General features: G+C 54.7%; 2 protein-coding genes across 4 annotated transcripts; one reads left to right on the top strand and one right to left on the bottom strand.

Annotated features, from left to right (window-relative positions):
• Positions 1 to 8,233: 8,233 nt before the first annotated feature.
• Positions 8,234 to 31,241, bottom strand: LOC142024615 (uncharacterized). Its single transcript, XM_075016751.1, has 9 exons — positions 30,822 to 31,241; positions 25,505 to 25,660; positions 23,480 to 23,505; positions 18,711 to 18,814; positions 17,404 to 17,567; positions 14,492 to 14,517; positions 14,015 to 14,120; positions 11,643 to 11,756; positions 8,234 to 8,878 (listed from the first exon to the last, which is right to left on the bottom strand). The coding sequence occupies exons 1-8, from the start codon at positions 31,239 to 31,241 to the stop codon at positions 11,643 to 11,645; spliced, it is 1,116 nt and encodes a 371-aa protein (XP_074872852.1). The 3' UTR covers positions 8,234 to 8,878.
• A 3,742-nt stretch (positions 31,242 to 34,983) lies between these two features.
• Positions 34,984 to 58,990, top strand: LOC142024898 (uncharacterized). 3 transcript variants are annotated; one of them, XM_075017225.1, is made up of 12 exons: positions 34,984 to 35,107; positions 38,197 to 40,259; positions 44,860 to 45,015; positions 46,729 to 46,754; positions 48,257 to 48,348; positions 51,618 to 51,784; positions 52,353 to 52,378; positions 52,772 to 52,884; positions 53,664 to 53,785; positions 55,348 to 55,373; positions 55,747 to 55,843; positions 57,797 to 58,990. In XM_075017225.1, the coding sequence occupies exons 2-12, from the start codon at positions 39,843 to 39,845 to the stop codon at positions 57,803 to 57,805; spliced, it is 1,251 nt and encodes a 416-aa protein (XP_074873326.1). In that variant the 5' UTR covers positions 34,984 to 35,107; positions 38,197 to 39,842; the 3' UTR covers positions 57,806 to 58,990. The 3 variants fall into 3 exon arrangements, with proteins under 3 accessions (XP_074873326.1, XP_074873328.1, XP_074873327.1); XM_075017226.1 differs by lacking the exon at positions 34,984 to 35,107 and adding an exon at positions 36,022 to 36,142; XM_075017227.1 differs by lacking the exon at positions 38,197 to 40,259 and having other exon boundaries at positions 35,036 to 35,107.
• Positions 58,991 to 59,667: the final 677 nt, after the last annotated feature.

Here is a 59,667-nt window from a genome sequence, read left to right as displayed (position 1 = left end):
GTCCCCCCTCTGTTGGATGAAACAAAGCTCCTTGAACAGGTAGCTGACGCCTCTCAGGTGAGTGCCCTCACCTCAAAGCTGTGAGCTAGTCTCATAGGCAGCCGAGGAAACAAATCCTCGGTATATAAATACTGAAGCAGGCCTTTGGCCAGCAAGCGAGAGAGCTGGAATGACTGCAGTGTGACCCTGTGACGTGGGTGACCGTGCGGCCCATTCGTTTCCTCCAACGACGCGTTAAAATCCCCGGAGACAGAACCCTGAGACTTTTCAGCTGGGGAAAGAGCAGGCTAAGGGGGAATGCGATAGAGGCCCATAAAATCAGGACGGGTGTGGAGAGGATGAATCAGGAAAAGTTATTTACTTGTTCCCATAATACAAGAATTAGATGTCACCTAATGAAATTAGGAGGCAGTAGATTTAAAACAAGGCATTTCTCTATGCAAGGCACAACCTGTGGAACTTCTTGCCAGAGGGTGTTGGGTAGACCAGGGCCTTAGCAGAGTTCAAAAAGGACTCCACAGATTCATGGAAGTTAAGTCCCTCATGGCTACTCGCCAGGAGGGGTAGGAAGGGTGTCCCTAGCCTCTGCTTGTCAGAAACTGGGAACGGGTGACAGGGGAAGGATCGCCTGCTCTGTTCACTCCGGGACACAGGGCGCTGCCTACTCTTGGGAGACATGAAACTGGGCTAGATGGACCTTTGGTCTGACACCCTGTGGCTGTTCTCACACATTCTTATTGAAGTCACACCGCAATGGTTGCAGGCTGCATGCTGAACTGCAGAAGAAAGGGTGAGAAGTTCCACCGAAGAAAAAGTGCCAAAGGGTTTAGGAAGCCGATGCTTGTCCCTAAAAGTCCGTAGGGAATGGACGCACTTCGAATGGAGTCTGGTTTTGTTCCTTCAGGGCATAGTTGTTATTTTCCTACACCACTGAGTCTGCTGGAGTTCCCCGCTATCCCCTGAATCCAAGCTCTCGCAACAGTAGGAACTCTGACTTGGAAAATACCAAAGTAACGTAAACTTCCACCCCACCATGGAAAGTGTTGTGCTTCCTGAAGAGGTGTCCGACGCCAAAAGGTGAGTTTCTGCCGCAGGCACGGGTGCGGCACCTCTCGGAGAGCGGTAGCCTGGCCGATGGGGGATTTCACACCTCCACCTAATACTCTTTGCTGGGGCGGGGGGGTTAATTTAAATGCATACCTGGGAGGAGAGGGGTTTTTCGCACCAGTGAGTGATGTCATTAAGCAGCCTGATTTCCAGACCTTAAATCTCTTCCTATGATATTACACGGCCCATGAGTGAGAAAAGCAATCTTCTAACTTCAGAATCTGTATTCAGTCTTGGGGCGTGGTCTAGACTTTAGAATACGTTTACTTGAGTTTTGATTGTGGCCTGCGGTTTTGAGAATGACCAAATATGTTCATAGTTATACTTCACCCTAACCTCACCTCACCCTTGGGTAGTAACTTTACTAGGTCCTGTTTTAAATACCCAAAGTGGGGTTCTTCGCAATAGTTCTCTTTCTACACTTGAACGCTAGAGTGTTTTACCCATTGGTGTGTGGAATTAGATGCAATAATCGCTCTGTTCTCTGCCAGTTAATTAAGACACCCAATAAGCTATGTGCCTGTGCTCACCAGGCTTCCTGAGTCACCTGCTACTAACTGCGAATTGCTCAAAATCACCTTGGAGTTGGGTCATTATCTGGGACGTTTCCAACGTCTTTCTGATGTCCGGGTTCACTTTAATCTCATCTGCAGCGGTTTCGGGGAAAGGCTCCTTTCTTTGCATCACTCTTTTATCAGCTGGAAACGTGGTGTTGCCGTTGATTGATTCCTAACGCTGTTGGGAACGATGCAGTCGGGGAACAACTGCTCTGGGGTTGACGAACACCTTTCAGAGGTGATCTAGAGAGCGCTTGGTCCTGCCGAGAGAGCCGGGGGCTGGACTCCATGACCTCTCCAGGTTCCTTCCAGTCCCAGTGTTCTAGGATTCTGGGTCAACGTCCAGGAGAACTTCCGTAGGCAGATTGTCTCTCCCCGCCCCCAGCAAAAGCAATGCATTGAATATAATCAGGGTAAATCATACGGGGTCCCAAACTTCTCTGACACCAGCGTCAGCCTTTGGACACTACAGTCCCCCGTCCCTCGAGCAGCAGCAGCAGATTCCAGGCCCTTCCGTGGTGATTGCCCATGGAAGAGAAATAACGGTTATGGCATCCACGTTTTTTTAGCGTAACTTGTTTGTGCAGCATTTGCCGGACAGAGATCACAGACAGCTCCCAGGAAAACGCCTTTGTCGAAAATCAGCCTCCCACCAAGCAAATCCGCACTCTAACTGATTATACAGGGCGGTAGGGGACGGGGACCCCCTGACATCAGCGCCTCCCTCTTCTGCCTCCCCCGGGCACCGCAGCCAGCAGGAGACTCCAGGGGCAGTTGCGAGGCCCAGGGAGCATGGCAGTGCGGGGAGGGCAGCCAGACTGGTAGGCTCTCGGCCAAACCCCTCAGGACCCCCTGTCAGAAGTTCCAGGATCCTGAACTACTGGTCGGTGACCACTGGTATGTAGAATTGGAGGATCAGAGGGCGGGAAGGGACCTCAGGAGGTCATCTAGTCCAGCCCCCTGCTTCAAGCAGGATCAACCCCCACTAGGTCATCCCAGCCAGGACCTTGTCCAGCTGGGACTTAAAAACCTCCAGGGATGGAGAATCCTCCACCTCTCTAGGCAACGGATTCCAGTGCTTCACCACCCGCCTGGGGAAGTAGTTTTTCCTGATATCTAACCTGCACCTCTCCTTCTGTAACTTCAGACCATCGCTCCTTGTTCTGTTACCTGACACCGCTGAGAACAGTTTCTCACCCTCCGTTTTAGAGCTCCCCTGCAGGAAGTTGAAGGCTGCTATTAAATCACCCCTCACTCTTCTCTTCTGTAAACTAAACAAGCCCAAATCCCTCACCCTATCCTCATAGGTCTTGTGCTCCAGACCCTTAACCATTTTTGTTGCCCTTCGCTGAACCTGCTCTAGCAAATCCACATCCTTTTTATACTGGGGGGCCCAAAACTGGACACAATATTCCAGATGTGGCCTCACCAGTGCTGAATAAAGAGGAATAACTACTTCTCTAGATCTGCTCGAAATGCTCCTCCTAATGCACCCCAGTATATGCCGTTAGCCTTCTTGGCTACAGGGGCACACGGTTTACTCATACCCAGACTTTCATCCACCAGAACCCCTAGGGCCCTTTCCATCGTACTGCTGCTGAGCCAGTCGGTCCCCAGCCTAAATTTTTGTATTGTTTCCTTCAGCAACAAAAGTTAAAAGAAAAAAACCTTCAGCTGGGTCTACACGTGCACAAAAAATCGAAATAAACGGCCCTTTTTCGAAAGAGCGGGAGGAGCGTCCACACGCGTAACGCCGTCTTTCGAAAGGAAAGCGAAAGGCCGGGGCGCAGGCGTCGAAATCCGGACCCCGATGCCGTAGCAGGAAGCTCGCTCCCCTTCGAAGTACTAAAGCGAAAGAGTGCACGTGTAGACGCTCCACAGACCGCTCTTCCGAAATACGGCTCCGCCAGGGCGCCGATCCGCTGGAGCGCAGGGCCGATCCGGCCGGCAGCAGCGGGGCTCTATGGTCCCTGCGCTCGGCTGCCTTCAAGCCCCCGCAGGGCTCCCAGGGGGAGGAAAAAAAAGGGTCCCCTCCTGGACAGAGCACCAGGGGCTACCCGGAGTGTACTGGGGAGCAGGTACGCTCCGAGGTCAAGGAACTGCGCCAGGGCTACCCCCGGGCCGGGGACCAGGCCAGCCGCGCCGGGGCAGCTCCAGCCACGTGCACCTGCTACCGGGAGCTCCGGGGCACCCTGGGGCGCCAGGAGAGCTCCCCACCCCTCCCGCGTTCCTGGACACGTCCGCCAAGGAGCTGCAGCCGGAGGAGGAGCAGCAGCAGCCCGGACCGGGGACCCAGGAGGGCGAGGGGACCACCGAGGGGTCGAGTGAGGAGGGGGAGCTGACCATCGTCATCCTCTCCCGCTCCTCCAGCCGGGCGACCGGGAGCCGGACATCCCCGCACGTCGCCGAGGGACCCTCCGGTACGTCCAGGGAGGGGCGCACACCTGCTCCACCGGGTGGGAAGGGCCACCTGCAGGAGAGACCCCTGGATGCACCCCCAGGCTGGGGGGTGGGTTAGTGCCCCTTGGGGGGGTTGTGTCCTTTGCGGAGGGGGGACCCCATGGGGTGGGCTCGGGCAGGTGGGCCACAGCCTGGTCCCCTCCATCCGGGGACATTACTGACTTGCTCTCATCCTCTCCATGCAACCGCACCCTCCGGGGGCCAGGAGAGCCCTGCGCCGTCCCTTGTCCCCAGGAGCCCCCTGCAGCCCTCGGAGGTGCCCGGGCGCCATCGGGGCTGTGGCCGGAGAGCCCCCCGCCGGGCCGAGGAGGACCCAGCCAGGCCGAGGTGGCCGAGCAGCACCTGAGGCTCGCCTACGTCGACATGGTGTGGAGGAGGGCAGCCTGGGAGAGGCTGCTGACCACCTTGGAGGACACTGGCCACTGTCTCCTCACTTCCTCATCTTGCTCCATTCCCTTTGACGGAGACACACGCCTCCAAGACCTCGGCCTAGGGTCCTTAAATCCGCAATACCCACCTGCGGAGGTGAGGAACCAGATTGACAGGGCCCGACAGGGACCCAGAAGCCACCTGCTACAAGACAGGCCAAACAAGAGAACGCCGCTGGCCATCACCTACAGCCCCCGGCTAAAACCTCTCCAGCGCATCGTCGGTGATCTGCAACCCAGGAGGATTTTGTATGTGGCTGGGTAGTAGCATCAGGGCAGTTCAAAATCAGCCCAAGGAAGCAGAGTTCAGAGCCCTCACTCGGGCCCTTAAATTAGGGAAAGGTGAAAGGCTCACAGTGTACAGGGAGCGTACGTACGCGTTCGGAGCCGTGCGCGGCCATGTGAACGTGTGGTCACGCAGGGGCTTCATGACAACGGCAGGTAAACCCATCAATAATTTAGACGCGGCAAAGAAACTAACCGAAGCTGTCAACCTGCCCACAGCGGGGGCAGGAGTTAAAATGGAAGCACTTTGTAAAAATCTCAGGTGAGGAACCAGAAGGAAACGCTTAGGCAGTGGAGGCTGCCCCCAAACGAAAGGCTAATTAGCGGTGTTGCAGCCGCACTCGCTGAGGAAGACGTAAATCTGACAAAACCACATGTGCGCATGAGCCTGGAAGCAAACCACAGGCTGCAAGAAGAGGGGCGCGTGCATAAAGTCACTCTGATACAGGCGAGGGGGTGGCAGCCGGCCATGAAAAAGGAGGCATTACGTTTTCTTCAAAGACGCGTAACGTGTGCAAGTAAGTGTGGGCAAGAGGAGAGAGGCCCCCTTAAACCACCCACCACAGCCAGAGGGGCCCCGGCAAACCCGGCAGATAGATTTTACGGGGCTGCTGCCGCAAAGCTGGATAACCATACGCGGAGAGTAGTTCTTAATGGTTCTCAATCCTGCTGGAAAAGTATAGCAAGTGGGGTTCCGCAGGGGTCTGTGTTAGGACCGGTTCTGTTCAATATCTTCATCAACGATTTAGGTATTGGCATAGGCACTACGCTTATTAAGCTTGCAGATGATACCAAGCTGGGAGGGGTTGCAGGTGCTTTGGAGGATGGGGTCATAATTCAAAAGGATCTGGACAAACTGGAGAAATGGTCTGAGCTAAACAGGATGAAGTTTAATAAGGACAAATGCAAAGTGCTCCACTTGGGAAGGAACAATCAGTTTCACACATACAGAATGGGGAAAGGACTGCCTAGGAATGGGTACAGCAGAAAGGGATCTAGGGGGTTATCGTGGACCACAAGTTAAATATGAGTCAACAGTGTGATGCTGTTGCAAAAAAAAGCAAACATGAGTCTGGGCTGCATTAACAGGTGTGTTGTGAACAAGACAGGAGAAGTCATTCTCCCGCTCTGCTCTGCGCTGGTTAGGCCTCAGCTGGAGCGTTGTGTCCAGTTCTGGGCACCGCAGTGCAAAAAAGATGTGGAGAAAGTAGAGAGGGTCCAGAAAAGAGCAACAAGAATGATTAAAGGTCTAGAGAATGTGAGCTATGAAGAAAGGCTGAAAGAATTGGGCTTGTTTAGTTTAGAAAAGAGAAGATTGAGGGGAGACACGGTAGTGGTTTTCAGGTAGCTAAAAGGGTGTCCTAAGGAGGAGGGAGAAAACTTGTTCTTCTTGGCCTCTGAGGATAGAACAAGAGGCAACGGGCTTAAACTGCAGCAAGGGAGGTTTAGGTTGGACATTAGGAAAAAGTTCCTAACTGTCACGGTGGCCAAACAGTGGAATAAATTGCCAAGGGAGGTTGTGGAATCTCCATCGCTGGAGATATTTAAGAACAGGTTAGATAAGTGTCCATCAGGGATGGTTTAGACAGTACTTGGTCCTGCCATCGAGGCAGGGGGCTGGACTCGATGGCCTCTCGAGGTCCCTTCCAGTCCTAGTGTTCTATGAAAGCGGGGGATATAAGTGCATCCCGGCAATTGTCCAGCTGGGTAGAGGCATTCCCCACTAAAACCTGCACTGCTGTGACGGCGGCTGGCGTCTTAGCAGAGGAGGTAGTGCCTAGATGGGGTCTGCTGCTTTCAGTTGACTCAGCTCAGAGAAGACATTTCAAGGGCCGCGTGATGAAAGAGGCACATGAGGTAATTGGGAATTAAACAAAGGTTGCACGGACCGCACCTCCCCAAAAGCTCAGGAATGGTGACGAGGGCAGCGAAAGCAGCCCTAACAAAGGCGCAGCCCAAAGCGACTGCCTCAGTTACACCCTGTAAGTTACTGCCAGGAAGGGCCGTGAGAATGCCTTGCGATGCCCGCTGATGGGTCAGGGCTCTTTGCAGATACGTCGCAGAAATACGCTCAGGCGCTGGAGATGGAATTAAAAGAACGATATACGCCGGCAAGGGAGAACCAAAGCCAGTTAGATAATAACAGTGGCCTGGAGAAGCCTCCACTTAAAGCTGGTGATCTGGTAATGGGCCGCATCTACCTTGAGGTTAAGGGAATGCGTTGCCCAGAGAGGTGGTGGAATCTCCATCCCTGGAGTTTTTTAAGTCCCGGCTTGACGAGGTCCTGGCTGGGATGATTTTAGTGGGGGTTGATCCTGCTTTAGGCGGGGGCTGGACTAGACGACCTCCTGAGGTCCCTTCCAGCCCTACGATTCTGTGATTCTGTGAATTTACAATCAAGGTGGTGAGGCCCCGTGCGGGTCCTTTGAACGACTCATACACGTGCAAAGGCTGGGGGGAGATGGGAACCTTCTGGAGGCATCAGAACCAGTTCAAACTGTTTGAACCTGCGCCTGCGAGTACTGACAATGTGTCTACATCTGCAACTGATGAAGTGAGTCTGTGCTCACGAAAGCTCATGCTCAAAAGTTTTCTGTTAGTCTATAAGGTGCCACAGGACCCTTCGTTGCTGTTAATGTCTCTACAGGTGAACAAGAAGAAGGACCGAAGGGGAACGTGAGGAGGCTCCTGCTTCAGCTTCTCCTGCCCCTGTGGTGTCTGGTGAGGGATGCAAGGAGTGTGCCGTGTGAACCGGAGGAATTGGGGGTGGGTTACAAACCCCTATCCACTGGGCTTGCATGGCTTTAGACGCTTAGCTTTTGCAGCGCACACACACACTAACCGCCAAGAAGGACTGGCCAGAGGTACAGGTAAAGTTACCAGTGAGACAGGAGCAGGTGGTCCGTGAGGAAATTCACATAAAAACATACCCGGCCTGGTAACATTTCCATTTCAGTAGCCGCCGACGCCACGTTACCCGTTGGTGCCGAGTACCAGAAATCATGGGAGTTTCCGGGTGAACCCTGCACCAGCTGTGATCCCCAGCTCACGCGGGGACCCTTGCAGAGCCAAAGGGCAGGGAAACTGCTGAAATTTCCCGGCACACTTGGCCAGCTCTCCCGGCACGCCGGCTGAAACGACTGACCTATGGGGCAGTGTGGCCCAATAGCCTGAGTCGGTAAGTTCACCCTGACTCATGCGGCATAGTCGTTGCTGGGTAAAGGCAGGAGATGGGGTGGTCACCTCCACCGGGCCAGGGGGTTCCAGCCCTGCCTCGCCAGCCCCGGGGCTGAAGAGTGGCTGTGTCTTCAGCCCCACTGAGTCGGTGGGGGAAGCACCAATGGAAACGCTGATGCGGATTGTTAGGATTGGTTTATTGACGGGTCGGTGTCTGAAGTGAGGAGGGTTCACGCCTTGGCCAAGCGCCTTCCAGTCAGGAGAAGCTTTCTCCAGAGCTACCACAGCAGCGGCCAGGGCCCCAGGAGCTCCCCGCCTCCCTGCCCCATTGGTGGGGCTGTTTATGGCTGAGCTGTCCAAGTTGGTGTTTCTGGTTTAAGTTGCTCCGTGGGTCCAGCAAAGTGTTGGCGTCGGGCTGGGGCAGAGCTGGATGGCGCCTCCTTTAGCCGCCGGGCGCAAAAAGGGAACCGCTCTGCGTTAAGCGGGGAGATGAGAGGTGTGTTCTCAGCCTTGTAAAGTCTCACCTCCCCGCTGTGCATCGCTGGGACCAGCTCCAGTCTCCGGGGGCGTCTTCTGCAAGTGCCTCAGTGGAGGTGAGAGTCCAAATCCCCCTCTCGGTTTGACGGGGATCCCTCCCTGCCTCCTAACAAAGGGGCTGGTGATCCCAACACCCTTCGGCCCCACCTTCCCCACCCAGTCACGTCTCCCGGCGGCGAAGCCCTCAGCTCCTAGGAGAGACACAGAAGCATCGACTCTCTCCGGGTTGCTGGGCAGGTCCTGCCACGTGTCTGGGCATCTCGCTTTTCCCATCCACAGGCAGGGCGCGTTGGGGGTGGCGGGTGGCTGGATCCAGGGCCACGTCCACTGCAGGGGGGAGAGAGAGAGAGAAAGTCAGTCACTAGAATCAGAGCTGGAGAACGGCGTGGTCATTTCAGGAGCGGGAAATGCCCTGGTTTGAGAGCTGATCCGTGGAGCATCCCCGTGCAGAATTTCCCAGCGCTTGGGAGGGAAACACGCGAGAGGCTCCAGTGAAAAACACCAGGGTGGGTCCAGTCCTGGCTGGACAAGGTCCTGGCTGGGATGACTTAGTGGGGGTTGATGCTGCCTGAAGCAGGAGGCTGGACTCGATGACCTCCTGAGGTCCCTTCCAGCTCTGTGATTCTGATCACAGCAATGTGAGCGCTAGCAACGCCCTTCCCATTAAATAGGCGAAGGAAAGTCTCTAACACAATAATAAACTCCTGCCCCAGGGATCAGTGGGCCCCTCCCTGGGGCTTTGTTTGACGCTGTCCAGATCTCATGGTGCAACATTCAGATGACGCAAACCCTGGGGCTCGGACCGTGCAAACTGCAGCTGCTACCCCGGCCTTGCTTTTGTCCGGTAAGTGCCGCAGAGCATGAGCCAGCCACGTCGCCCTGGTCTTCTGACCAGCTGAACTGCATCCCACCCATTCTCTTCCCCCCGGGGCCCTTCCTCCGCCCCTCAGAGACCGCTGATCGTTTGGGCTGGGTCAGTGTTTGGGAGACATCTCTGGAGCACGCGCCGCCGCGGGAAAACCCGGCTGCAAAGGCGCAGAAGAGCAATCCTCGGCAAGGCTTTGGCCCAGGTGGTGGCACAGGAAAGGGGGGCAGCTAAGAAGGCACTGCCGTGAGGGGGGCGGGATAGCTCAGTGGTTTGAGCGTTGGCCTGTTAAACCTGGGGCTCTGAGCTCAGTCCTTGAGAGAGGCCAGTTAGGAATCTGGGGCTAATAGATTAAAAGATGTCCGTCAGGGCTGGTGCTCGGCCCTGCCGAGAGGGCAGGGGACTGGAATGGATGAGGTCCCTTCCAGCTCTGTGTGAAGCGTGGACGAGTTGCCTGAAGAGAGAAGGACCCTGAGACAGGTGGGAACCTTTGTGACTGAGCCGGACATCCACCCTCAGCTTGCGGGCCCTGCTTAGAGGCTCTGCCGCAGGCAGGAAGTCGACTTTGTCCCCTCGCTCTGAGTTCTCGGCACCCCTAAAACATCCCCCTTCCTGAAGGGGAGATGGTGGGGCACAGAAGGCCAGGGCTGCGCTGGGGGATGAAACTGATTTAAGACACGCAGCCTCAGCTACGAGGATTGTGCAGTGGAGTCGATGTCTCTTAAATCGATTTTCGTCACCACCCTGGGAGGCCAAGGGGTGGGTCTAAACCAAAGTGCCCGGGTGCTGCCGTCGGCTCCGATACTCCCCTTATTCTGTGCGCCTGCCAGGAGTAATGGGCCCCACTAGGCTTCCTAAATCCAACCGCGGAAGATCAACCACCAGTGTGTCGGTCTTGCCGTTCGAGCAGAGACCCCTGTAGCTGTTTACACGCCCTGAGACTGGCCACCACTGGATTCTTCTGCCTGTAGGGACGCCTGAGCCTTCACCCGGACCCCTTTGCCCTCCGGAAGAAAAGTCTGGAGGCAGGACAGGAACTCCAGCTCCCAGGGGCGAGAAGGGGAATATCATTTCCTGCCGCCCTAGAGGGGTCAGTTACCTTGACCGTGGCCCCAGAGGTTCAAGGTTGACCAAATCTGGGCCACAGTCATCTACTGTACGCAAGGGCTGCTTTGAAATCCATTTGAAATAGCAGGTGTGTTATTTCCGAGCTGGAAACCCTCAGTGCCGGAGGAATCGCGCTGGGTTTGAAACAGTCGAGGACTAACGCAAACTAAGCGGCCTCCAGCCCTTCCCAGGGTCCCCTGCTGACCGCTCTAGCCACAGGCAGAAAAACTCCATGACTCCCCCGCCGCCCCCCCAGCCCTCAAAGGCACAGCAGAGGGCAACAGGGGGGCTTGCAGCAGCTGCCCCACGCCCAGCAACTTGTCTCAGCTCCCTCATGGCCCAAAATGAGCCAGCTTGAGAGCTCTGAGCTGCCCTCCACCGCCGGCTCCCCAGGAGCCTGCCCGAGCCCATAAGAGTTGGGGGTCTGGGGGGCGGGATGAGGCCATCCTGCAGATCTCTGCACCCAACGCAGGAGGGCGGCTGTCTACAGCCGTATGGTGGAAGCTCTGGCCTCAAGGGGCCACACCCACCCCCAGGAGCAGGAGTGGAGGAAACTTAAGGGGCTCTGCCAGGCTGACGCCAGGGTCAGGGAGGGCAGATCCTGATCGGGTGCACAGCCCGTGAGTTGGACCCTCCTCAGTGTTGTGGGCCAGATCCTGGGGCACAGGGCGGTCCCACCCTCACCCCTGGTTGTCAAACCTGGCCTGGACCCACCCGTTGGCCACCCGCGAGGACGGAGTGGAGCCGGGGCTGGCGGAAGAGGACTGGGACCTGAATGAGGCCAGCCGGGCAACCCTGGGACCCGGAGGCCCGAGGGCGGCAGTGCCCCAGGCGTCACCCGACGTGGGCAAGGGACCGTCCCATGGGGACCGTTCTACCCTGGCACCGCTTTACGTGAGGCCAGAAGGTCACTGAGCTGTCCTGACTCCCGTCCGACTCGCCTTGCCCAGGCTGAGAACAGGCTTCACCCGGTAATTCCTCCGCCGCCCCATGGGCGCTGGGCCGGCTGAGCAAACGCCGAGCAGGCAGCGTTGGCCTCCGCGTGGTGACTCAGAGCAGACGCTCATGGACAGGGCCGGCAGGCCAGCTGAGCTCCCCGCAGGAGCTTGACGTACCTACCTACATATCCACGAGGGAGGCAGAGTTCGAGCGCTGGAAGCTCGGCCGGGTTGGCTTCCCCGGGGGCTCAGCCTGCAGCTCCTTTTTCTTCCTCAGACTCTGGACGTCCCCTCTCTGCGTGTGACAGGAACCGGGGGGGGTCATTTACCCCCATTGCTCAGGCCTGCAGCATCGTCCCTTCTTGCTGCCACGCACGAGGGGCTTCCAACGCCTGCCTCTCGGTGGGATCTACCCCCCTCACACAGCCCGGCCCGCTGACCCCCCTAGAATTCTGGACCGCTCCGTAGGCTGCAGAGGTCGGCTGCGTATGGCCCAGACCTACACGAAAACAAACACCCCTGCCTCCGCCTTCAGACACCACCGAGCGCTTGGGCTGGGGCAGCGGTGGGAGCCGTCTCCGGAGCACGCGCCGCCCCGGGGAAACCCGGCTAGAGGGGCGCAGCAGAGCGGCTGACGAATCAGAAATGTCCTGGGGTTTGTGACCCGTCTTCCCTGTTGACCGAGCACTCGGGCGGCCCTCCAGAGAAACGCAGGTACCTCCAGCTGGTTGTCCGAGCACCCGCAGGCTGCGTGTGTGCCGACGGTGTACCGTGGCGCACGCCTGGGTGCGCTTAACAGCGTTTATTCCACACACACAAACAGCTGTGGGAACGGGCCTCTCCAGAAGGCAGCCTGTCCCACACAAGAGCTCTCTCCTACACAGCGGCCCTTTCTGCCTGCCCCAGGCGCTCTCACTGAGCTTTCGGGCCGGCTTCGTGAGGGAGAAGTCCATGCCCCGCTCCCTGACCACCCGCCTCTGAGGAATAAGAACGGCCGTACTGGGTCAGACCAAAGGTCCATCTAGCCCAGTATCCTGTCTGCCGACAGCAGCCAGTGCCAGGTGCCCCAGAGGAGGTGAACCGAAGACAATGATCAAGCGATTTGTCTCCTGCCATCCACCTCCCGCCTTCGACAAAAGGCACCATACCTTACCCCTTGCTAATAGCCATCTATGCACCTAACCTCCAAATATTTATCGAGCTCTTTTTTAAACTCTGTTAGAGTCCTGGCCCTCACAGCGTCCTCTGGCGAGGAGTTCCACAGATTGACTGTGCGCTGTGTGGAGAAAAACTTTCTTTTATTAGTTTTGAACCTGCTACCCATTAATCTCATTTGGTGTCCTCTAGTTCTTGTATTATGGGAACAAGTCAATAACTTCCCTGTATTCACTTTCTCCACACCATTCATGATTTTATATACCTCTATCGTATCGCCCCTCAGTCTCCTCTTTTCTAGACTCAAAAGCCCCAGTCTCTCTAGCCTCTCCTCATGCGGGACCCGTTCCAAACCCTTAATCATCTTAGTCGCCCTTTTCTGAACCTTTTCTAATGCCAATATATCTTTTTTGAGGTGAGGAGACCACATCTGCACGCAGTACTCAAGATGTGGGCGTACCATAGTTTTATATAGGGGAAGTAAGATATTCTTCATCTTATTTTCTATCCCTTTTTTAATAATTCCTAACATCCTATTTGCTTCACTGACTGCCGCTGCACACTGCGTGGATGTGTTCAGAGAACTATCCACTATAACTCCAAGATCCCTTTCCTGATCTGTGGTAGCTAAATCCGCTCTGAGCTGTCCCCACTCCAGACGCTGCTTTTCATTCGGATGCCCGGAGGCAGAGGTGCAGACGCCTCGGTGGGGTGGCCGCAGCTGAGGCTCTTGAGACAGACAGACCCTGAATTCCGGCCCGAGAGAGAGCCTCTGGTGTGGGACCAGCCTTTCACTCCCAGCAGGGACAGGCTCGCCGTACATCAGAGGACTGGCTCAGGTACGCAAACTTTGCAATCAGGCAGTCAGGCCTTAATGAATTGAAGGACCAGCACCCGTGCAGTGATACAGGCTGAAGCTCTCAAATCCAGGACCTTCTGGTCCCTCAACAGCCGTGGTTTGGCTGGGGCAGAGATGCTGTGGGACCAGAGCGCCCAGGTGGCCGGCAGCTGAGGCTGGGGGATCATGTCCGGGGCAGGGAAGTGGCTGGCCTGTGGCCAGTCCTAGCCACAGCCAGGGTGTGGAGTGGGTGGCTGGGGAGCAGCAGGCTTGGAGCTGTGGGGAACCAAAAAGTCTTGGGTGGCGGCTGGAAGGGGAGCCCAGGAGCAGAACCTGGAAGCCAGCGGAGGGGGGCACTGACCGGCCCTGGTCTGGGACTGCTCAGATCCTGAGGGTGCTGGGCCAAGGAGGCCAAACCTGCATGTTCTCACCGGGGCTGGGACCCTGCCTCTACCTCCATGCAGCTGCGACTTGCTCCGGCTGGCCATGTTCTCCTACCCAATCTAGGCACTAGAGTGAAGGCAACTGTCCCTTCCCACAGAGCCGGGCACCCGTCTTACCTGCTTGAGCCTGTGACTCAGTTCGCTCTGCATCCTTCTCTCCGCCACAGTCGGGCTCCTCCTCGTACAGCCCACTGACCGGGTCGGAGACGACAAGCTTTCAAACCTAAAACACATCATTGAACATCATCACTGGCTGCTCGACAGAGGCGCCGGCGTCACCGGGGAAGCCCAGGGCCTTTGAGCGGCTGTCTGAGTGAGCGTATGGGGACATAAGAGACAGCCGGGACGGCAGCTCCAAACGGCCCAGGCCGTTAATAGAACATCTATTTCCAGCCCCGTCTGTTCATGCTCCACCTTCGCCAGTAGCCTCTAATCAAAGGTTAAACTTCCCCATACCAATGGGGAACAGAACTGGGGTGGGATGGAGGGAGCTGTGGTCTGGGGCGCTCCATCAAAACTCGGTGGTGGTGGTGGAGCTTGGAGGGGGTGGGGGGAGAGCTCCCCGGCACACTGCAGGACAATTCCCCAACCCACCTGCTCGTGAGGGACCTCACATCCACCTGGACGGGAAACGGAAAGAAAAAGGATCAGTTCCATTCTAGCAGAACGTTCCACGCGCTGGCCGGGGCCTTGTGTCAACTCTGCCCGGGAGAAGTGATTCCCTGGTGCCATCCCCCACCCCTCCCACAGGGAGGACGTCTGATCACGGCTGAGCGGGAAGGTGGCCGGCGGCGCTGGATTTTCCACGTGCCGCCGGCATTGATAAAAGTCACCATTTCCCATTTACACGGACCTGCGCATGGGGATGCCGGTGCACGCCGGTCTCAGGATGACCGCCCAGCACAAAGATCACCCCCCGTTCAGAAAAGTTCCTCGCAAGAGCAACGTTAGTAAACGGTCGTAAAAATCCCGGCAATTCGGAGTCAAGTTTCTACGTGTCCGATTCCCCAACTTTCGGGAGCTTTGAGCTGAATTCTGCTTGTTGTAAGCAGCCCGGGCTTGTCGTTCCTTCCGGCCGCTTGTTCCTCGTGTCTGGCCCTCCCCGGTGCTGTAACTGGCTCGTTTGGAATTTCCTGCTGGAGCCCGTGGCTGGCTAGTCCCCAGGGCCAGGGAGGAGAAGCCCAATGCTCCAGGTCGGCTCCCTGGCCGTTGGGCTCCCTTCCTACCCATCGCCCTGAGGCGCTCCAGCTGGGTAGTGCTGTGACCGGAGAGGGGTGCATGGCTGGGGGTTACGTGTTGACTGGGTCGGTACAGGGGGCTGAGGTCGGGGGACCATGTTTGCCTGCTGCTCTGTGCCTGCCCGCCCTGGGGCGCTCACCTGGTGGCTGTCCCTCTTGGGGGTTCCTTGTTGACTTGGTGGCCACAGGGACCGGATGGAGGAGGGGGGACTGTAGTTTTGGCTTGTTTTGCTCTTTTACCTTGTGCCTGTTGGACAGTCCTGGGCCGGTCAGCAACTGTGAGCACCTCCCCGATCCTTAGCAACAATTGCGTCTCCTCACGCAGCCAGAGGAGCGCGCTGAGAACCGTGCAGGGGCCCAGCTGATTCTATGTTCACTACAGTCACACGCCCCACAGAGAAAATGCTGCCCTGACACGTCACGGGGCTCAGGGCAGGTCTGAGAATCGTGGAAGGAACCTCAAGGGTCACCAAGTCTAGCAGGGTGCAGGGCTGGCTGGGCCTGAGCCTTTCCAGACAGAGGGCTCCAGCCTCCTTCGGAAACCCTTCAGTGAAGGAGCTTCTACAACCTCCCAAGGCCTCTGTTCCAGCCTCCTGCTGGTCTTACCGCTAGGACGTTTGCCCCAAGATTCAACCTATTTCCTACTGTCTCCCCCCAGGCTTCCCCCCGCCCCTTCTGACTGCAGCGCAGGCCCGGAGCCACCAAGGGCCAGGTTCCTCTGCCCCACTGAACATCCCAAGGGCAAGGGATCTCCCCGCGTACCACTGGACCCACAGCGAGTGCAAACTTCCTCTTTGCCCAACCCCAAACCTGGGCAACGGCAGTGGGGTGGGGTCAGGACTGAGTTCCTTCATAGAATCGTAGAACCATAGAGCTGGAAGAGACCTAAAAAAGCCATCGAGTCCAGCCCCCTGCTCTAAGCAGGACCAACCCCATCAGATCAGCCCCGCCAGGGCTTTGTCCAGGTGAGACTTAAACACCTCCAGTGATGGAGACTCCACTACTTCCCTGGGCGGACCATTCCAGTGCTTCACCACCCTCCTAGGGAAAAAGGTTTTCCTGATGTTCAACCTGGACCTTCCCAGCCGCAACGTGAGACCATCGTTCCGTGTTCTGCCATCGGTGACCACTGTGAACAGCCTCTCTCCAGCCTCTTTGCAGCCTCCCTTCAGTCAGTCGAAGGCTGTTATCAAGTCCCCCCTCAGTCTTCTCTTCTGCAGACTAAACAGTCCCAGTTCCCTCAACCTTTCTTCATAAGTCACACGCTCCAGCCCCCTAATTGTTTTGGTCGCCCTCCGCCGGACCCTCTCCAGTGTATCCACATCCTTCCTATAACTGGGGGCCCAGAACAGGACACAGTCCTCCAGATGTGGCCTCCCCAAAGCCGTATAAAGAGGAATAATCACTTCTCTGGATCTACTGGCAACGCTCCCCTTGATGCAACAACCCTAATGTGCCATTAGCTTTCTTGGCTACAACGACACACTGTTGACTCACATCCAGCTTCTCGTCCACTACAACTCCCAGGTCCTTTTCTGCAAAACTACGACCGCGCCGGTCAGACCCCACCTGTAACAACGCTTGGGATTCTTCCGGCCCAAGTGCAGGACTCTGTCCTTATTGAACCTCATCAGATTTACGCACAGGGGAACTCGGTGCAGACAGAAAGCCCGTCCGAGGGCTGGTCTTTCATACCTAGCTGGAGCGGAAGCTAAACTGCTTAGAGGTCTAGGCCGGAGGGACAATTCTGATTGTCTCCTCTGGCTTCCCGTGTGCAGCAGGCCACAGACCGTCCCAAGAGAACCCCTGCAGCCGAGCTTGTAGGCAATGTCCGACTCTGATGTCAAAAGGGTCAGTGCCGGAGAACGGGGCAAAACGTTTCCGAGGGGAACTGCCCCGGCGGAAGTTGGCCCGAGCTACAGTCTGACACGCACGGCGCTATGTCCTTGGACGGGCTTCTCCCGCCGCCCGAGCTATCGCCCATGATGGGGTGGGGAGCCGCCGCTAACAGAACCCCTCCCACTGGCATTGTCACTGCCGCGAGGTGACCGGCGGGGCCGGGGACTGACTCTGCCCACGACCCGCCCCTTCCCTGCCTCTGCTCCTCCCCTCCCGCTCTGTCCAAGCCCTGCCGCCTTGCCCCTCCCCAGCACGGGCCGGATAAAAAGGCTGGGCAGGCCAGGGTGAAGCTTCTGACTGGCACCCGGGCTCCAGCCAGGCCCCGAGGGCGGGTCCCAGGGAGCCTTTGCACCCCACTGTTATTTGTACCTTGTCCTCAGCATCCTCTGTTGTGTTGGGGATGTAGTGCACTGTTGGGTCCAGCGATGCCTGGGCGAGGCCGTATTTGGGGTCAGGAGCCTCCGCCCAGATCTGAACGACGTGACTTCCCTCCTCCTCTTTCGCCGCCACTGACTCGCCGCTCTTCTCGCTCTCTGCGGGTAAATGCACCGGGGGCGGGGGGTTACTTACAGACTCTTCTCTGCTGTGAAGAACCCCAGCCCCATCACCCATCCCGCCCGGAGCTTCTCTGGCGAGACCCCATCACCGGCAGCGCAGCTACCAACCTCCCCACCCCTCAGACCCACTCTCTCGGTGAGTCATTTTCACCCTGGCTTCTTCGAGTCTGTTTGACGGGCACTGGAGAGGGAGTGAAACCGCCTGGAGACCTACCAGCACGCACCCTGGAACATTATTATATCTGGGTGAAGACACGCCCGTCCCCCCCCAGTTCTGATGAGGTACTCAACTCAGCCAGCCCCTGGGACTTCCCTGGGAGATACTTAAGCACAGGTTGGCTGAGTGTCTATCTGGGATGGCCTCGCTGGTGTTTGGCCCTGCCATGAGGGCAGGGACCAGAGCCGGTGACCTCTTGAGGTCCCTTCCAGGGCTAGCGTCCTACGGCTCTGTGAACACCAGGTCTTCGGTATCGCAGCTGGGCACATGTGAAAACCGTACGGCAGTCCCGTTCACTACAGGAAGGGAAGGAATCAGCGGCGGGCGCAGCCGCACAAGGAATACGCATTGAAAGGACTCAGAGCTGGGACCGTCGGGCCGGGGTTTCACCCCTCTTCCCAGGCTCCTGTGGCTGGGCAAGCTGGCGCCAATGAAAGCGCTCATCGGAGAACGAGGACGCGGAAAAGGGACGGTGTCTAGGAATGGGCATTTCCTGGGAGGGGCTGAGACCCCGAACCCAGCAGCGTCACAGCGCGCAGGCCGGCTGCGTGCTGGGGAGACGCCGGAGGCTGAGTCGGGGGACCTGCTTCAGGCCGTTTCCCTGGACGTGACCGCACGGGCCAGTGCGGGGATGGCTGAGTCGAGTGACTGAGGTCTTCCGGCCGGTCACGTGGACCCTGGTGTGTTGGTCCCAGGCAGGGACGACTGGTGAGAGGGATTCCAGGGGGCAACCTGCTGCACTGATCGCGAGGGCAGGGGAGGGGCAGCCACTGGGCATGCACGTGACACCCCCCACCCCCGTTGCATCCCCCTACGCATCGCCCCACCTGGGAGCCGATCAGCCCTAGAGCCTCCGTAGACACCAGCATCCCTAGGTGCTGGCATCAGAACCTGCCGGTTACCTTTGTGTTCCTGGGTCTCTGGCCCCATGGCAATACACGTTCCAGGAGAGCAGCTTTTCAGCTCAGGCTTAGGGGGCAGCGGCAGAAGCGTCCGGCTTTTAAACCTGAACACAACAATCCTTTTAATCCAGCGTCAGCTTTGGAAAAGACATGGGGCTGCAGAAGTGGGTCTGCCCCACGAAAGCTCAGCACCAAGGAAATCATTTTGTTCATCCTCGAAGCGCTGCAGTTCTGCAGCTTTGTTTTAGTGGGGTGCAGGCTAACACGGCCACCTCTCTGTCACAATCATTGTAATCGTTAACCGAGCGCTTTATCACGCAGCAGCACAACAGCTCACAGGAGTGCAGCCCATTTCAAACGCTTCAATGGTTTTTCCTCCCTTGCGTGAGTTAGACGCCTCCCTCCTGAGTGTCTGTCTGATGTGACCGTTTGCTGGGCCAGGTTTTTGTGCCAATTGCTGGGACCGTTCAGCTCTGCGCGTGTTGGTTGCTTTCTGTATAAGATGGGCTTTGTTCCAGGGGGGCCTTGAGCAGCAGACGGGAATGTGAACCAGGGAGGCTCTGAGCTGGAACGACTGCTTTGAGACAGCAGATTCACAAAGAGCAGCCAGCTGCAAATCGAGCAAGCCATGAACAGAAAAGAAACAAGCAGGGAGTTTGCCTGGAGTTCACTTTGGTGGAGAGGCCACGTGCAGGTCGAACCTCTCTCGTCCAGCTCCCTTGGGACTTGACGGGCGCTGGATGAGAGAATTTGCCGGACCGTGGGAAGTCACTAGTGTCTATCAGCATTACCAACACTCCCACTGCTTGCTGAGCTCTTAGAAGACATTTAGGGGTAAATTACACCCAACGCCAGCACAGAACACTGAGAGCCAGGACCGGTGGCTGGAAACAAACTTTATGGGACCACGGGAAACTTGGCCACCCCCATAGGTGGTCGTCCAGCTAACCGAAGTCATGCTGGGTTACAGATAAGAGAGCGCTGAACCGGAGTGGTTCAAACGGGAGGTGAATAGACGAACGTGGTATCTGAAGGAAATGGTGGTTTAAGTGACATGGCAGAGCCCGGGAGGGACCGTTCCCAGGAGCGGAGAACCAGCACACTGGGGTTCGGGATGGGGAGATATTTGTGTTGTCTGCGTGTGCTTGCTCTGAGCCGCAGGAGGCAGTGGAGTGTATGCAGGTAAGGCTAACAAGGGCAAAGAACAGTAGCCATGTGGCGGGCGTCTGGTAGAGATCGAGAAATCGGGATGAGGTGTTCTACAAGCAGGTAAAAATAGGGATCGTTCCATTTTACCGGTTAAATTTTCAGTACGCTTTAAAAGGGAATTCCAGCAACTGTATTTTTTAGTCCCCCAAAACTCTTGTCATTCCCTATGTTTGAACAGAAAAGTCATTTTAGTTTCCAATAACGTTTGCTTCTAGTTTTCAAACCGTCACCGTTGATTTAGCCGGGCCGAAACAGGGCCCTGCCCCAAATGCCTCTCTTGTCTCTTTCCTGTAAGTTTTACTGAGAAGCAAGTCTGTTCCAGGCTCATCCTATTTTCTGGCTCTCCTTGGTTCAGTCTCTTCCAACATTCGCTGCTGTGTCAATTCTCAGGACTGTCCTTTTGGTGATTCTGTCCCTCTTCTGTATGATTTTGAGAGAAGCAATCCCATTCCAGGCACAGCCCCTTGTCCTGGCTCGACCATCCCCTTGAAGAGGAAGCTGTCTACCAAATTTGTTGGTCCTAGCTCTTACCGCTTAGGAAAAGTTCTTGATCAGACAGACAGACAAACTCTCTCAAACACCTAGCATCTATTTGCAGATTATAATTTTGAATTCTTCCCATGATCAGGTACGGTATTATGAATATAGGAGTTGAGAGCTGTTCTCTGTCTCTTAGGAAGAGAGCCTGAAGCATATGGATTAGAAGCTTGATATAAGGCAGAAGTTGGCAAGAACAGGGCTAATATCGCAAGACTGCACATTTTAAAGAAACGCCAAGCCCAAAGTAACTCACACAAGCATTCCAATATTGACTAGTACCAGACCAGTCCGGTAATAAGAGTGGTGCAAAAGTATTTTGCAGGAGTGACAGAAACCCACTGACTCCTCAGAAGCAGAAGGGCAGGATGACAGTATATAACAAAAATGTTCCACCCCAGCCAACACGGGCAGAGTTCTGGGTAATAACCAGCCATGTGGGGGCAGTAATTATGTCAAGCTCGTTTGGCTAAGGGCATAAAATGCGGCTCAGAAGAATTATCTTTGTCCACACCAGGGGGAATGAAAGACCCTGCCACTCGGTGGGTTGTGTCCATTAGGACGGGCATCCGCGTCTGAGTAGCCTGGGAAACTCTCCCAGGTGCTATTTCTCTGCATTGGCCGCAAGAAACCTGGCCTGGAGGTCCCTTTGTCCCTTAATGGGTGGTGTGGTCGTGGGGCGGCTCACGCAAAGTCTGCGAGTCCAGCTGTCTGTGCAGAGCTCGGGCAGCACACAGCGAGAACCCACCACGCAGCAAAACCTCTGCCACCGCCCTGGAACTGGGGGTCGACAGCCCCGGGTAGCTGGCTACCGCAGGTCACCACAGCAGCTCTCTGGTTTGGTTTATCAGACGTTTCAGCACTTTCCCGTTCCTTAGTTTGCTGTTTAAGACTGTGGTAGCAGCTGCACTGCCGAGAAGGGGCTCGGAGTTGGGCCGGAGCACAACCGGAACATGAGTCAGCAACTCAGTGCAGTTGCAAAGCAGAAAATGCCCCTGTAGGCTGCACTAACAGAGGCAGAGTATGAAAAGCGAGGGAAATACCACCCTACGTGTTACTGGCTTGGCCTCACCTGCAGTTCTGTATCCAGTTCTGGTCACCCCCGCATAGGAAAGAACTGGGTACGTGTCACACTCGCTGCCCCAAAGGAACACCCTTGTAGCCCCAGATTTATTGTGGGGATATCGAACATTTTTGCGGTCTGTCCATCTTTCCGTCCGGACAAGGTTTTACCACCACCACCACTGTGCCGGCCCCAGCCCCTCTGCCGGCCAGCGCAGGGCCCAGTCCAGACCCCCAGTAGAGGCCCCCTGCACTGTGCCGGCCCCAGCCCCTCCGCCGGCCAGCGCAGAGCCCGGCCCCTAAGCTTTGGATGTGTATTACAAGTTTCTGTCTACAACCTTTTACGAGACCAGCTTCCGCGGGTGAGCAGAGCTGCAGCGGGTTCTCTGGTAATTATGATTTATCCTAAGAACATGAGAACAGCCATTGCTGGGTCAGACCGAAGGTCCATCTACCCCAGTATCCTGTCTGCCCAGGCCAGGGGCCCCAGAGCCCATCCTACGGCCACCAAATTCCGTACGCAGCTTCCTCGGATCAGAACTTAGAGCTGGGTCAGGGTTGGGCCGTGCCAGGACGATGGATGTGCCCAGAGTGGGATTTCTTCTCTTAAAACCATACGGAAGAGAGACAGATGCATCAGGTGAGTGAAGGCAACTGGCTGGGGGTGCCCCTCCCCTGGCCAGAGCGACCCCAGCCTCAGCCTCCCAACCCCCAGTAGAGACGGTGGGAAGCGGCAGCTTTCCCCCATCCCCGGCTCGTAGAGGGACGCTGCTGATCGTCCCCCTTCGTCAGGGAGTGAGGGGAAAGTGCGCCGTCTCTGGCGTTCCTCACTCTGGCTTGGCGGTGCAGGGGGCAGACGAACCTGGACCTGCCCCAGCCGAGGAACGTGCACCTCTTCCCCGTCTGCGCCTTCTGGAGCTGCAGCAGCCAGGGAGAGGTGCCTCCCGCCTGGCCCCAAGGTGCTGCAGTGAGAGAGGGCTGGGGTCGTCCTTTCTCCCTAAGGCAGCCTGCAGACTGGAACCCGCAGCCTGCAGCTCTGCTTTAAATGAGGCACGGCCATTTTCACACAGAGCCAAAACCAACAGACTGCAGGGCCCAGGCGAGCCGTCAGCTTGCTTCTGTTCGGGCATCGGCCGCTAATAAAGCTGCTGTCTATTGCGTACCTGCAAACGGCGTGGCTGAGCAGTGCAGGGAAACTCCCAGCTCACTTAGCAGACAGCTGTGCGTGTCCTGTCCACGCTGAGGGAGGTGGTGGACGGGGTAATACACATACACTGGCCATGCCTTAGACCGGGCCAGGTCTGGGGGCCTAGGCTGCCGAGCTTCAGCATAGCTCTTCTTTGTGTTCCTGCTGCTGGGTGGGTCCCTGCCTGTGGGTTTGTGTGCGTGGGGGGACTGGGAGGGCTCTGTAGCTGGACACAGGATCACAGTGTGCGAGAGCCCAGGCACCTGGCGAGACAGAGGGGGTCGGGGGCACCCCTCTTCCAGGCTGTGCCCCGGGGAGGTAGATCACAGCACGGGAAGGGTGGGGAAGAGGAGATGAACCGGGGGCATAAAACCAGTCTTCACGTACGTGAAAGGCTGCCGTAAAAATGAAGGAACGTTGTTCCCTCTGGCCACGGAGGGGAGGTCACGAGGCAGCGGGGGGCAAACTGCGCCAGAGCAAACTCTGGTAGCATCGCAGGGAAACCCTCCCGGCTGCACGAAAAGCAGGACTCCGGAACAGAGGCCTCAGGAGGTTGTGGAATCTCCTTGGCGGCAGGTTTTCCGACGTTAGGCTGGAGTCACCTGTCTGGGATGGTTCAGACACCCCAAACCTACATCCCCTCCGTGGCCCTTTCTAATCCAAGATGACTCCAGATGCCAGCAGAACAGAGGGAAAATGGAGATCTCACATCTCGGACGGTCCTTCATAGTGTTGTGTACAGGGACCCCCAGCACACTGAACGTCACACACTCACCTTGGTCGGGTTCTCTCTGGGTTCACCTGGAAGGCAAGATGGAAAAAGAGCACTGAGGTTCCCTTCTGCAGCGGGCGTTACACGGCCGACGGGGGCATTTCTTCTACAGCCCGATCTACAGAAATGACTGCAGAACCTTCCTCGTCGCCTCTCACGGCGAGAACTTCACTTTAGCCATGCAGTGCAGTCGTATTGGGTGACCTCCCGCCGGAGGTTCTTAGACACGGCCTTCCTGGGTTGCTCAGGACAGCCAGATACAGAATCAGAATCACAGAATCACAGGGCTGGAAGGGACATCAGGGGGTCATCGAGTCCAGCCCCCTGCTTCAAGCAGGATCAACCCCCACTAAGTCATCCCAGCCAGGACCTTGTCCAGCCGGGACTTAAAAACCTCAAGGGATGGAGAATCCACCACCTCTCTAGGCAACGCATTCCAGTGCTTCACCACCCTCCTGGGGAAGTAGATTTCCTAATATCTAACCTACACCTCTCCCTCTTCACCTTCAGACCATTGCTCCTTGTTCTGCCACCTGACACCACTGAGAACAGTTTCTCACCCTCCTCTTTAGAGCTCCCCTTCAGGAAGTGGAAGGCTGCTATTAAATCACCTCTAAGTCTTCTCTTCTGTAAACTAAACAAGCCCAAATCCCTCAGCCTCTCCTCATAGGTCTTGTGCTCCAGACCCTTAATCATTTTTGTTGCCCTCCGCTGAACCTGCTCCAGCAAATCCACATCCTTTTTATACTGGGGGGCCCAAAACTGGACACAATATTCCAGATGTGGCCTCACCAGTGCCGAATAAAGAGGAATAATCACTTCTCTAGATCTGCTCGAAATGCTCCTCCTAATGCACCCCAGGGTGCCGTTAGCCTTCTTGGCTACAAGGGCGCACTGTTTACTCATATCCAGCCTTTCATCCACCAGAACCCCTCGGTCCCTTTCCACCTCCCGTTTGTTCTCAGTGGGCGAGTAGGAAGGGGCACGAGAAGGCTCTGCGGTTCTCAATGGGCGCTCTGGAGCAAATCTGGCCCTCAAGCGTATAAACAGCACGCCCGGGACTGCCCTTCCAGCCGGGTGTTTCCTCCGCCCCAGGTGGGGCTGTGCAACATTCTAGTCTACTTCTCTCTGACGAGGACAACGTCGGACTAGTTCGCCTGTCACGGGTGTTGAGCCCAGACTTCAGCTACACGTTGTAGAAGAGCGTGAGGAGTGTTTGCTAAAAGTAACTCGCTGTTCAGTTCAACGCTGCTATTGTCTCTCTGCTCCTGCGACCTGCTGCTCACACGGGGAAGAACTAGTAGGAGAAACAGAAGTGGGTGGCAACCTGGGCTGCAGCGACCGTGCGCTGGTAGATTTCAGGCTCCTGACAATAGGAAGGACGGGGAGCAGACCCTTGATTTCAGAAGAGCAGACCGACTCCCTGAGAGAACTGCTGGGCAGGGTCCTCTGGGAAGCTAATGTGAAGGGGAAAGGAGTTCAGGAGAACTGGCAGTATTTTAAATGAGTCTTACTGAAGGCACAGGAACAAACCATCTCGGTGTGCAAATATGGTAGGCAACCAGCTTGGCTTAACAGGGAAATCCTTGGCAGGCAGACCGATAAGGAACCCATCACCTGGCAAGACTCTGTGTGTGTGTGTGTGTGTGTGTGTGTGTGTGTGTGTGTGTGTGTGTGTGTGTGTGTGTGTGTGTGTGTGTGTGTGTGTGTGTGTGTGTGTGTGAGCCAATGCTAAATGCTTTTCTACCGTCTTCTTCATAACCGCGGCATATTGCGCCCCCCCCCCCAGTGCATCTTATAATCAGAACAATAGCCCAGCCTTGGACGGCAGAGGATAATTCGCAGGGGCCGTAAATCTGCGTGCAGCTGCCGGCCGTTCCAAGGGAGAGAGCCGCACGCTCTTCACTCCCTGGGGGAAACCTTTCGCTCCTCCTTATTGTGTTGCCCTTTGGAGTCAGACGGCAGGCGAGCCCACACCGAAGTCAGTGCCAGCTGCTTCTCCCCTGATCTCCCCCGAGCGGAGTTTACCTTTAAACCTGTTTTTACTTTGTCCGTCAGTCTCCTCAGCCTCTCATGCTCCTCTTCTCGCGCGCTCTGCGGAAGGTGCTTCCCGTCCTCCTCCACAAGCTGGAACAGCTTCTCATAGGTGGACTCAGCTGCTTCCAGGTTCTCTCTTATCTTATCCTTCGGGAAGACACGTGAAAGCAAAAACACATGAGCTGGGACTATGCTACAGAGTTCTGTCTGCAGAAGTCACTGTCGACAGAGATTTCCCAAAAGCATCTCTGTCTACAGAAGAGGCCCACGTCTCATCATAGGCCTTCCCCGTCAGTGCTCTCTAAAAAGCCATCCAGGCCAGCTCCCTGCCCTCAGCAGGGCCAAACCCATCAGATCAGCCCCGCCAGGGCTTTGCCGAGCCGAGACTTAAACACCTCCCGGGGTGGAGACTCCACTGCTTCCCTGGGCGGAACATTCCAACGCTTCACCGCCCTCCTAGGGAAAAAGCTTTTCCTAATGTTCAACCTGGACCTTCCCAGCCGCAACTTGAGACCATTGTTCCGTGTTCTGCCATCCGTGACCACTGTGAGCAGCCTCTCTCCAGCCTCTTTGCAGCCTCCCTTCGGTAAGTTGAAGGCTGTTTTCAAGTCCCCCCTCAGTCTTCTCTTCTGCAGACTAAACAGTCCCATTTCCCTCAACCTTCCTTCATAGGTCATATGCTCCAGCCCCCTAATTATTTTGGTCACCCTCCACTGGACCTCTCTAAGGAGTCCACATCCTTCCTATAATTGGGGGCCCAGAACTGGACACAGTACTCCAGATGTGGCCTCACCAAAGCCGAATAAAAAGGAGTAATCACTTCTCTGGATCTACTGGCAATGCTCCTCTTGATGCAACCTAATATGCCATTAGCCTTCTTGTATACAACGGCACACTGTTGACTCATGTCCAGCTTTTCGTCCACTACAACTCCCAGGTCCTTTTCTGCAGAGCTACTACCGAGCCAGTCTGACCCCAGCCTGTAGCAATGCTTGGGATTCTTCCGGCCCAAGTGCAGGACTCTGCACTTGTCCTTATTGAACCTCATCAGATTTCTTGCGGCCCAGTCTTCCAATTTGTCGAAGTCACTCTGGACCCTGTCCCTACCCTCCAGCCTATCTGCCTCTCCTCCTAGCTTAGTGTCATCCACAAACTTGCTGAGGGTGCAGTTTAACCCCTCATCCAGGTCATTGATAAATCTGTTGAACAGAACAGGACCCAGAACCGAACCTTGGGGAACTCCACTAGAAACCGACCGCCATCCCGACATCGAGTCGTTGATCACAACCCGCTGGGCCCAACCTTCTAGCCAGCTTTCTATCCCTCTTACCGTCCATTTATCCAATCCACTTTCCTTTAACTTGCTGACAAGAATATTGTGGGAGACCGTATCAAAAGCTTTGCTAAAGTCAAGATAAATCACATCCATTGATTTTCCCCTATCCACAGGGCCAGTTATCTCATCGTAGAAACTAATCAGATTGGTCAGGCACGACTTGCCGGCTTCATGAATCCAGGCTGACTATTCCTGATCACTCTCCCCTCCTCCAAGTGCCTCAAAATGACTTCCCTGAGGAGCCCCCCCATGATTTTTCCGGGGACTGATGTAAGACTGACCGGCCTATAGTTCCCTGGATCATCCTCCTTGTTCCCCTCTGTTTGGCACTGGTGAGGCCACATCTGGAATATTGCGTCCAGTTTTGTGTCCCCCGGTATAAAAGGATGTGGATGCGCTGGAGCAGGTTCAGCGAAGGGCAACAAAAATGGTTAAGGGTCTGGAGCACAAGACCTATGAGGATAGGCTGAGGGATTTGGGCTTGTTTAGTTTACAGAAGAGAAGAGTGAGGGGTGATTTAATAGCAGCCTTCAGCTTCCTGAAGGGGAGCTCTAAAGAGGAGGGTGAGAAACTGTTCTCAGTGGTGTCAGATGGCAGAACAAGGAGCGATGGTCAGAAGTTGAAGAGGGAAAGGTGTAGGTTGGATATCAGGAAAAACTCCTTCCCCAGGAGGGTGGTGAAGCACTGGAATGCGTTGCCTAGAGAGGTGGTGGATTCTCCATCCCTCGAGGTTTTTGAGTCCCAGCTTGACAAGGTTTTGGCTGGGATGACTTACTTGGGGTTGATTGTGCTTGAAAAAAAGGGCTGGACTAGATGACCTCCTGAGGTCCCTTCTAGCCCTAGGATTCTGAGAGAGGTGAATGTGTTAGTCTGTACCTTCGAGAACAACAAGAAGTCATGTGGCACCTTATAGACGAACAGAGATTTTGGCGCACATGCTTTCATGGGCAAAGAGCCGTCTTTGCCCACGAAAGCTCATGCTCCAAAATCTCTGTTCGTCGAAAAGGAGCCACAGGACTTCTTGTTGTTCTTAAAGTCCCTTTGTGTAGTGGGATTACTGGAAAAACAGAAGCCGTGGCCCAAGGCACCAGACCTCGTGGAAGGCCAAATGAGAAACTAAGCCACGCGGGCTGAAGGGGTCCCTGAATGGGACGGGAGTGGCAAGCTTCGCGTGTGAGCGAGGCAGGAAGCCGGGGTGGGCGGTCGCAGGGTGGCGTGAACTAGAGTGAACGGGTGATAGGCTGTAACTGATGGCGAGTGGCATGAGTGGAAGAGCTGCTGTGGCCTGCAATAGGCAGGGGTGCAGGCTGGATAACCCTGAGGATCCCTTCTGGCCTTTGGCGTGTACAGGTCAGTGAGAGAGCCTGCCAGTGGGGGAGAGACTCTTTTGAGCGTGGGCTTGAGAGGGACCGAACGGCCACGGCTCCCCGAGGCACAGGGCTGGCGGGAGATGGGGGTGTGAGAGCAGCGTGAACAGGGATTGCAGGACGTCGCGTGCTCCTGCTGCCTTCAGGGAGACGGAACTTTGCGCCCAGCACTTGTAATGAACAGGATGGCACCAAAGAAACAGCTGATTCCTATCACCCATTCCTCCTCCCAACAGCAGCAACCCAGGCGCCCCCAAACCTGCTACATGCTTGGGCTCAAGGGGCCAGGATATTACGGGCAGGGAGGGGCTCACGCTTCCTAGTTCCTATTTGGATGCTGAAGCAGGAGATAAGTATCAGCGGGGGAGCCGGGTTAGTCTGTGTCTGCGCAAACCACAAGACGCCCTGTGGCACCTCGGAGACCGACAGATTCATTGAAGCATAAGCGCCCGTGGGCAGAGACCCACTTCGTCAGAAAGCGGACGCTCCAGAAAATCTGTGAGCCTATGAGGTGCCGCAGGACTTCTCGTTGGCACAGCTGGGAATATGGCAATGGGTCACCGTGGGACCATCCCCCAGGGCCTATGAGCACCCCCTTGCATTGCAAGTGATGCCTTGAGGCGCACATCGAGGTCCTCCAGCCTGGCCCGGGGGGCCCTCCCCTCTGCAGCGGGGAGCTTGCGCGAAGCCCGGCCGCCTGTGGCTTAACCAAAAAACAGCTCGTGTCGCCAACCACCCCCAACCGCTAAAGCTGCGGCCTCACAGGCTCCCTCCCTGGGAGGCTGGGAAGACACAGGCCTGGGACTCTGGACATGCACCCCCCCCACACACACGCACTTCAGCAGGGGCTGCTGGGACGCTTGGAATCCCATTTCTGCCCCATTCAAGTGCCCGAGGTTTATTCCACCCGGCTCAGCGTGTGGAACAGGAAACTGTCTTGCGGAAAACCCTCTGCTTTCTGCCAGCCTGGCCGCGCCCCTTTCGGCTCAGCTCCCACATTCTCTCCTGCCTTTAAATAGCAAAATTCACGAGTTCGCACAAACTCCAGGGCAGGGAGTGACAGCCCAGCCCAGCCTGGCCCTGGGGAGCTGGCCTGTGACTCCCCAGCCCAAGGGCTGAGTAGTGGCTGGGCTGGGGGGTACCAGGAGCTCTCTGTCCCTGAGCCTGCTCCCAGCTATCTGGAAGTTGGCGAGGATGGCCCTGGAGATTTAGCAACGGGGGCTGTTAAGGCAGCAAACAGGGCTTATTTCAAAATAAGCGCTCGCCCGTGTCTTAACAGCACCTGTTCTGAAACAGGCGCGATTCCTCCTGCCGTGAGGTTTTCCACTTTCAAAATCATGCCCCCACGATGTGGAATTTATTTCAAAGCAGCGTGTGCACCGTGGAGACAGCCAAGTTATTGCCAAAGAGCAGCTGTTACCTCTGTCTGGCCGTGCTAACAACGCACTTTGCCAGCGTGGTTGGGTTAGCCTCAGGACGTGCACGTGGGAGAGGGAAATCTCCCTGCCTCCGGACACCGGCTATGGCTAGATTAGAGGGATTTGTCGACAAAACGGCCGTTTTGCCATCAAAACCCACGGAGCGTCCGGGTTTCCAAGCGTGCTCCGTTGGCAGTAAGTCGACATAAGGCAGCGCTTCTGTTAGCAGCTGTACCCCCCTCACCACAAGGAAGAAAGCCGCTGTCAATGGACAGCTGTCGGCAGAACGCCGATCTGGACGTTCTGGGGGGGGCCCTCTGCCAACAGGAAAGGCCTCTGGGGCAACGCACAACCCTGACTGCTGTGCTTCTGGGCGGCCGTTTTACCCACGGGGCGGCTGAGCAGACCGGCCGCTCTCTGCCCACAGAGCGGATCACTCTTTTTATCCGGCTGGCGGCCCGGCTGAAACCCGGGGACGGAATTTTTGCCGGAAGATGTCTTCTGACGCAAACGTCTGCCAACAAACCCCTGTAGCCCAGACACGGCCCCAGAGCCAAAGATCGCCAGAGAGCAGGGTGGCAGAACCGCCCGAATGCAGACTTGGCGTTTAGACCCCTGGAGCTTAGCGTAGGAGCCTTTGCAAGTTGAGCTAAAGGCCGGCTGAGTCCCAGCTATGGCTGTAGAGCAGACTCAGCCTCTCCCTCTATGAGCAGTCTAGGTACCGCTGCACGGGCCGGTGACCTGTGTGGGTTCCACCAGCCCAGAACATGGGAATCCTGAATCACGCTCAGCCCCCGAATCGGGTCACGCAGCTCCCTGCTTCTGTGCGTCGCAGATCGTATCTTTGCACACTAAAGGGTTGGGCGGTGAAATCTCCGCTGGTGCCTGTGAATGCTCACTGGGGTGACGGTACCAGGCTTGCCTGTGTTTGCACACACAGATCCCTGCCCTCCCCGCCTGGACACACGGCCCTGTGCGTTAGTGGGGGAAACACGGTCGAGCCTGAAGCGGGATGAACGAAGAAAGCACAGGCCACTGCACCTTGGCCACCCAGAGGAGCAGGGTGGGGGCTTGTGGGGGCTCCCTCCCCAGTCAGCAATCAGAATTTTAGCCAGGGGGCACATGGGCGGGTGCATCTCCCACGTGCTACTATGGATCACCAGTGAAAGAAAGTGCACGTTCCCTACCCTGTACTCCTGGACAGCCTCCTCGATGGGAACCACCGCGTGGGCACGGTGACTCACGGACTCTCTGCAGATCACACAGATGGGGCGTTGGTCGTTTTTACAGTAGAGCTTCAGAGGCTCGTTGTGTTTCTCACAGCTGGTGACTCTTCCGGATTCTTCCTCTTCTTGTAATGCTGACAACTGCCTCACCGAGTCCACGATATTCTTCAGCTCCCTGTTTGGCTTCAAGTTCTTCCTGTGGAACATGCTCCTGCAGTGAGGACAGACGACGGTGATCTTCCCTTCCTCGCAGAGCTGCGTGATACAGTCTCGGCAGAAGCTGTGTCCACACTCCGTAGTCACAGGGTCTCGAAATAAATCCAAACAGATGGAACAAGTCAGCTCAGCTTTATTCACTTGCACAGGGTGTGCAGTTGCCATGGTCCTTGTTAAGAGAGGACAAACGAGTTCCTCATCACCCCTGCGCACCCCGCAGTGTGTGCGTCTCACAGCAGGAAGGCGCCTCGCTCCTCAAAGACATGTCAGACCAAATGCCTCTGCTGTGTTTCCTTTAGTCCCATTCCAGGAAGCTGCTCCCAAGACACTGAACCTTTGCCCTCCTAGCAGTGTACACAAGCTTCTCCCCATATCACTGAGAGCTCCTTCCCCAGGGTATGCGGAGGAGCAAGCTGGCCTGTCTGTGGTAGGAAAATCAACCCTTTTTTCCAGCAGTTTTCAACACAAGAGCCACCTTATCCCTAAACTGCTGTTGAAAACGGCCTGGCTGCCCATGAAGAAGAGGTTCAAAGCATTTCCAGCAGCCCTGCAGAAAGCTTGACAAGGTCCACCCAACTCAGACGAGGGCTCTGCTTCAAGGTCAGACGGGACTGCCAAGTTTCACTGGACCTGGTTTTCTCCGCAATCCACCAGCAGGTCCACAACGGCGGTCCCGTTAATGTGAGCATCTGCAGGGTGTGCTGGCTGGGACCCAGCCCTCCTGCCGCCAGCTACCTGAGCTGAAGGTCCGTAGAGCTGGACAATGGCTCAGAGCTTGAACACGTCAAACCCAGCGTCCTACATGTCCCCAAGAGATGCACGTCCCGCAGACTCACCTACACAAATCTTTGTCAAGCAGGAGCTAAAACAGCTGCTGCACAGCAGAAGCCTCGGCTCCCTGCAGCTGAGTGGCGTGGGGGCTTCAGCCCTGCAGACACAGCCGTTACAATGCAGGAAATGCTCCGTTCCTGGTGTGTCTCCGCGTCACCCCACAATAACTATTGGTGTGATGAGCAAAAACAAACCACCAACTCTTGAACACCTGGAAATGGGCCCCTACAGGTGTTGCTTCAAAGCCGCCAGCCCTCTGCTCTTAGCTCAGGGCCGCCCTTGTCTCCCCTCACTTAGAAGCACAGAATCTAGGGACCTCAGGAGGTTATCTAGTCCAGCCCCCTGCTTCAGGCAGGGTCAACCCCCATTAAATCATCCCAGCCAGGACTTTGTCCAGCCGGGACTTAAAAACCTCGAGGGATGGAGAATCCACCACCTCTCTAGGCAACGCATTCCAGTGCTTCACCACCCTCCTGGTGAAGTAGTTTTTCCTAAAATCCTAATATCCAGCACACGCCGTCTCTGTGGTTTCTTCCTTGCCTGGAATCTCCAATTGCCCTGGTGTCTCCTCTATCTGCTTTGGGCTACTCTCACAGAGGGACTTTTTCGCTCACCCTGTGCTCTTCTCATTGGAGATGGTCAGAAAATGTGGTTCTCCCTTGCCACCTTTTCCAGTAGAAGACTGATTTTTTTTCATGGAAAAAAAAATGCATGAACCCAGGCGAACTTGAGACCTGTGGCAAAAGCACAAGCAAGTCAGCGAAAGCCTAAAATCAGGACGTGTTCCAAAATACTTCGGTTTCAGCTTTCCAAGGTTCTGCTGAAAATCAGAGGGCTTCCGAGGACGACAAGTGTTCCTTGAAGATGTGGATTGTGTTGAAAAGACGGTTTCCCAATGAAAACATGTTCATGGGAAAGTGTGAGCTCAGCCTTTTCCCGCTTAGCCCAGGAGTCCCCACGGGACTTTGCTTTCCGCCCCACAGCACCTGATATCTCCTCCACCCTCGTGCTTTGTTGGTGCCCAGGGCAGCCCCCTTGGTCTCCTGACACTTCCTCTGCTCCCGCACTGGCTCAGCTGGAGTGAGGATGTTGTCTGGGATGAATCTACTCTCTTCAGTTTATTTTCTGCCTCTCAGGCCCTGCTCTTCAGCGCCTGCTCCGTTGGGCTAGACCAGGGGTCAGCAACCTTTCCAAAGCGGAGTGCTGAAATTTGACCTTTCGACCTCTCTGTACACTCCGAGCACCAGCGATACTTTTTAAAGTCACCGATAATCCTCCTTGCAACTGCTTCATTCATAAAAGTGCAGAGCTTTACCGCTCAGGGCTGGTTGGTAGCATTAGCTGGTCTTTTGTTAGTCCACAGGCAGCCGGCCTCTGAGCACGCTCCCGGCTGCAGGGGGGAGGAGGGGCAGGGTTCGGCTCCCGCCTTGTGTGCTGATGAAAATTGGCTCAAACGTCATTCTTGGCACCAGTTCCAGGGGCTGCTGGCCCTGGGTTAGAATTCAGCGGGGGCAGCAGAGGACGGGGAGTCAACTCATTTTGAGGCACTTGGAGGAGGGGAGAGTGATCAGGAATAGTCAGCATGGATTCATGAAGGGCAAGTCGTGCCTGACCAATCTGATTAGTTTCTACGATGAGATAACTGGCTCTGTGGATAGGGGAAAATCAATGGATGTGATTTATCTTGACTTTAGCAAAGCTTTCGATACGGTCTCCCACAATATTCTTCTCAGCAAGTTAAAAGAATGTGGATTGGATAAATGGACGGTAAGATGGATTGAAAGCTGGCTAGAAGGTCAGGCCCAGTGGGTTGTGATCAATGACTCGATGTCGGGAGGACTGGGCTGCAAGAAATCTGATGAGGTTCAATAAGGACAAGTGCAGAGTCCTGCACTTGGGCCGGAAGAATCCCAAGCATTGCTACAGGCTGGGGTCCGACTGGCTCGGTAGTAGCTCTGCAGAAAAGGACCTGGGAGTTGTAGTGGACGAGAAGATGGACATGAGTCAACAGTGTGCCGGTGTAGCCAAGAAAGCTAGTGGCACATTAGGGTTGTTACATCAAAAGAAGCGTTGCCAGTAGATCCAGAGAAGTGATTGTTCCTCTCTACTTGGCTTTGGTGAGGCCGCATCTGGAGTACTGTGTCCGGTTCTGGGCCCCCAATTACAGGGAGGATGTGGATACACTGGAGAGGGTCCAGCAGAGGGCGACCAAAATAATTCGGGGGCTGGAGCATATGACCTATGAAGGAAGGTTGAGGGAATTGGGACTGTTTAGTCTGCAGAAGAGAAGACTGAGGGGGGACTTGATAACAGCCTGCGACTGACTGAAGGGAGGCTGCAAAGAGGCTGGAGAGAGGCTGTTCACCGTGGTCATGGATGGCAGAACAGGGAACAATGGTCTCAAGCTGCGGCTGGGAAGGTCCAGGCTGAACATCAGGAAAAACTTTTTCCCTAGGAGGGTGGTGAAGCACTGGAATGTTCTACCCAGGGGAGTAGTGGAGTCTCCATCCCTGGAGGTGTTTAAGTCTCGGCTCGACAAAGCCCTGGCTGGGCTGATCTGATGGGTTTGGTCCTGCCTTGGGCAGGGGGCTGGACTTGATGGCTCTTTTAGGTCTCTTCCAGCTCTCTTGTTCTGTGATTCTATGAGCTCAGCTAGCCAAGAGGAGCAGCGGAGGAGAGGCCACGGGCCCTGGGTCTCTCTACACGACAAGTGCCACAGCTGCAAGGTGGTGCAATGCTGCCGTGTAGACATTTGCTTCAGCAGCAACTTTGCCATGGCCCTCGTTAGCTCAGCCCCTCGAGAAGGGGTAGCCAGGGAGGTAGATTCCCCACGGCAGCAGGAGAAACCCTCCCATCGGCGTAAGCGGCGTGGACGCCGTAGGCCTCCGACCGTGCTGTGCAGGAGCTGTGCCCCTATAGGGTGGTTTCCCAAACTGCCGGGCGTGAAGAAATTCCGGGGGGAGCGTGAGGCGACCCATCCCCCCCCCCCCCGTCATTCCCCCCACCTGAAGAAAGAGCCGGCCTTTGCTGCTGGCTCTCAGCCCAGCCATTTTACATGGGTGACCCGGCGTAGCCGCTATAAAAAGCAGGCAGCCGGCAAAGACCCACGTGGGGCTGGCTGCCTCCTGCAAAGGGGAGTGAGTGTGAGCTGAGGAGGAGGATGGAGTTAGATGGGGGTGCCTGGCTTTGCTGGAGAGCTGGTGAGGGGCTTGGGCGGCTTGCGGGACTCATGGGCTCGGGTGGGTGGCCCTGGCAGAGCAGGGCTTGGGCGGGTGGCTTGGGTGGCTGGCCCGCAGCTGGGGTAGGTGGCTGGTAGGTGGGTGGCTGCTCCCGGCAGCGCGTGGCTTGGGCGGCCGGCGGGCAGGTGGCTGGCAGGCCCCGGCGGCTGGTGAGCGAGCGGGTGGCTGGTCCTCGCAGCACGGGGCTCTGGCAGCGCAGGTCTCAGGCAGGTGGGCAGGTAGCTGACGTGGGCATCTCTGGAGGCTGGCACGGGGCTCAGGCAGCTGGGGCTGCGCCAGGCACCTGCAACGGGGCCGGGAAAAACTATTTGTGCTTATTTTTAATTTTCAGTAGCATTTGTGTCTCAAGCTTTTGTGTTCATTTTAAATTGCGAATTGAAGGGTTTATTAAAAGGGGTCTGGATAATGGAGAAGACGTTGGGGGGGTGCGGGAGGGTTTCTCAAAAGTCAAAGGGGGGGGCGTGACGCTGAAAAGTTTGGGGACCCCTGCCTAGAGCGTTGCGAGAGAAGACCAGGCCCTAGTCGCGTCTACACCGGAGCGGAAGGCTGCGTCTGCCCTGTGCCGCTTTGAGCAGCGAGACAGAGTCGCCGGTAGCTGCTGTTCGCTGGCTCCTTGGTCGCCAGCAAACGTCTACCCTCAATGAGCGGCCTAAGGGCCACACCCCCCGGCACCAGGCTGGCCGACGGGGCCGTCTCTGGCTCTGCTCGCCACTCCCGAGCACGACCCCTCTCCTGGCATCAGGCGCTGCCCAGGCAGCCCGTTCCCAGGGAAGCACAAGGAGACGCAGGCGTTCGGCTCGGTGACCCACGCGCAGCCAGGCTGTAGGACGCCAAGAGACGCGGGGCCTGGCAGGCGGGTCTCCGATCTTACCGGACAACACTCTAATCGCTGGGCTATGGGATGGTCCGAGCCGGGGGCTCCCTCCGGCTGCTCCTGTGTACATGAACAACTAAACAGCCACGGGCAGGACTGGCTCTGAACTTACTTGAGTTAACGTAAGGGAACAACCTCCAGCCGGGGGAAAGCGCAAGGGAAAGCCCAGTCCTGCACATGCCTGAGAGGTGCAAAGCCCTGGAAAGAGGAGAGTTCCTCTGGGGGGATTTATTTAGGGCGCGGTGCGTATGGAGGGCGAATTCAATGGGAAAAAGGGAAGTTGAGTGTCAGGAAACAGTAACTGCAGGTATTTCACTTGGCAGGACCGAACACCAGCAAGACCATCCCCAATGGGTGTCTGTTTAACCTGCTCTTAAATATCTCCAGCGATGGAGATTCCACCGCCTCCCTAAGTAATTTATTCCAGTGTTCAACCAGTTTCACCTTTTGCTGGCTGTAAGATCACCTGCTCAGTGCAAAGTTTAAAGCCAGTTTCGTTGCCCCTGTGTTTAATAATTAACCCTTCCTATCGGGTAATTAAAGACATTTTACATGCATCATAAACTGTAAAAGCCAGGGCCTTGCCCTGATAACTAGGACTGCAGCTTTACCTGGTGGCCACAACAGGCAAAGAAAAAGTCTGAGCTGCCTTGAAAAGTCGCCTTGTCCAGCTCCTCCCAGCCTCTTTCTCAACCAGCTGGGTGCTTGTTTAAGGCAAGGGGCAGATTTTCAAAGGTGTTTTGGTGCCTATGGATTGTGATAGGCAGCCAGGGTGGGACTCACAAGTAACTTTTGTGGTGAAAACTGAACCAAAAATGTCAGGTAGCATCTCTGTCACTTCAATTCTGCATTTTCTACTATTGTCTTTCCTCAACGATTGAGTAATGATCCTAGGCCTTTCTCTGCCTTCTGCTGTATCTGTCGACACTTTTGTTACCCTTTACGTCTCCAGTTAGTTTCAACTCAATTGGGGCCTTCGCCTTTCTAGTCTTGCCCCAATGCTTGTGTTGTTCATTTTATATTTAATCCTTCATAATTTGATCTAGCTTCAACTTTTTGTAGGACTCTTGTTTTAAGTTCCAGATAACTGAGGCTCTCCTAGTTAACTCAGGTGGTCTCTTGACATACTTCTTAGCTTTCCTATGCAGTGGAACAGTTTGCTCTTGTGTCCTTAACCATGTCTCTTTCCAAAACTGCCAACTGTCTTTAGTTGTCTCTGTTTAGAAAACCCTCCCTTCTTGAAATCCATTAGCTTTACTTTATAAGTTTTCCTCTTTTTCATGTTCACTTTTACCTCGTCAGAATCAAATCCAGATTATCCTCTTCCCTAGCTGCTTTCTCCACCTTCTGAAGGAAAAAAGTTGTCTCTAGAGCTCAGGGGTTGTAAGTTCAAGCCTTGAGGAGGCTGATTGGGGCAAATGGATATCAGGGATGGTGCTTGGCCCTGCCACAAGGGCAGGGGACTGGACTAGGTGACCTCCTAAGGTCCCTTCCGCTCCTAGGAGGTGTGTGTAATTGGTTATGTTTGTCTCCCGTCGGCTGTTTACACGGCAGAGCTATTTCGGAACACCGAAGTATATTCCAAAATAGCAACGTCGCCGCTAGGAATTGCGCCCAGTGTTTCAAAATACGGGGCACGCTATTTTGGCATCCCTCTACCTCTCATTGCAGGAGGAGTAAAGGGCGCCTCGAAATAGCCCAGTACAATCCCAAAATGGCCATTTCAAAATCGACCCGAAGTAGGATAAACAATTTGTTGAGAGGGGCTCAGTGTAGACATATCCTAAAAGACCAAAGTCAGAGAGGAGCGGTCCTTCCAGGGGAGGAGACCAAAGTGGTTAGAGGAGACACCAAAAGGACTTGGGAGATTCCAGATAAGAAAGAAACCCAGGAGGTGGCGCACAGGGTGGGGGCTTAGGGGAGAGAAGACCTGCCCGTAGGTAAGTGCAAAGGGCTGGTGGTTGTGCTGGTTTTGAAGCAGCACCTGTCACTGCCTTTGCAGGGGCTGGTGAGTCTGTGGTTTGTGTTTGCTCATCACAGGAACACTCATTTTGGGGAATGAGGTGAGCCTTTGAAGGGAGCATTTCCTGCTCTCTAGCGGCTGTGTTTGAGGGACTGAATCCCACATGCTACACAGCTGCAGGACGAGTCACAAACCTTCTTGTAACACCTACAGGATCTGCACCAAGCATTCCTGAGACTGCAATACCCACCTGAGGAAGTGAGAAAACAAATCAACAGAGCCAGACGTGTGCCACGAAGCCTCCTACTACAGGACAAGCCCAAGAGAGAAACCAACAGAACACCACTAGCTATCACCTACAGTCCTCAGCTAAAACCTCTACAGCGCATCATCAGGGATCTACAACCCATCCTGGACAATGATCCCCCACTTTCACAGGCCTTGGGAGGCAGACCTATCATTGCTCACAGACAACCTGCCAACCTAAAACAAACCCTAACAAGCAACTATACACCGCACCACAGTCACTCTATCTCAGGGACCCATCCATGCAACAAACCTCGTTGCCAGCTCTGCCCACATATACACACCAGCAACATCATTACAGGACCTAACCGGATCAGCCACACCATTGTGGGCTCATTCAGCTGCACATCTACCAATGTAATTTATGCCATCACGTGCCAGCAATGCCCCTCTGCCATATACGTCGGACAAACTGGACAGTCCCTACGTAAAAGAATAAATGCACACAAATCAGACATCAGAAATGGCAATATACAAAAACCCATAGGAGAGCACTTCAATCTCCCAGGACACACAGTAGCAGATTTAAAAGTAGCTATCCTGCAGCAAAGAAATTTCAAGAACAGACTCCAAAGAGAAATTGCTGAGCTACAATTCATCTGCAAAGTCAATACCCTCAGCTCAGGATTAAACAAAGACTGTGAATGGCTGGCTAAATACAAAAGCAGCTTCCCCTCTCTTGGAGTTCACACCTCCAGATCTACTGATGACAATACAACTCAGCCTGCCTGACTGAGCTAACCTCGTTATCCCCAGCCTTGCTCTGGCCTATTTATACCTGGCCTTGCAGATTTCCAGGACCAGCATCTGAAGAAGTGAGTTAACTCACGAAAGCTCATGCTCTAAACTTTTCTGTTAGTCTATAAGGTGCCACAGGACCCTTCGTTGCTCTACAGATCCAGACTAACACGGCTACCCCTCTGATACCTTTTTGTAGGTGAACGTACTCTGGGTTTCTCTGTGCACCTCTCGGGGCATTTAATCAGGCTGGGTTTTTAGACTGCAAGACTTTTGCTTCTGCCCAGCTTCCCAGACCTTCTCCCCTTCAGCTTCGTTAGCTGCAGCCTGAGTACAGCCGGGCACACGCTGCAGGTGCTCGCACGAACCAGCCTCTCTAGCGTGGCCGCGCTGAATCGCTAAAGAGAGAAATATTTGTGGAAAGCGCGGTCGTCGTTTGACCCGGAACTGATTTACCTCATTTACTGGGGCAGCCAGGACATTTTCAGCACCAGTTCGGAGATAAGTTAAATCGCTCCTTGGCACTGTTGTCAAACCTGGGTCATTTCCCCAGCACAGAGGGGACCACTGAGCCTCTCCCTTCTTTCCTGAGGGAAGGCGCTCTCAGGGGTGCAGAGACAAGCTTATCGATGTTCTTAAGTGCCAAAGGTTGTTCCATCTTTATCTTCCTGGAAGTGCCCTAGTAAAAAATGCAGCAAGGACCTTCGGACTGACACGACTTCTGAGGAGTGAGGCACCTTTCTGCTGGGAGGTGAACACCGCAGCAGGGGTGTGATGGTGGCTGAGAACGTGTTCGTCCTCTCGTGAAAAGCACCATGGCAGCTGCACGCCCTGTACAAACCATCGCAGCGGAAGTGACCTGCTCCATCTGTCTGGAGTTATTTCGAGACCCTGTGACTACAGAGTGTGGACACAGCTTCTGCAAGGGATGTATCTCCCAGCACTGCAAGACAGCGGCAGATGCTGCCTGTCCTCAGTGCCAAAGGAGGCTCCCAAAGGAAACCTTAAGGCCAAACAGGGAACTGAAGAATATTGTGGAATCGGTACCCGACTTATTAAGTTCCCGAGCTGTGGAAGGGCTCAGAAGAGGAAATATGTGTGACAGACACCAACAGCCTTTGAATTTCTACTGCAAAGAGGATCAGACCCTCCTGTATGTCGCGTGTGAAGGGTCCCGGGCTCACCGCGGTCACGCTGTGTTTCTCGCGGAGGACGTTGTCCAGGAGTACTGGGTAGGGAACATTATTTGTTTTTGTTAAATGAACTTGGTGCGGCGGGGGCAGAGGACAGGGGAACCTGTTCTTCCTTCTGATATAAAGGGTCAGTTTTTCCGAAAGTGGCGTGGCTGGGGGGCACGATCACCCTGTGCTCGAACGCCTGTCCTAGCGCCTGCCCTCACTTTTATCTGCCTTCCCCCCGCCCCGGTTTGTACGCACAAAAGGTGACTTCGGGCCCGGCACGGACAAGGCGAGTGTGATGTACCAGAGAGGCTACGGGACGCGGGGAGGCAGCGTGTGAGACTGACTGAGAACTCCTGTGTTCTGACCAAAACAAGCAGGCGTCCAGTGGCACCGTAAAGATTAGCAGAGCTATTAGGGCCTGAGCTTTTGTGAGGCACAGCTCAGCTCCTCAGATGCTGGAGGGGAAGTGAGCGCGTCTCCCCAAAGCTCACGTCCTAACAAATCTGTTAGCCTTTAAGGTGCCACTGGACTCCTTGTTGTTTTTGCCAAAACGGACTAGCGCGGCCACCTTCCTGGCCCTGCGTGCTAGCTGCCTCTGCTACCAACCTGCTGTTTGACTTTCATGTACTAGCGCTCACCTTGTGTTTCCCTGCTGATAAATTGGAGACAGTGACATTTTCCTCTGTCACATAAGAACGTAAGAACGGCCACACTGGGTCAGACCACAGGCCCATCAAGCCCAGTGTCCTGTCTTCCGAGAGTGGCCAGTGCCAGGTGCCCCAGAGGGAATGAACACAACAGGGAACCATCAAGTGATCAGTTCCCTGTTGCCCATTTCCAGTCTCTGGCAAACAGAGGCTAGGGACACCCTTCATGCCCATCCCACTTAATAGCCACCGATGACCCTGTCCCCCATGAATTTATCTAGTTCTTTATTGAACTTTACGATGGTCTTGCCTTCACAACATCCTCCAGCAAGGAGTTCCACAGGTTAACTGCGTGTTGTGTGAAAAAATATTTCCTATTTTTGTTTAAAACCTGCTGCCTATTAATTTCATTTGGTGACCCCTAGTTCTTGTGTTGTGAGAAGGAGTAAATAACCATTCCTTATCTATTTTCTCCACACCAGTCATGATTTTATAGACCTCTATCATATCCCCTCTTAACCATCCTTTGTTCCAAACTAAATAGTCCCAGTCTTACTAATCTCTGCTCATATGGCAGATGCTCCATAGCCCTCATCATCTTTGTTGTCCTTTTCTGAACCTTTCCCAATTCCAGTATATGTTTTTTGAGATGGGGCGACCACATCGGTACACAATATTCCAGATGTGGGCGTACCATGGATTTATATTGCGGTACTAAGACATTTTCTGTCTTATTATCCATTCCCTTCTTAACGATTCCCAACATTTTGTTCTCTTTTTTGACTGCTGCTGCACACTGAGTGGATGTCTTCAGTGAACTATCCACGACGACTCCAAGATCTCTTTTTTGAGTGGTCACAGCTAAGTCAGAGCCCATCATTTTATACGTGTCGGTGGGATTCTATTTTCCAAAGTGCATTACTTTGCATTTATCGACATTGAATTTCATCTCCCGTTTTGTTGCCCAATCACCCAATTTATTAAGATCCTTTTGTAGCTCTCCACAGTCTGCTTGAGACTTAACTATTTGGAGGAGTTTTGTGTCATCTGCAAGTTTTGCCACCTCACTGTTTAGCCCTTTTTCCAGATCATTTATAAATGTGTTGAATAGGACTGGTCCCAGCACAGACCCCCGGGGGACACCACTATTTACCTCTCTCCATTCTGAAAAATGACCATTTATTCCTACCCTTTGTTTCTGATCTTTTAACCAGTTACCCGTCCAAGAGAGGCCCTTCCCTCTTATCCCATGACAGTTAACTTTGCTTAAGAGCCTTTGGTGAGGGACCTTGTCAAAGGCTTTCTGAAAATCTAAGTACTCTACATCCACAGGATCACCCTTATCTGCATGCTTGTTGACCCTTTCAAAAAATTCTAGTAGACTGGTGAGACACGACTTCCCTTTACAAAAGCCGTGTTGACTCTTTCCCAACAAATTATGTTCATCAATGTGTCTGATAACTCTGTTCTTTACTAGAGTTTCAACCAGTTTGCCCTGTACTGAAGTCAGACTCACTGGCCCATAGTTTCCAGGATCACTTCTGGAGCTCTTTTTAAAGATTGGCATCACATTAGCTATCCTCCAGTCATCTGAAAATGACAGGTTACAAACTGCAGTTAGTAATTCTGCAACTTCACTTTTGGGTTCCTTCAGAACTCTTGGGGAAATACCATCTGGCCCTGGTGACTTATTACTGTTTAGTTGATCAGTTTGTTCCAAAACCTCTTCTAATGACACCTCAATTTCAGACAGTTCGTCAGATTTGTTACCTGAAAAGAATTGTTCAGCCTCAGGAATCTCCCCCACATCCTCAGCTGTTAAGGCTGATGCAAAGAAATCATTTAGTTTCTCTGCAATTGCCTTATCATCCTTGAGTGCTCCTTAAGCATCTCGATCATCCAGTGGTTGTTTAGCAGGCTTCCTGCTCCTGCTCTTGTTACAAGACAACAGCACTGACCGTCCCAAACAGCCCGCAACTAAGGCCTCCCCAGCGCATCATCAGGGATCTGCAACCCATCCTGAACAACGAACTTCCACTCTCACAGACCTTGGGGGGGCAGGCCTGTCCTCACCTACAGACAGCCTGCCAACCTCAAACAAATCCTCACCAGCCACTACAAATCACAAACCAGTGACTCTAGGCCTGGAACCAGCCCCTGTACCAGTCCTTGCTGCCAACTCTGCTCACATATCTACACCAGTGACACCATCACAGGACCTAACACCAACCACACCAGCCGGGGCTCCTTTACCTGCACATCTACTAATATAATATATGCCATCATGTGCCAGCAATGCCCCACCGCAATTTACATTGGCCAAACTGGACAGTCTCGCCGTAAAAGAATAACTTGACATAAATCAGACATCAGGAACGGTCATGTACAGAAGCCTGTGCAGGAACATTTCAATCTTCCGGGACACTCAGTGGCAGATTTAAGGGTGAAAGTTCTGAAACAAAGAAATGTCAGAAATCAAATGGAGAGAGAAATCTCTGAGCGGCAATTTATTTGCAAATTTGACTCCATTAACTATGGATTAAACAGAAACTGGGAGTGGCTCACAGGTTACAAAGGCCAGCTTCTCTACTCTGGGTGCTAATATCGCCCCATTAGACGCTGACAAAGGCTCACATCCCCTGTCTTATATGACGTGTTTTTATCTCTTTTGATAAGTACTGTTGATACTGGGCCATTTCCACCTTGCTGAATAGACCTTGTCAGCTCTGGCCCTCCCCCTTTACTAGGACCCCACTCTTTAAATATCCCTCTGAAACCACCACCCCCCGCCCACTCATGCATCTGATGAAGCGGGTCTTTCCCCATGAAAGCTCGTGCTCCAAAATATCTGTTAGTCTATAAGGTGCCACAAGACTTCTTGTTGTTCCCAGGGAGTATAGTGGATGAAAGGCTGGATGTGAGTCAACAGGGGGCCCTTGTAGCCAAGAAGGCTAACGGCACACACTGGGGTGCATTAGGAGGAGCATTTCGAGCAGATCTAGAGAAGTAGTTATTCCTCTCTATTCAGCACTGGTGAGGCCACATCTGGAATATTGTGTCCAGTTTTGGGGCCCCCCAGTATAAAAAGGATGTGGATTTGCTGGAGCAGGTTCAGCGAAGGGCAACAAAAATGGTTAAGGGGCTGGAGCACATGGCCTGTGAGGCGAGGCAGAGGGATTTGCGCTTGTTTAGTTTACAGAAGAGAAGACTGAGGGGTGATTTGACAGCGTCCTCCAGCTTCCTGAAGGGGAGCTCTAAAAAGGACGGAGAGAGGCTGTTCTCAGTGGTGACAGATGGCAGAACAAGGAGCAATGGGCTGAATTTACAGAATGAGAGGAATAGGCTGGATATTAGGAAAACCTACTTCCCCAGGCGGGTGGTGAAGCACTGGAATGCGTTGCCTCGAGAGGTGGTGGGACCAGCACCCTGCTATTCCCTTCCAGAAGTCTCATGTCTGCTTCTCCAGCTGTTCCTGTTTCCCAGTGAGCTCGTGATCTTTTAGTCTGACTTTCTGCACATTGTCAGCTGCAGAATCTCACCCACCTCTCCAGTGATAGACCCAGAAACTCTGATGGAGTTGCTGAAATCTTCAGATCAGGCTTTGAAGACTTCAAGTTGCAGGGTTTAATTAAACTCTGCCTGTGTCCTGTAGATGAAGGCGAACCCACCCCCTCATCCAGGCTCTCTGGCTCGCTGTCACACGTATCTTGCTTAACAATCCCTGCCTTTGCTTTCAGGAAAGCCTTCAGCCCACCTGGCTGACTTTCTAATCAGGCCTCCCTATGAGATCTCCTGCCTTGGGCTGTGGGTTCTAGTTTTTCAGCTACCACACTTCATAAATGGGCTTTACCATTCCTTTTGTTTAACATGAAAGAGAGAATGAAGCAACTTTCATCAGGCTAGAAAAAGTCTACATACCCAAGACCTGCTTGACAGCTGGTGTAAACACCTTCCAGCATCAATGAATGTATTTATTTTTTTCACTGTAACTTTTGTTTCCAAAGGAAACAATAAAAAAGCACTTGAAAGGAATTGAAACCATCTATGATAAACTGGACCAGCTCGTGAGCAAAGACCGGAAACTCCTTCCTCGGGGGGCAGGGGAAGAGGCCCATAAGTGGCTGAAGAAATTAGCTGACAAGACAGCAATTCTTTTCCAGGTAAGCTCCTCTACAGGAAAGCAAAAACAAAAGCATTGCTTTTACGGGGGAAGCTTCAGTAACCCGGAAAGGCACAGCTGACACTGAGTTATGTTTCTGCCACACAAACAGCAGCACAAATGTGCAACCTGCAGGGCAATTTTCCATTCCAGCAGAACGAGACGGATAAAAAGGTCTCCAGCAGCGAGTGCATCTCCTCTGGGAAAATGTGCAGAAGCACCCTGGCTGTGTGTTCCTGCAAATACAGCTCTGCCTCTAAATTCTGAGCTGGGTGGAAGAGGAGACACTCCCCTGGACGCACAGTCCTTGGGCGCCTCTGTGCATAGCAGGGTTGGGTTACCACAGTGGCGCTTTCAAAACAGAGGAAGCCCCTGAGAGGGAGTGTGTCTGCATCAGTATCGACCAACTTACTCCCAAAACGCTGGGAGTAAGGGAACGTCGAAGTTGCATGGGAACTTTGAAGTACCTACAGCTACACGGCTTGTCGCTGCTTTGAAGCTAGCAACTTCTAAGCTCACATGGCAGGAATTATGCTAATGAGGTGCTGCATATGCAGAGCGGCACCTCATTGCTATTCTCCAGTTGGGCTGATTAGCATGTGCCCTTTGAAGGAGGGGCTAGCGTAGATGAGCCCAAAGAGAAGAAATCAGCTGTAATCTGATAACTGACCTTTTGCTTTTGGCATGCAAATACACAGACACTCCTCTCGGAAGCAAAAATCAAATCGTTGCCTTAAAAAGTAATTTATTCACAAAACAAGATGAAAAAATACCCAGCAAGTAAATAAGCATACTTGGTTGCTGAGGGTAATAAGGGCAACTCAAACATCCAGGTTAGGGCACAGAAGATTATTTCCCTGGGAATCAGCTTGGAAGTTACAGAGTACAGGGGAAAGATACCTCAACCAGCCTGAGAAGTTCCACACCAAAGCCAAAATAAAAATAACCTGATTGTGTTCAACTAAACATTTCCTTTCCACTTCCATATCTATGTGCTGATTATGACATGGGGAGGATGTTTACTGGAATTAGGCGTATGGGTCTCCCCCTGCTCCGGCCACAAAGGAAAGACTCCTCAGCCTGGAGTTGTTTCCATTCAGAAAAAGATCCCTCTCTCCCCATTGGCATTTCTGCCTGCTTCCTACAGAGAACCCCCTTTCCCTGGGTTTAACCCTTTATGGGCATTTATTCATCACACTCTCCCTCTCAGGGGTGTCCTCTTTTTTATGAAAGCTCATATATAGGAACCTTATACCGGGGGCCAGATTTTCCAAAGACCTTGGGAACAACGGAGATTCCTCATTGTTCTGCTCTCCCCAACTAGGGGCCAATGGGAGCTGCTGGGAGCTGAGCTTCTTTGGACAACCTGTCCGTAAAGGGCGAAATGGCAGCCAGAGCAGAGGCTGCACAGCCCTTCCCACCCCACACTCCGGCAGCAGGCAGCCGTGGTTTGCCTGTCTGTGCTCAGGAGCTGGCCAGCCCCACCAGCAATGCTGACAAACATAACAGGACTGCCTCTAGGCCCGTACGGTGTAACTTTGCCAAACTCCTTCCTAACAAAGATCCAAAGCAAAGTTCCTGCTGTGGGAGGAGACAGGAGGGGGCTTCAGGCAACGTTTTACTACCCAATTGGCAGAAATTAATCTCCACCACATCACGCGGAAACCCGATTGTAGAACTGCGTCTGCATGTTGGTTTCCTCTTTCCATTGCAGGCAGATAGAAAGGACCAGAGGCAAAGGTAAGTGTCTGCCATTCCCGCTGCTGTGGGAGGAATCTGAAGGGGGAAAGTTCCTACTGCATACATGACCCAGCGGAGAGAGAGCTTCAAAGTGGGGGAGGCAGCAGGAGACGTTAATTCTCTACTTTCCCTCTATTTCCCTGAAATAAGGAGTCATTTTGCTTTTCTGCCACAGTACAAGTTGAATCTGGGGACCTGGGGATTAGAGCAGATGGGAGGCTGGATATGAGTCAACAGTGCGCCCTTGTAGCCAAGAAAGCTAACGACATACTGGGGTGCATGAGGAGGAGCATTTCCGGCAGGTCTAGAGAAGTTATTGTGTCCCTCTATTCAGCACTGGTGAGGCCACATCTGGAGTACTGCATCCAGTTCTGGGCCCCCCAGTATAGAAAGGATGTGTACGCCCTGGAGCAGGTACAGCAGAGGGCAATAAAAATGATTAGGGGGCTGGAAAACATGACCTGTGAGGAGAAGTTGGTGGGGAGAAAAGAAGACGGAGGGGTGATTTGATAGCAGCCTTCAACTTCCTGAAGGGGAGCTCTAGAGAGGCTGGAGAGAGGCTGTTCTCAGTGGTGACAGATGGCAGAATAAGGAGCAATGGTCTGAAGTTACAGGGGGAGAGGTGTAGGCTGCGTAGTAGGAAAAAGGACTTCTCCAGGCGGGTGGCGAAGCACTGGAATGCGTTGCCTAGAGAGGTGGTGGATTCTCCATCCCTAGAGGTTTTTCAGTCCCGGCGGGACAAGGTCCCGGCTGGGATGACTTAGTGGGGGCTGATCCTGCTTTGGGCAGGGGGCTGGACTCGGTGACCCCCTGAGGTCCCTTCCAGCCCTGGGAGTCTGTGATTCTATGAGCCTCCTGCTGGACCACTGATGTTACTGGAACAAAGAGCCCATAGACCAGGGTGTCCCAGTGGGTGAGAGGCACAACTGGGAACAGGGAGCCTGGCACAGAGGCTGGCTGGGGGCCAGGAGGCTGCACCAGGAAGAAAGTGGCAGCTGGGGGCCAGGCTCTGATCCAGCCTCCTTGACCCCATTCTCCCCCCCCCCCCGCACCCTGACCCCCGAGCTGAGGCCAGGAGCAAAGTTCTAGGCACGCGAGTCTGGCAGCTGGGATCAGATCCCGGCACTGGGCCAGGTGCTCAGGGCTCTCCTGCAACCCTAGTTCCCTTCCTCTGTGTTGCAGGAGCAGCCGTACAGAGGGAGCAGGGTCTGCCCCAGCCCCAAGTCCCTGTCTTCCTACACAACCCTGCCCTAACTCACGCACCCCACAATCCCTTGCCCTAATCCCCTCACCCTGCACCCCACACTTACATGTCTGCCAGGTACTGTCATATCACAACCCCTCCACACCCAGCCCTGGGCTCCCCCCACAAGGGTACCTGTGTGATATGACGATACCTGGAAGAAACTTAGGTTACGTTCACCCCCAGCACTACCCCCAGGACGTTGTTGTGTTCATGGAAAAAAAACGCGGATACTGATGAGAGTAATTGTCGTGTTCAGGTTTGAAGATGCAGCTTCTCAGCCGCAGCCACATGAACCTGACGTCCCTGGAAGGAAAATTGCCATGAAGACAGAGTTACAGGGACGCAAAGGTAAGAAACTGAGTCCGGGGTCTGTCCTGAAAGATTTTTTTTTTGAGGGGGTAAAGAATGATGGAGTTACCAGGAGTGATCAGCCCCTCCATGCAACGTATCAGAGCCAGCAGCTGAACTGGAGAGACCCGGGAGCTCAGTCCGTGGCTCAGGCCATCCCAGGTGGTCGTCCATCGTCCAGGGGAATGCTGCACTTTCCCCTGTTACCCGACGCTAATGAGAGTCCCCTTGTTCTCCGCTTCCTTATGCTCTCAGAGACGCGGCCAGTCGGCTCTCTGTTACTCTGCTGCGGTTGGGGCGTGGGGCAGTCACAGGAAATGTCCGGTCTTAGACACCCCCTTTTCCTTACAGCCTGTTTGCCACACGCTCCTCCTGAGATCAGCACTGTGACTTTGCATCACACCTGGGCCAGGGCACGAGCCAGGAGCCCCTCGGTGGGGGTACCAGAGGCCCAGCGTGCTAGGCAGGCCGGAGGGCAAACTGAGAGGCAGCTGGGCGGTGGGCTCGGCTTCCGAGGAGAGGAGTGGCAGGTGGGAGCAAGACCTGAGCAGGGAGAGCCAGCGCCGTAGATCGCATGGCTCAGCCCCAGCCGGGCTGTCTTTGCCGAGGGCTGGAGGCCTGCGCTGGGGCCGAAGCCGGTCGCTATGGCAAAGCGTTTCACTGCCGTGCAAAGATCGCACAGTCGTCGGACTCCAGATATTGTACAACCCAGTCTGTGACGAGAGCTGGCCAGGCTGGGACGAGGTGGCCAAGAGATGAAGGAGCCTCCAGGGCTCGCGGTGCGGGGCCGTGGTACCGGCACAAACATTGCACAGGCCACGAACGGCCGTATTGTGGGTGCATCCGGGACTACCCCGAGGAGAGGGAAATTTATCATTCAGTAACGGTGCACCCCGAGTGCCAGGTGAGGGGAAAGGCACGGCATAGCACCGGCACTGAGACTCTCACACGGCTTGGGGTGACCCAGACCTAGTCACCTCATGAACAGCTGTACAGGTTGAACCTCTCTGGTCCGGCACCCTCGGGACCTGACCGGTATCAGATGAGAAAATTTGCCAGACCATGGGAGGTCAATATTGTCTGGGACATTAGCAGGGGAAAGAGGCGACTGAGGGGCGATATGATAGAGGTATATAAAATCACGAATGGTGTGGAGAAAGTGAACATAGAAAAATTATTTACCTTTTCCCATAATACAAGAACTAGGGGACACCAAATGAAATTGATGGGTAGTAGGTTCAAAATTAATAAAAGGAAATTTTTCTTCACACAGCGCACAGTCAACCTGTGGAACTCCTTGCCCGAGGAGGCTGTGAAGGCCAGGACTCTATTAGGGTTTAAAAAAGAGCTTGATAAATTTTTGCAGGTTAGGTCCATAAATGGCTATTAGCCAGGGGTAAAGTATGGTGCCCCAGCCTTCAGAACAAAGGCAGGAGATGGATGGCAGGAGATAAATCACTTGATCATTGTCTTCTGTTCTTCTTCTCTGGGGCACCTGGCACTGGCCACCGTCGGCAGACGGGAACTGGGCTGGATGGACCTTTGGTCTGACCCAGTATGGCCATTCTTATGTTCTTATGTTCTTATGCTTACTAGGCACTTTGAAGACATTTAGGGGTAAATTTCAGCTAAATCCACACTAAAAGGCAGGATGACTGTAAATAAACTTTAAGGGATCACAGGAAACTTGCCCACGTCCATGAGAAGTGGACATCCAGCTAACGGAACTCATGATGGATTATGTTTGCGATTAGAGAGATTCAGCCTGTACTGGGAAAGTTACGAGATCTGAGCAGGAGGGCTAGTTTCTGTATTGTGGATTTGTGCCATATCATGGGGACAAGGTGCTGGCCTAGCCGGTTTTGGTTCCAAAATGATGACACAAGGAAATCATATATGAAATAGGGCTCACCTAAGCTGCCACCGGCTTATATGATCTGGGTCAGCTGGTGAGCATGTTCCAGGTAATTCTGTCATTCTGCACAGGGGGATTTAATCACCAGGAGTTCTTATCCAGTATTCCCTAGTTCAGCTCTGTGCAGAGGAGTTCCCTGGAGTAATAAAGGCCAGGGGTGCCACGCTCGGTTGGGACTACATGGCTGGTAGAGGACACGGGAGGTGTCTGCAGTTTCAGTAAATGTTTGCATGACGCCGGCGTGACCCCATGTCACTGCTGCGGAGAAAGCAAGTTTCAGCGGCGGGAGTGTGTGCTGGGCCTCAGGAGACCGATGGGACGGAGCACTTGTCTGAGAAGAGCGGGGAGGGGCTTGAGTTGCATGGAAAAATTCAGGCTGCGTTGCCAATAAAAATCTGAAAACCTCAGCCAGCCTTGCAGTCGTGTGGGGAGTGGGGAGTTGGCCGACCTTGGACAGCTTGGCCTTTGCGTGGGAGCACCTGGGTCCCTTCCGGGGATAAGAGGAAGGTGAAGAACTCCCGGAAGGGGTTGTCAAAAGCACGCTGCAGGGGCCTGGCACAAAGGTCACACTTCCTTAAGCACTTCCCCACCCTTCGGAGTGCTACGGTCTTCAGGGGAGCCAGAGGGAGACCAGTCATAGAGTCATAGGACCTCTATGGTGGCATTCTCAGAAATGCTTCCAGTTCCCCACGCAGAGCCAGGTGGGAAGGCAGAAATTCGGAGTCTCAGTGCGTCCATGAGACGATGGTGTAGGGAGAAAGCGTTTAGGTTTATTAGGAACTGGGGGAACTATTGGGATGGGGGAGCCTATGCAGGATGGAAGGACTCCACCTAAACCCAACTGGACCCCGACTGCTGGCACTTACCATGAAAAAGGTTGTAAAGCAGTTTTTAAACTAAGAGGAGCGGGGAAGCCCATTGGTGCAGAGGAGCACAAGGATCAGACAGAGACGTTTTTTAGATGAGGATCTATTGATAGAGATTTTCTAGGTTTTAGTCAGGAGGAGGGGGGCCGGGCACTCTGGTCAGGGGCTCCCATCGCCTGCCCGCCCTCGAGCCTTCCCTGGGGAGAGCGGGACCCCAGGAGAAGTCCCGCACCAGCCCCAAACTAAAAATAACCGGATCGCAGCTGACAAAACACAGCTCAGCAGCAGACAGGAAGCAGCCCAGGTACGGCTGGCACTGAGGGCGAGAAGTCTGTGGGGTGGGAGGGTTGCAGCTGAGCTGAAGGCGACGGGCTCTAGTCAAAGCAACTCCTGCAGCCTGTCTGCTGGGAAGAGGTTGGACAACAGTGGCTGGGATTCTTCCCAGCAGGGAACAGAGGGTCAATAACCCTCAATTCATTTACCCGCAGAAAGAGGAAACCTCAGAGAATCAGTGGCTGAGAAGAAGCAGCTGACGGGAAGTCACGTCGTTCGTATCCATGAACAGGCTCCTGACCCCAAATACGGACTCGATCACAGATCCCTGGACCCAGTAATACACAGAATCAGTGACACAACCGAGGATGCTGAGCCTAAGGTACAAAATAGTAGTACAATGTAGTGTAAATGCTCCCTCCGCTGTGGTGAGTGAGGTATGGTCGCCCTACGCTTAAAGAGCTGGGAAAGCCCCAAAATGATCAACAAGCCTCCCCCAGACATTACAGCCACAGTCTGCTTAAAGCAAGCAGAGGCCAGCTTGTATTGAAGGAACCCGCTGTGGTCGCTAGCTGTGAATTTCCAAAGTGACACATATTTGGGATTCTTATAGGTGTCCATTTGATACTGAATTTCCTGCATTTTTGTGATTTTGGGCTGATCTCTGCTCCTGCAGAACCAGCCTGAGGCACATCAGAAATGGAACACGGCCTTCCCTGAGCCCACACGCAAATCTCAGTGTAAACAGGAACTCGCAAGAGCACGTTTATAAATGCCGGCGGCGCACGGACAATCCAGCTCTGCCAAGCCCCTCCCCGTTCACTGCTGATTTTTGCCAGGTCAGGGGCTGAGGGATGAAACCAGCTGACACAATGCCCGGGCCATCACGTAGAACGTTCTGCGTGAATGGAAGTTAAATGCTTTTTTTTTCCTTTCCGTTTCCCACGCAGGTGGACGTGAGGTCCGCCAGGAACCGGTGAGTTTGTGAGTTGTGCTGCCCTGAGCTGGGAAGCTGTGGGAAAAGCTCCCATCTCGCAGGCCCCACAACGGGAAGAGCTGGGGACAGCAGCTGAGAGACCCAGACAACAGCCTCCCCCTGGTCCAGCTCTGTCCCCCAGTGATATGGGGAAGTTTAACCTGTGACTGGAATCATTTCAGGCCGCTGGTGAAGGTGGAGAGTGAACAGCAAGGACAGGAAATAAGAGACGTGCCCCTAATGGCCTGACCCATTTGGAGTCGTTGTCCCTGCTAACTCTCACGTCCCCGTACGGTCACTGGGTCAGGACTTCAAAGGTCCTTTGTTTCCCCTGGTGCTGTTGGGGTCTGGGGTTAGCAGGCAGCCAGTGATGACAGGAAGTATTGTGTTTAGGTTTGAAAACATGATATCTGCAACCCGACCAGTGGTCTCTGGCGGAAGTGTGACGGGCGTTATCTCTCCTGGAGGGAAGGTGGCCTCACAGACCAGGTTACAGGGCCCTCAAGGTATGACGGGGGATCTACTCCGTGGGAACGTATTGTTGAATTTAGTTTAGTCCCTGGACTTGTTCAGGATTTGTCGCCCTGGAGGTAAGGGGCATGTGCCCATCCTCCCACTCTTCCTCCCAGGAGCTGGGGTTCAGGATCTGTCTGGGTGAGGCTCCCCAGTGGGGAACAGCCACCGAGCTGTCTGCGCCCCGCTGTTCAGGGCGCCCCAATGAAATGCAGCGTTTCTGAGCGGAGAAGGCTCAGAGCAGACTCTCGCTTGGGGGTGACCAGACAGACCATAGGACGCTGACTTCCCATCGCTCGGGGAAGAGGCCCTCGGCAGGCCCCGTACCTGGGACGACATCTGGGGTGGGCAGGAGGGTCCCCTCCATACTGTGACTCATAGGCTGCTTCCTGCGGAGACCTGTCTCCGCAGGCGTGACTGCGGGGCACATCAAGCCCAGGAAACAGCTGATGGGCCGATCACCCTTCTGCTCCTTTCTAGCCTGATTTTCCCGTCTCAGTGTCAATAGCAGAGCAGCGGCTGCTCAGCGTGTGTGTGTGGGTGGGTGGGTGCGGGTGTGGGTGTGTGTTTCACCTTCCACGAGCAGCCCACATCCCAAGCCATAGAGTTGCCAAGTGTCCCAGGGTGGCTGTGGGACGGGCGTTTGAGGGTGGGGCGTTTTCTATGTGAGAGCAGGTGTTGGGAGCTCATCCTGGGGATTGTAGTTTTGGGGACCTGGGGAAGGGGGTGGCAGAAGGACAAGAAATGACCCGGCCTTGCCCGTCGCACACAGAGAGAGGCGGACAAGTGTCGGAGGAACAGGAAGGGGCTGGGACTCGTGTCTGCAGAGAAGCTGAAACCCCTGGGCCTTTGACAAGACATGGTTCTCTGCCTCCCGCAGACAGCCACAAGCAGGTACGGCGTGAGACCCTTCACACTCAGGTGGGAGGTCACTGCCGAATGGCCCCTCCATGAGTCTCTGCTCCCATTCCCAGGCAGAGGCTGGCATGGGCCGCTAGGCATCTCAGCAGCCAGCCCAGCCTCTGAGGGACGGGGAGAGAGAAAGGATGGGGAGAAGGTCCCTGCCGGGGCTCTGAACTCAGCTGAACATCCCCAGGGCGGTGTGATGGGCCTCTTCAATAAACCAGCCTCAACAGCTTCACCTGGGCGAAAGCTGGTAGCAGAGTGGGTGTGAAATGGAAGGAGGGATCCCCAGACGGTGGTGCACAGAGGACAGCAGAGGTTGGAGGAAGGAGGGTGCACGTCCAGATGTGGTGGTCAGGCAAGACAGACAGGCTGAAAGACAGCTCAGAGACCTGCCAGCCTCCGATAAAACGATCCCCGGTTAGGTGTCATTTGCCAGTGTGGTATTGGCTGCGCCGTGGGCTCGGGGCTGGATTAGCTTTTGTAGGGAGCCAGGCTTAGGAGATTTTGGAGAGCCCCCTAGGCTTCAAGGCAGAGCCCAAAATGCGAGGTTCAGGGTGTGGGAAAGGGCTGCTGGGGACCAGGATGGGAGTGGGGGTGGGGTGATGGCTGGGAGGGTGGAAGAGTCCAGGAGGGGGCTGGGGATGGTGGTACAGGAGCAGCGTGTGTGGAGTTTGGGTGGGTGCAGTGGGGGGTCGAAGTGGGAGATCTGAGTGGGCGGGGGGGTGCAAGAACAGGCTGGGGTGCAAGGTCTGGGTGGGAGGGTGCTGAGTGCTTCGAGCAGGTCCCTGTTGGTTCTGGATCAGCCCTCGCTATTTCGTTCTGGGAACAGGGACCTTTTCAGCCTATGGCCAATACACAACCCCTCCCAGCCTGGCACCATCTGCAAATGTGTGAGCACATTCTGTACGCCACTAGCCCAACCACAGAGGAAAATATTGAGAAGAACCGGCCCCCAAGCTGATCCCCGTGGTCCCCACCCATTAGGCCCTTCCAGCATAACCCTGAGCCGTTGCTAACTACCCTGTGGGAACGACTCGCCAGGCAGTTAGACACCCGTCTTCCGGCAGCCCCCTCTAAGCTGTTTTCCCCGAGGTCGTTGATGAGAATGTCATGTGAGACGGCCTCATTGAGGTCTAAGTACACCACATCTACCGCTTCCCCCTCGTCCTCAAGGCTGCTTACCAGCTCTTCCCTAAAGCACAGGGGGCCAGTATGTTGCCTCCTGTGTTTGGGACTGTGCAGAAAGCAGGGCTGGCCTAGCTGCTGCTCAGTTCAGAGTAAACTCCTTGGTGGTCATGGACGAGGTGTAATTACTTGGTACAGATGGGGGAGGCGACAGAGTTTCACCCTACAAGGACTGAATTAAGGACTCTAGCTGTGGATTTCTAAATGATCAGATGTCTGGGATTCTAATACCCGTAGGTCTGAGGGACGGGAAGAAGGAGAAAACAAGGGAATCATTTCGGCATTTCCAACCCCCAGAGCATCACGTGGCACATTCTTTTCGGGTGGACTCTGAATGGTGTTTTCCTTTTCTCTTTCCCACCCAGGTGGACGTAACGTCCCTCAGGAGAAGGTGAGTCTGGGAATGGTGCTGGGGACCTCCGGGGAAAACTCTCTACCCTGTGCGTATCAAAACTGAAGAGCTGGAGAGAGGATGGAGAGCTCCAGACACTGGATTTCCTCTCTGTCTCTTCTCCATTGACAAGGGTGTTAAAAATGTTATTAGCGTCCTATCAGTCCCCTGGGGAAGGTGGCGAATGAAGGAGAAGGACTGGCAGTAAGAGACGTGCTAGAAAACACCTGGGCCGCTAGGAGTTTCCTCCTCTGCTGACTCTCGTGACCTGGTGCGATCATTGGGCTCAGATTTCAAAGGCCTGTTCTTTCTCCCTGGAGATGGTGGGATTGCGTGAAGAAGGCAAAAAGTGATAATGAAATCTTGCATCCAGGTTTGAAGATTCATCACCTCCGAACCCATCAGCGGGCTCTGTTGGGAGAGGGAGGGGCAGCGTCTCTCCTGGACGGAAGGCTGCTGGGGGCGTTCAGGTAAGGAAGGGGCCCCTTGAGACTGTACCATCGTACCCAGTTCATTATGACTTGGCCTCTGGGTTGCAACGTCTGTGTAACTGAGCCAGTTCAGCTCCCCTGCTGGGTTCCCCTGCATGGAGGGCTCTTCCCCTGTGTTTGCTGAGGAGTTTCCACCTCTCGCTCTTCCTCCTGGGACGTGACCGTTCAGGATCCTTCCCTCTGCGGAGCCCCGGCAGGGTGCACCCCCCAGCTGCCTGCAGCTCCCGCTCAGGGCGTGCCGGTGAAAAGCTGCGTGTCTGGGTGGAGGCGGGTCCCCGCAGGCTCCCCAGAGGGGTGATGAGGCAGCAGGACGCTGACTTCCCCGGTGCGGGGGTAAAGCCCTCACAGCAGGCCTGACCCTTCGTGGCGACCTCTGGCTTAGCTGGGAAGGTCCTCGGCATGCGAGAACCCTCCATTCTCCCACAGGCCGCCTGTTGCTCGCCCAATGGGCAACAAAGGGGCCACCAGCTGGGGGGACTCTCCCATCCCCCACAGTGACTTGTTCCCACTCTCCTCAGCCCTTCCCCCTGGGCAAGCCCTATCCCAGGCCCCAGCAGCCCAGCCCTGCTCAGGGGCGCAGGGATTCCCCTCTTGAGCAGGAATTTGTGCTGTGGAACGGCGGAGTTGAATGGTGGAGCTGGGCAGGACCTCGGGGCAGGACGAAGAACATCTGTATCATCCCAGACGGCGGTTTGTCTGCCCTTCTCTTAAATATCCCCAGAGATGGAGACTCCACTGGCCCCCCCCTAGGCAATTTATCCCAATGTTCGACCACCCTGACAGTTAAGAACTTTTTCCTCATGTCCAACCTAAACCTCCCTGGCTACCGTTTAAGCCCCTTGCTCCTCAGCCCGTCCTCAGAGGTTAAGAGCAATTCTTCTCCGTCCTCCTTACAACAACCTTTTCTGTGCCCGAATGCTCCGATCCTGTCCCCTCTCAGGCTTCTCGTAGCCAGGATAAACAAGCCCAGTTCTTTCAGGCTTCCCACGTCGACCATGGTCTGCAGACTGTTCATTGTTCTTCTTGCTCGTCTCTGGACCCTCTCCCGTTTCTCCGCATCTGTTTTGACATGTGGGGCCTAGAACCGGACACGACGCCCCCCCCGCCCCCCATCAGTTCCCGTGTTGAAACTGATAGGGCTGCGCTCACAGACGCAGCAGGGACGGGCTTACTGTCTGCAGGCGCTGATAGTTGAGGCTGGTGGGCTTGGCTGCTGGAACAACTCTGCTTCGGTGGTATACACCCCATGGGCTGGGCGCGTGCAGACTTTTGGGGCCGTGGTGGGCTGGGTGGCCTAGTGGTTAGCATCCACTCAGTCCAGGCAGTCCCAGCTCAGGGCACCAAGAAAGTCAACAGCCTTGACCTAGGGGTGTGGTGGGAGGACTCATTTGTTACCCTCCCTGGGTTGCTCCCTAGCACCCCTCTTTGCTTCTGCTCTCAGGTACCAAAACAGGAAACCAAACTATGAGCCTGAGCTGGGACCAGCTCAGGGGTCTCTGGGCCCTCTTGCAGGAGGGATGTGGGGTGGGTTTAGCCCTCTTCCCAGCCCCCACCCTTCTGAGCTGCCCTGCTCCCGCTCAGCCCTGCCTCCAGCTGGCGTGTGCTCTGCAGGGCTGGCGGAGCGGGGCCAGCTGGGCCCAGAACTGGCCTTTGGCCCCTTCTGTCCCAGGTGGGGCTGTGCCCCATCACAGGCCGGGATTAGCGATTTTATCGGAGTGTCTCACTGGATGGTCTCACTGAAAGCCCATCGCTAGGGACCCCCTCACTGGAGCAGCCCCAGCGCAGAGCCCGGTGGTGTTTGCGAGCCCCCGCTGCAGTGCCAGTGACTCTGGGTGTGGGAGATCCAGGGAGCAGCTCTCAGACTGAGCCTGAAATGCACAAACCTGCCCCAGCTCCGCCTGCAAAACCGTTTCTCTCTCTCTCTCTCCTCAGCGGCCGTGACTCTGGATCCAGCCACGGCTCATCCCCGGCTCGACCTGTCCGCGGATGGGAAAAGCGTGAGACGCACAGGCACACGGCACGGTCTGCCCAGGAATCCTGAGAGATTCAATACTTCTGCTTGTGTCCTTGGATCTCCAGGCTTCACCTCGGGCTGACATTACTGGGAGGTGGAGGTGCAGATGCAGGGTGGGGAAGGCTGGGCTCTGGGGGTGGCCAGCGAGTCTGTGAGGAGGAAAGGAGTTCTCCCCCTTAAACCTGAGGAGGGGATCTGGGTTGTTAGCGCTGAGGATACGCCTGGGAATAAGAGCCACGAGAGGATCGGAGTTTGTCTGGAGTATGAAAGCGGGAAGGTGACATTTTACATTGCTGAGGACATGGCTGAGATCTCGTCTCTCACCGCTGAATTCACTGGGAAAGTTTTCCCTTTCTTCCGCCTCTTGTTTAAAGACACCTGTATGAAGCTAAGTCCCTGACAGAGGTGAACATTTCGCTGTACCCAGGGTGCAGTTGGAACAGAAATATTTACTCCAACTGGGGCAACTTCCCCTCCATGGACATTCACATCCCCCATCGGCTGCACTGAACGGCCACAACCCCCCTGACTGCTCACCCTAATTTACAGTGGGGATTTCGAAGTTCCCTGCGTCCTTTTGAAAAGGAGCCCATCTGGATAAGCCACACTTCAGTGAAACGTGGCAATTTCGAAGAGCTGCACCCAGCAGCATGCTAATGAGGTGCTGAATATGTATTTCAGCACCTTATTAGTAATCTTCCAAAGGGTCATTTGCATGGCCATTTCGAAGATTTGGGCTAGTGTAGACACGGCCTAGATGAGCTATGGGCAGAGTCGCTGCTGTGTAACCTCTGAAATTATTGGCTTATTGTGCTCATTTTGTCTTGCTGCTAGAGCCTATCCAGTTCCTTCTCTCCGCCCATTGACACCCTATATAATCACTTGTAAGCTATAATTTGGCACCCCTGAGCCGGACAGGCGACGTGGTTCTCCACCAGCCCAGCATAATAAACCCTTGTGCTTCATTCAGACACGGTGTCCAGACTTTGTTCCAACAATTTTTGCTGTAGCTTTCTTACATACGTACCTTCCTTTGTACGTCTACTGCAGTCCATCCAACAAGGTGGGTTTTACCCCCGAAACCTGACGCCCTAATAACGCTGTTAGTCTCTAAGGTGTTACAGGACTCCTCCTTGTTTTGACGCCAGCTGATCATTTATAAAACCACATTATGATTCCAGGGTGTAAGTCATCAGTCATTACCTGAGCTCTCACTTTATATTTTACCTTTCGTAAAGGCACCGGGTGGGGGGCAGTATAAATGAATTATTTACTGTTAGTGAAGACAGGCGGAGCCATAGTTTTATGCAAATGCTAAATGCAGCCAAGGTTTCTTGACAATCACCCACAGCTTCACTGTGTGCACAGCCAAGGCCTGGGCTACACTTAAATGTGGCGACGGAGGGAAAGACGGGGCCCAGCGAGGAAGAGGAGCCACAGCACAGGGAAACCCTGCCCCCATCCTGGGATGCTGCGCATCTCTCGGATCACGGGCAGGGCACATGGGCATGGAGTCACCCTATGGGTGACTGATTCGCCCTTTCCCCTCCCCAACCCCTATTACAGCTGCAGCAGCCGAGGGTGGGGGAGCCCTGGCACACCTCCTGGGCCGGCCGTTCCCACCCTGCCTAGAGGGGCTCCGGCTGCCCCCACGCTGACCCCCGCACTGCCCCCGCCCCCCTGCCTCCCTCCTGCACCTGCCCCCCGCAACCCTCCCTACTGCTCCTGCCCCGCCCTCCCCACTGCCCTAGGGGCCCTCGCTGGCCATCTCCAGGTGCCATGACCCTGG

This window comes from Carettochelys insculpta, chromosome 22 (genome assembly GCF_033958435.1).
Source record: "Carettochelys insculpta isolate YL-2023 chromosome 22, ASM3395843v1, whole genome shotgun sequence".
In the NCBI taxonomy this organism is placed as follows: domain Eukaryota; kingdom Metazoa; phylum Chordata; order Testudines; family Carettochelyidae; genus Carettochelys; species Carettochelys insculpta.
This window is presented reverse-complemented; position numbering and strand designations above follow the sequence as displayed.

What these genes read in the sequence shown, in the direction of transcription:
- LOC142024615 (XM_075016751.1), bottom strand. Translation starts at nt 31,241, where the DNA reads ATGGCAACTGCACACCCTGTGCAAGTGAATAAAGCTGAGCTGACTTGT. An exon ending in CAGAGGATGCTGAGGACAAG is followed by an intron (nt 14,518 to 17,403) that starts GTACAAATAACA and finishes TTTCCCGTCCAG; the next exon opens with GTGGATGTGAGGTCCCTCAC. An exon ending in GTGAGGTCCCTCACGAGCAG is followed by an intron (nt 14,121 to 14,491) that starts GTGGGTTGGGGA and finishes GATGTGTTTTAG; the next exon opens with GTTTGAAAGCTTGTCGTCTC.
- LOC142024898 (XM_075017225.1), top strand. Translation starts at nt 39,843, where the DNA reads ATGGCAGCTGCACGCCCTGTACAAACCATCGCAGCGGAAGTGACCTGC. An exon ending in AGAAAGGACCAGAGGCAAAG is followed by an intron (nt 46,755 to 48,256) that starts GTAAGTGTCTGC and finishes TGTCGTGTTCAG; the next exon opens with GTTTGAAGATGCAGCTTCTC. An exon ending in AGAGTTACAGGGACGCAAAG is followed by an intron (nt 48,349 to 51,617) that starts GTAAGAAACTGA and finishes ATTTACCCGCAG; the next exon opens with AAAGAGGAAACCTCAGAGAA.